The sequence below is a fragment of the Lolium rigidum genome, chromosome 5 (genome assembly GCF_022539505.1).
Source record: "Lolium rigidum isolate FL_2022 chromosome 5, APGP_CSIRO_Lrig_0.1, whole genome shotgun sequence".
NCBI lineage: Eukaryota > Viridiplantae > Streptophyta > Magnoliopsida > Poales > Poaceae > Lolium > Lolium rigidum.
In genome coordinates this window covers 235761886-235826477 of record NC_061512.1, presented here as the reverse complement: position 1 = coordinate 235826477, position 64592 = coordinate 235761886, and the positions used below count along the sequence as shown (strand labels likewise).

General features: G+C 45.5%; 5 protein-coding genes across 6 annotated transcripts; 2 read left to right on the top strand and 3 right to left on the bottom strand.

The window, feature by feature from the left end:
- Positions 1-8639: 8639 nt before the first annotated feature.
- Positions 8640-10338, top strand: LOC124655393 (acyl transferase 15-like). Its single transcript, XM_047194297.1, has one exon. It carries the CDS (start codon positions 8714-8716, stop codon positions 10076-10078), a length of 1365 nt encoding a protein of 454 aa, XP_047050253.1. The 5' UTR covers positions 8640-8713; the 3' UTR covers positions 10079-10338.
- A 13563-nt stretch (positions 10339-23901) lies between these two features.
- Positions 23902-27564, bottom strand: LOC124653950. Its single transcript, XM_047193006.1, has 5 exons — positions 27379-27564; positions 26368-26657; positions 24956-25798; positions 24696-24848; positions 23902-24619 (listed from the first exon to the last, which is right to left on the bottom strand). Exons 1-5 carry the CDS (start codon positions 27443-27445, stop codon positions 24068-24070), a joined length of 1905 nt encoding a protein of 634 aa, XP_047048962.1. The 5' UTR covers positions 27446-27564; the 3' UTR covers positions 23902-24067.
- An 18528-nt stretch (positions 27565-46092) lies between these two features.
- LOC124656012 lies at positions 46093-48205 on the bottom strand. The gene is made up of 4 exons (XM_047194827.1): positions 48060-48205; positions 47830-47961; positions 47100-47501; positions 46093-46425 (listed from the first exon to the last, which is right to left on the bottom strand). Exons 1-4 carry the CDS (start codon positions 48203-48205, stop codon positions 46287-46289), a joined length of 819 nt encoding a protein of 272 aa, XP_047050783.1. The 3' UTR covers positions 46093-46286.
- A 528-nt stretch (positions 48206-48733) lies between these two features.
- On the top strand, positions 48734-52651 carry LOC124654002 (E3 ubiquitin-protein ligase RNF4-like). Of its 2 annotated transcripts, none has more exons than XM_047193050.1 (6): positions 48734-48832; positions 49488-49733; positions 50008-50077; positions 50633-50703; positions 51948-52188; positions 52314-52651. In XM_047193050.1, the coding sequence occupies exons 2-5, from the start codon at positions 49518-49520 to the stop codon at positions 52185-52187; spliced, it is 597 nt and encodes a 198-aa protein (XP_047049006.1). In that variant the 5' UTR covers positions 48734-48832; positions 49488-49517; the 3' UTR covers position 52188; positions 52314-52651. The 2 variants fall into 2 exon arrangements, with proteins under 2 accessions (XP_047049006.1, XP_047049005.1); XM_047193049.1 differs by having other exon boundaries at positions 52308-52651.
- Positions 52652-53192: 541 nt separating this feature from the next.
- On the bottom strand, positions 53193-57382 carry LOC124655293 (cyclin-C1-1-like). The gene is made up of 9 exons (XM_047194212.1): positions 57282-57382; positions 57076-57182; positions 56125-56164; positions 55497-55541; positions 54785-54906; positions 54582-54696; positions 54381-54425; positions 53663-53810; positions 53193-53576 (listed from the first exon to the last, which is right to left on the bottom strand). The coding sequence occupies exons 1-9, from the start codon at positions 57311-57313 to the stop codon at positions 53457-53459; spliced, it is 774 nt and encodes a 257-aa protein (XP_047050168.1). The 5' UTR covers positions 57314-57382; the 3' UTR covers positions 53193-53456.
- Positions 57383-64592: the final 7210 nt, after the last annotated feature.

The following is a 64592-nucleotide window of genomic DNA, read 5'->3' as shown; positions in this document are numbered from 1 at the left end:
ACCTTGTCAAATAGTCACATGGAAATGTGCCTAACATAGTTTTTTTTTTGCATATACTAATAAGCTATCTCATATAATGAAAAATGAACATCTAATTACTTGTCAGCCATGTTTCCCATGGAATAACCTCCATCCATCAAGCATGCCAATCCAACAACGAAAACCTGAATATAAACCCCAACTTCTCCCGCTCTGCTCCAGCCTTTTTGTTCATATTCCCGTCTCTCTTGTCTCTGCCTTCCAATCCGCCAGCCACCACCACCACAAAGAAGTGCAATGGATACCCTTCTTACCGGGGCTTGTGGAGCCAACAGCATTTTGTGCTCCTCGTCGTTCTCGATGACGTGGATGTGTTGCTCCCACATGGAAAACCGACATCTCAGATGGAGTGCCACCACCACCCTGTGTTCTTAAGCAACAAGATATGAATCTGTCGGTCACCAGCGAGCGGCATGTGGCTGCCTAGGGTCATGTTGCGGTTGATCAGCGCCTAATCACAACACTACAAGCTCCAGGAAAATATGATGGATATCAATCCCAGATCCCTCTCCTTGGCTGGTTATGTTCCAATTGTGGAAATAACCATGGTATACATGGTGCTATTTTCTCTAGTCATGCACCATGAGTTGTGCATACCTAACCCAAAATCAAATATCTCCCCTAGCGATACAATTAAAAGCTATAGACGAGTACTACAGAAAATCGTACTATATATACCGTGTGTTTATTCAAGAAGTTATGACGCCTACCTAGGGGGTTTGGTGTGGAGATCTAGTGTATTTGCCAGGAGCTTGCAGCGCATGGAGTAGGTGATGATCACTTGCAACATCGCCCTTGGTGGGCACATGTCACTCGCCGCTGACCGGCGGCTGATTCAGATCTTGTTACTAGAGAACACATGGTGGTGGCCGCGCTCCATGCTAGATTATGAACTCACGTGTGGGAGGAACACATCCACGTCGCCAAGGAGTACATCACCCTCACAATTTGGCATGCTCCTAACCCCACCGGCATTGGTGAGCGGGGTGTACATCGTCGTGGTTATTGATGACAGCGGTGGCTGGTGGACTAGGAGGATAAGAGGGGAGAGGGTGAAATGCAGGGCTAGAGCAGAGGGAGAGGAGTTGGGTTTTATGTTTAGGATTTTGTTGGTGGGTTGGCGAACTGGATGGACGGAGTTTATTCCATGTGAGGCGTGGATATCCAGTGATCAGTGGTGGAGCCACTGCCCGGCATGCCTGGGCGGCTGCCTGGGCTACGCTGGAGAGCTCCCTCGTAATACTATATATAGGGCATATAGAACTATACGGAGGATTTGTGTGGGCAAACTGTGATGAGAATTGACGTGCACGTCTACTTTGCCCAGGCTTAACTTGTGAGCTGGCTCCGCCACTGCCAGTGATTAAGTGTGTGTTATATGTAACCGATTATTAGAATATGCCAAAACATTTGTTTGATTAGAGAACCTCTTGCGGCCATGTTTTCGTGTGGTTCCTGTTAAAAGGGATATATTAATTGGAGGTTTTCATAGATACACGTCCATATATATAGCTCATGGGTGAATATATGGGGTGCATGATTATTTATGTGAAGATAAAGAAGAAATCCCATTAATTTTGTATCAATATGTGTGTGATAGCAAATAAAATGCATTAATGAGGATAGATATGATCTCAAAATACATTAATGAGGATACTAGATATGATCTTACCATATAAAAATAGTTAAGAACAAAAAACTATTTTTCCTTTGAAATTAAGATTTTTCTAGCAAATAGGAAATGATGTAGCTAGAATGGTATCAAAATTTTCTAGCTAGAAGGAGATCGATTTTTTGATAACTCCAACTTAATATGTGACTTCGGTGTCAGTCACGATGACACCTACCTTCTACACTTCGGCACTACGGAGTCTGGCGACAAACATGTGTTATCTCTAATCCTCTATTACCAAAATGCATGTCAGCATCATTGAGTTTGGCGTCGAACCATGCCACATATGATGCCACATTAGAAGCTAGGGTTCAGGGCAGGAGTCTCTCGGCACCATATGATGCATCTACTATGGTGCTGACCGGTACAACTTTTCAATACCCTCTATTCTATCAAGGGACATATTCAAATTTTTTTAAGGAAAATCCTAGTAGCACTTTACTGAATGGACATTAGAGTTACACCGTTTATTACACATGGTAAGATGAAACCGGGAGGATCACCATCCAAGTTTTTTTTGAAGGTTGTACTGTAGGTTTCCCCACTGCGTAATATTTTTATTAATTTTAACTTTTTGGAGAAAATACAACCAAATGAGGTGCTAGAGAAAAGCGCCTAGAAAGCCAGAAAATGAACTATTCAAAATTGGTCACCCAAATCTCCATGCCAGAATATTTCTTTCCTCTTTGCCTTGTGAAGTAGGAGACCCATTTCCTTCTTAAAAATTAGCACGATCTCAATAGATACTTGGAGGAATGCCCTTCAAGATAAAGTCATTCATAGTTATCCATATGGCCCAACAGACAAGCGCAATAATCTCAAGAGAGAAATGCTGGTTGATGGCTCTCCTAAGGCTATCAATAAAACCCATGATAAGAGCATTATTCCCAGTGATAGTGACAGTAGGAATTTGCCAAGAAGGACAGATGTAATTCTAGCAGCAGGCAGCAAAAGGGAAAGTGAAAAAGAGGGCGATTCCTTGAGTCCAAGTGAGCACTATTGCACATCCCGAATAGTTTTGTCGAAGAATAAGGTTGCTTAGCGGATTGGTACGCAACTACATTCGTTTTTCCTGGACAGTGTTGAAATAAGACCTTCTACACCAGACTGGCTTTGAGGCGCGTGCTACCCGTCGGTCGCCCGACGCGGGATTCCGAAATCGGTTGCTGTGGCCGCCGTTCGATCTATATCCTGCGTTCAGCAATGAGTTCCTATCACGTCACGTGGTCTGGTTTCTTTCCTCCTGATGCGCTGTGTCCCGTCACTTTCCCTGCCGTGATACATGCATGGTCACTTTTTCTGCTGCTCTCCATGTGTTGAGCTAGGCAGATAGCTATATTTCTGACTTTTGGTCATGTGAGTAGAGCCCACCATGTGCTGTTGTTGGCGCTGCTTCTCTGCATGGGTGGAGGGGTGGGCAGGTAGCCTTATTTTGGTTAGTGTTGTTGTTGGGTTTTACAGTAAAAGTAATCCAACCAAAAAGAGTTGTTTATACCAATACTCAACTGCGATTTCAACACAAAATAAAGTTTAAGCACTAATAATTATATGTGCCAAAAATACATGTACAACAAATCACTAATATAATTACAACAACAATTAACAACAAAGCCACCAAAAAAGTTGGGTGTTTACAACAATATTCAACTGCCGATTTCAACAAAAAAACTAAAGTTTAAGCACTAATAATTATCTGTGTAAAAAATACATGTACAACAAATCACTAATATAATTACAACAATAATTAACAGCAAAGCCAGCAAAAAAGTTGGGTGTTTACAATAATTACCACCAAGGATTTAACAGAACACAATAATTTCAACACTATAATGTTCCCATGCTAAACATATCTTAGCAACAAATTCGCTAACATATTTACAACAATAATTAACAGTAAAACCAACAACAAAAATTAAGTGTTTACAATAGTAGTTGGCAACAATGTCAACAAAAAACAACAATATCAATGCTAAAAAAATTCCATGCAAAAAATATCTTTACAACAAATCAACAATATCTTTACAATAATAATTAACGACAAAACCTACAAAAATGATTTTTGTACGTCGTGATAGGATGGTACTCTACTGGTATGCCTAACATACAGTTTATAAAAATAATTTGTATGATATTACGGTTGTCAAAAGATTGCATGCATGCCTAGTTCCAAAAGAAAATTGCATGCACTGGAAGAGTACTACTAGTGCTAGGCAAATTATCAGCTGGAACTGGCTTGGGTCCACGCACGTGATGGTGCTGGCGTGCTATGCTGCATGCGGTAGAAGAGTCCTTGAAATACTCTGAAGGAAGGCGGGTCCGCATGATATAATGGACGGGAGACAGAACAGAGCTGCACGCGGGAGTCAGTCGGAGCGACCGATCGAAACGCCTGATCGGTCGCCCGATCTCAAGTATTTTCCTTTGAGAAAACATTCCCGCATTCCGCCATTAATTAGTGGTGGGGCTAGAAGTGGGCGGCAACTTCCCAACGAAGTTAGATTTAGAAAATAAAAACAAACACAAATCGATCTCATTGCTAGCTCTCTCCCTTCTTGATCTCGCCCAAGTAGATACATCTGGACATGGAGCGCGTATCGGTCTCGTTCTTTTACTCCCTTCGATCCAAAATACTTATCACGAGGTCAATAAATTTAAACCTACAACAACTATTGCGACACTGTTTTTTTTTTGTCACGTGTGGCCCTGAGAAGTTGTCTATCAAGGATCACCGATAATGCATGTTGGTAACTCAGCGGTTAGAATGTCAGATGATATAGGGGCATCCATATGCACGCAACCACGTCCATAAATATAATCAATCTTCGCTATTACCAGCCACACATTACACTTCACGCAGACACTGTTATGCTTATTATCATCTATATTGTGCGTTCAGGACAAATTACTTCTCTTAGGAACACATACAAGAAAAAGGATAATGGGTTCCGGACGCTACGTGTATAATTTATCCTGCTGTTCTCTTGAAAATTACTGTCGACACCCTCTTTTCTGAGTCTAGTATAGTACTCCATATGATCATGAATTGATGAATATAATACGTTTTAGATATTTTTAAGTGAAGTAGATACACACTATGATGAGTAAATCTATTTTTTTTTGCGAGAATATGATGAGTAAATCTAGTATACTACTAAAGGTAGACTAGATAATCCTAAAATAAATGAATCTATAAAAAGCTACTACTGTGAGACATCTTATATTAATGATGGAGGGGGTACTTAGGAACCTATATAATTCAAGGGTACTTCGTATTCAAAACTTGTGCGGATGGACAATGTTGAGTGACTGTTGAGCTAACTCGTGGATTGGCTGGAGCATAAATAGATGCCTGTATTAACCTGAAAGAAAGAAAAGAAATAGATGCCAGTATTAACCTCAAAAAAAAGAAGAAATAGATGCCAGTATATGTGCATCCTCATCACATGGAAGAAAAGTCAGAAGCAATGGGAGGAAGAGGCATACACGGAGTACGTGGTTAAGCGTCCACCACGGAAATCTCCTGGCCTCTGCTGTCTGATCAAGTTGGCATGTATATATGGCCAAATCGAATGGTGTAGCTAGCTACGTACAAATACAAGTAAGGACATAGTCAAATCAAACAGGAGTAGTGCTTTCACTGATCAGGACACTACTAAGCTCCCGTCACGAGTGTTCTCACTAGGGACTAGTCTTTTTGGATGACGTTTGCTCCAATGACGAACGCTAGTTAATACGTGGCAAGTACACTAGTAACGCTAGTTACCCGCTCGCAGGGGCCCTGCGCGAGGCAGGCGCGGTCGGCGGCGGTGCTCCTAGGGGCTTGTGGAGCTCGGTCCGGCGGCGACGGCGAGGCTTGGCGGCGGCTGTTCTCGGCGGAGGTGCGGGCTGCCGCAGCGTATGGCGGAGGGCGACGGCGGAGGGCGACGACGGAGGAGGCTGCTGGCGGCGGCCCGGGTTTGGGCCAGGCGGGCCGATCTGGGCCAGGCTTGCCGCGTCCAGGGCCAGGAGGGCCGTGGAGGTAGCCAGCGCCGGTGGGGCTCCTCCCAGGTTGCACCGCCGTTGGTGCCGGACTCGGGCCAGTGGGCCCGGATCCGGCGGTCCTCGGCAGCATGCGGCCGCGCAGCTCCATCTTCCCGCCGGGAGGGCCGAGGTGAGGCTCTTGCTCGAGTTCGGTGGCGAGTTCTTCGATGCCGACAAAGTGTCCGGCTTGGACCGGCGGCATGGCGGCGTCGACAACGGCGCGGCTTCGTCCCCGGGCGTCGTGGCAGGGTGCTTCTTGGCGGCGGTTCGTGGTCTCGGCCAAGGCCGTTTTGCGAGGAGCGAGGTTGCGGCGACGCCGCTCGTGGTGTGCGGTTAGCTCGTGGCGGGTCGATGGTGGCAAGGGTTGGTCCGGCCCGGCGTCGCGAGTGGATGGCGACGACGACCTAGGCGTAGCGGTGTGGTGGCACGGCTAATGGGGCGTGATCGAGGCCTCGGCAGCGGCCGGGCCTGATTTAGGCCACATTGACCATGCTACCGCGTCCGGACGGCGGGCACCTTGGGTGCTCGGAGGGTGGATCCCCTCCCTTGGGCTGCCGTGTGCTTGATGGCTGCCGTCAATGGTGCCTTCCTACCCCGCCCACTCGAGTTGCGGCGTGCTCGGTTAATCCATGGGCTCGAGTTCGTGGGGATGCGGGGCGGCGGCCTCGGAAGGTGGACTGCGCGGCTGGCTCTTCGGCGGGCAACGCGGCGGCGGTGGTGGTCTCTCTCTTCGGTCATGAGGATGGCGTGGAGCGGACGGCGGGGGATCCCGGTGTTGGCGGCGTTTCGGCCTCGGCAACCCCCGGATCGTGTTTGGGATGCCCAACTTGGGGACAACGGGCGGCCGAGTTGTCGGGCGTGGTGTGTGGATGCTTCCGGCGAAAGCTCAGCGCCTCGGCACCAACGACGGCGGTGCTCGCGGTATCGCAACCCTCTTGGGGGCGTCGTTGTGGGTATCCGCCCCGCGGTACGGCTCCGGGTGAAAGCCCTTGACCTCATGGTCTCGACGGCGGCGGCGCAATGCGTCGTTTTCCCTCTTGGGGGCGTCGTTGTGGAGCCCCGTTTCGACTCGGTCCAGCGTCAATGTCCTCGTGGCAACTTTGGGGTCTCTGTGTTCTTTTTTGTTTTTCTTTGATCTGCTTTGTAAGAGGCTCTCCTCTCCACCTTGTATTGGTTCGGCCGTTCCGGCTTTATTTATAAAGCGGGGCGAAAGCCTAGTTCGAAGAAGTTAAATAAAAACTAACTCAATCAATAAAAAGATGTCGTGAGTTTTTTTTAATTTAAATTTATCTACACACTATTTAGTGAATAGATAAATCTAAATTTAAAGAGTGAATTCCAGTTTTTACCCCCACTTTGTCAAATTTGACACTAATTACCTCATTTAATAAATTTTCATCTGAATTGCCCCATTTAGGAAAAGTTTTACCAAATTTACCCCCTTTAAAGAATTAGAGCGTTTTGATAGGTGGGTCCGTCCCATCTGGTCCATGTGGCGACACATATCCGGTTTTTGGCCAGATAGGTTTCAAACTCCTCTAGCATCTTAGTCGCACATGAATCTTTTGTTAGCTTAATCATGGAGTTCCCATTGGTCCCTTTCTTCTGAAAATACTCGGTGTTCCAGAGGTTGAAACCCAATTCTTTCAACTTCTCCTTTATATTTGGTTTGCAGGAAAAAAAGCCAGAAGGCCAAAAACCGCATACGTGTCATGCCACATGGACCACCCTAATGGCGCGACCCACATGTCAAAACGCTCTAATTTTTTTAAACGGTAAAAATTGGCAAACAAAAATCCTAAATGGGGTAATTAGGATGAAAATTCGTTAAGTGGGGGCAATCAGTGTCAAAATCGGCAAAGTAGGGGGTAACAACTAGAAGAGAGTGGATTTTGTACACCCACGCATGGGTGTGGGTGTTTCCGGCACCGTCCATTGTGCTTTGGGAAATACTTTTGTACACCCACGCATGGGTGTGGGTGTTTCCATCACCGTCCATTTATTCCTTGAGATTCGTGCCCACCATGGTAGATGGAAAGATTCCTTTCTCTCTCCTCTTTTTATCCGAATCTCAAAGCACAATGGACGGTGCCGGAAACACCCACACCCATGCGTGGGTGTACAAAATCCACTCTCGCTTTAAATAAATCTAAGATACTTTTTATGAGTTGAAAGAATATATGTGGATGCAAGCATATATGGACGTCCATCAAAGAAGTGTTCTGCCATAATACGGTAGGTAATGCTTGTGCTCGTGGTAGACCTTAAAGGCTTAAAGAGTTGAGGATGAGATGTGTGTGGCTCAGGTTTGTCATTTTGGTGTCTTATAAAGGAGAGATATTTTTCAGTGGGAGGTGACGTTCCCGTCTATAGTGTGACGTTTATGGTGTCTTCCTCAATCTTAAGATTCGTCAGATAAAAATCTTAAACTCAATCTATTGTAGGTGCTCGTAGGACAGGATGTGCGTGAGTATTTGTGATCGTCAGCATCTGTATTGTGTGTTTCGCAAAAAAGAAACATTCATACAAGTCAAATGATTCCTGCAAAATTTATACCCGCGAGAAAAGAGGATCACAACCTTCCAAATTTTGTATAGAAAACATGTGAATCAATGTTGTGACCAAGTTGTCTTGCAAGCACTCATGTAGCTGATGCACCGACCAAATAGGATGTGGTGCGATGGGAAACAGATCTTTTGAAAATGTGAGGTGACAAGTGATTTTGTGAACGGCCACGTGCACGTCTTTTGTTCTTCATCTCTACTACTACCATACACTGGCATCTTCTTGCTGATTGGTCTACTGAACAAGGCAAGGGTCCCATAATAGTAATTGCGACAGCGATAGCAGTTTTTGATCGATTTGTCGCCAGTATAATGCACGCACCAGGCGAGTTATGTAGTGAGTGAGCAGTGACCACACACTACGTAGTACGTACACCCCTAGCTCAAACTAACAAGAGGACCTCGTCAAGAACTCGAGATGAGGTTCGCGGTGAGCAAGTCCCCGCCGGTGATTGTCCGCCCGTCGTCGACGGAGCTGGCTCCAGCGCCGGGGAAGGCGAAGCTTGCGCAGGTGCAGCTGTCGTTGTGGGACAGGAGCTACGTGGGTTTCCAGGTCACGGCCCTCCTCCTCTTCGACAGTCCGGTCAGCCAGCCAGTCGAGGCCGTCAAGAAGGGCCTCTCCCGTGCGCTCGTCCACTACGCCCCCATCGCCGGCCGCCTCGCCGCCGATGACGAGCAGAGCCTCAGCATCGCGTGCACCGGCGAGGGCGTGCCGTTCGTGGCGGCGACGGTGGACTGCGCCATGGCGGACCACGGCGGGCTCCTCGACGGCGCACCGTTCTCCGCGGGCCTCCTGGACGACCTGGCCATGTACTACCAACCGGTGGCGCGGCGCACTGACCCCCTGCTGCTGATGCAGGTCACCGAGTTCGCGTGCGGCGGGTTCGCCGTCGGCGTGACGTGGAACCACACGCTGGCCGACGGCGATGGCATGGCGCAGTTCCTCCAGGACGTCGGCAACCTCACACGCGCAGACGAGACGCCGGTTTCACGGCCTTTGAGGGACGGCGGCGCGGTGTCGCTGCCGCTGCTGTCGCCGCCGGTGGTCGCCGCGAAGCAGTGGCTGATGCTAAACCGCGGCGGCATGGGGCTCGCGTACCTGGACATCACCATCCCGGCGACGCTCATCAACCGCATCAAGTCCGAGTACAAGGCCGCCCACGCCGCCGATGGCGGGTACTGCACGACGTTCGAGGCGGGCGTGGCGGTGCTCTGGCGGTGCCGCACCCGCGCCATCGTCGGCGACAACTACGACCCGTCCGCGCCGGCGCCGCTTGCCTTCTTCGTGAACGTCCGCAAGCACGTGCGCGCCGTTGCCGGGTACTACGGCAACTGCGCGGTGGCGCAGGTCGCCTTCGCGACGGCTGGCGATGTCGCCGGTAGCGATATCGCAGGCGTGATAGATCTGATTAAGGGCGCCAAGGACGGGGTGCCCGACCTGCTGAATGTCATGCACGGCGGCCGTGGGGTTGAAGGGGTGGGGGAGATGGGCGAGGAGGAGATGGCGGCGGTGTTCGGGTACAACGCGCTGATGGTGACAAGCTGGCGGAACATTGCGTTCGACCGCGTCGACTTCGGCGGCGGGGTGCCGGCGAGGGTGGTGGGGAGGTGGCAGCAGTCTACCATCCCCGGCTGCATGGCGTTCCTGTCCTGCAGGGCCACGGCCGACGCCGGCGAGAGGATGCTGACGCAGTGCGTCAGGGAGGAGCACGCCGGTGCATTCCTTGACGAGCTCCACAGGCTCGCCGCCGCCGATGCGTCGGTCTTGTCAGTGTCGGCATGAATTATGTTACGTCTAAATGATCTTATCGTGTCGTGTACTCGTGTATGTGTTTTGATTTTAGTTGTAACTAGCAAAAGTGTTCGTGCATTGCATTGGGTGAAGATTAATACTCGTTGATGAACGTGTGGGCGGAGGTGAAAATAATCTTAAGCCATTTTCTATGTGTGAGTATGGCTAAAAATATCTACTATGTAAAGCCATGCGTCACACAAAAACACCCATTAATCGAAATATGGATTGATTTATTGGGTGGATGCTAATTTGAAGTGTTACATGAATAAATCAAATTGCTTTTGGTAGATCCACGTAGGAAAGCTAGAAATATTTGGCACCCGGGTCATCTCTATCTCCTTTCTTTTTCAGTGAGATCATGCTCTATAAAGTAATACTACTCACTTCATCCATAAAAGAATGTTGCATATTTGTACACATTGGATATATGTATACACTAAAAGTGTCCAGGTAAGTCTAAATTTAAACAAACGTGTGACATTTTTTTATAGACAGAGGTGTATTTAACACTAATTTTAAGTACTACATAAATAAATCTATTCTGATCATCGATCATTTTTATCATTGTATTCCTTTATTTTGTATGCCCAAGGCATACCGGCGGATGCTAATTTAAGTATAGTACAGTACATGTTTAAATACCTCACACATGTATCCTTTGTCACAACCTCACTTCTAACGTCAGGGCATCTCCAACGGGACGACGCAAACGGATGTTTTCGTTCGTTTGCGTCTGCGTGGATAAAAATGCGCTCCAGCGGCTAGACGCAAAACGTCCGCAGCGTCCGTCTGACGCAAACGTGGACCAAATATGCGCCAGGAATGCGTCTGTGCGGACGCGTCCACGCGTCCGTTTGTGTCCAGTTGGGCTGCATGCAGCCCTCTCTCCTCCTTTAATCACGCATGCGCTTATTCCTAGCCACACAAAAAGAATATTTTTCTCTCTTTCCTCTCTAATCACCCATGCGGTCATGCAGACGTTTTTTGTGTAAGGGCATCTCCAACCGCGCGACCCAAACGGACGCGCTGGGCCGTCCGTTTTGGGCCGTTTGGGTCGCCGGCCGGACACGCGGACAGCGGCCCGCGTCCGCGTGTCCGTTTGGGTCGCGCGCTGCGCCCTACGCGCGGACGCATCGCATAATCCGATAAACACGAAAACAAAAGAAAAAAAGCAAATTTAAACGAAATTTGATTAAAACATATGCCCTATTTTGGGCAAATTTATACATAGCCCTATTTTGGGCAAATAACTAACAAAAGAAGCCCCTATATGGGCTTTTAAATTTATACTAATATTTAAAACCCTCTATTAGGGTTAGGTCGGCGGCGCGGTGGCCGCCGGTGCGCCGCCTAGCCCCTGTGGGCGTCGTCGGCGACGTCGTCGTCGTCCACCCCGGGCGGCGAGGCGCCGTTGTGGCCGGAGCGCGCCGGGGACTCCGGCCACGGAGACCACAGGGCCTCCTCCCACGGCGAGTGGGGTCCGGAGCCACCCGACGCCGCGCCGGCGCACGGAGCGGCGCCTCCTCCCCGAGGCGCTGCTGTCTCTCTGCCGGGCGCGGCGCCCGGCCTCCGGCGCCGCCGCTCGTCCTCCTCGCCGCCGGCTCCCGGCGGCGGTCCTCGTCGGCGTGGCGCCCGGCCTCCTCCCGCCGCGCCGCCTCCTCCTCCTCCCGTACCGCCCGGCGGGCCCGGGCGTAGAGCTCCCAGCCTCCGCCTCCTCGACCTCCCGCCGGGCCGCCTCCTCCATCTCGGAGGTGCGAATGGCCGCATGGAGGTGCGTCCATTGCGCCTCCTCCTCCGCCGCCGAGATCATGAGGGCGGCGCGGAGGTCCGGGTCCTCCTCCGAGGACTACGGCTTCGGCTCGAGGAGGAGAGGCGGCGGTTGCGGCAATGCAGCACCGCCGCGGGTGGCCTCTCCGATGTGGAGGCTGCGCTGGTTTCCTCCCGATGGCCGCAACGCCGGCGGACGACGGCGGCTGCTGCTCGCCTCGGGGCCATGGCGGCGGTTTTGCTCGGGGAGTGGAGTGGGGACTGGAGTGGAGGACCAGATCCCCTCCAGTCCCCATTTAATAGTCTCCCTGGTCACCGACAGGTGGGCCCATGGGAGACGAGGCGACCAGCGCGCGGACGCGAGCGGACGGCGCGTGCCATCCGCGGCCACGCAAACCTAGCCCGGATTGGGCCGGGTTTGCGTCGTTCCGGACGGCGCGGCCGTCCGCTTTTGCGGTGCGTCCCCGCGCTAGACCGCGTTTTTGTCCGGCTCGACCCAAACGGACGCGCGGGCGCGGTTTGGGTCGCGCGGTTGGAGATGCCCTAACGGACATAAATATGCGTCGCCCCGCTCGAGATGCCCTCATGTGGACCGGTGCCCAGCCTTGAATCGATGAGATGCTTGATCGTGCATCCTTGCCGTTACCAGGAAGCACGTGCATAAATTGAATCAGTTAGCAGGAGCAGAGCTGACCGTTCATGCTTGCAGATGTCAGATGTGGAACCCACAAGAAGAGGAGGAGTGAGAGATAATAAAATAAAAATCCCAGCGACGGGAAATACCACTCCGTTAGACTGGCAGGTGGGACTCACTCATCTCCCCCCAATCTTCCTCTTCCCACGCCTCAAATCCTCAATCTCTCTCACAGACTGTGAGCATGCAGAGCACCCGACGCCCCTTCGATTGCACACACCAGACAGAATACACCAGCAGCCAACGGAAGCTTTCTATCACATCCGCTCGTAGTGTCTAGCCTCGGACGCCGCGGCTTGGTGGAGGCCCTACCATGGCTGAACCTCGAAGGTCTATGGTGATGGCCCCGTGGCTTCCCGGCTTGAAAGACCCCCAACACCGAGAAGGGTGCGAGGCCGGCTGAAGATCTCGCCGTGGTCAGCGGCCATGCCGCGCGACAGGTACCATCTCCACAAAGAGCACAGGAATCGGAGCAGGGACTTCGCCTTCGCGCGCGAAGGCTGTGGCGGCGCTAGGAGAAACATGACGAACCGGTTTTTCCACTTACCGGTGGCAGTGCACTTAATTTCGGTTGAAATATAGGGGTAATAAAAACGGACCAACAAAAAAATATTTTGCTTTTATTATTAGATATAGACTAGGAAAATTGTCCGTGCGTTGCTACGGGTTGATTCATGCTCATGTTATTGCTTGTCACCTTATACATGAGTACGTACTTCCTCTTGTCTTCTTCAGCGTGACTTTCGCGTCAAGAGCGTAGGCTAGTTCTTCCATCTCGATGTCGGTATAGGTACATACATGCAACGTTGACTTTATCCAAGTCGGATCCTTTGTCTAAGATTAGCCCATAGTCTTCATGGCCGGACACTATCATCAGATTCGAGCTGTAACCTTCTCAAATGTAGCTTCACAATTTCACTACTGAACATGCGCACTATCAAAACGGGCATAGGAGAGTGCCCATTCTTCGCAAAGGGTTTATAACCGAATCATATGGTAGAGAATAAAAAATATTATCAAACATAATTTATACTATTGGGAACACTTTCAAACTCACCACTTACTAATATAGTTAATTTTAATTGCACATGCAAACTAATACACAATCCTATAGATCGAAAACCGAGCTTAGAAACACGATTATTGGGCCCAAATTTAGCTTTGTTTGGTTTCATCACTACAATTGGCTAGAATATAGTATCGAAAAGGATGCGAAATTTTGCTTTGTGTGTTTCTTGTTCAAAGAGAGAGCCAATCGAGATCCCGGAGGAGATGCCTTTGTTAAAGATGGCTTTAGAAATTGGAAAAGACTCGAACCATTTAAGAAGCATGTGGGTGGTGTTACTAGCATTCAAAACCAAGCTCAAGAGAAGTACAACTTATTTGTTGCCCCCAACTCCAAAATTGATAATGTTATTGTGAAGGTGTCTAAGAAGGATGTACTTCTTTACAAGACTAGGCTAACTTACTCTCTTAGATGCTTGATATTTCTTTTGAAACAAGGATTGACAATCCGTGGATATGATGAGAATGAAGAATCAACCAACCAGGGAAATTTTATTGAACTTCTAAAGTGGCTTGCGGAATGTAATGAGGAAGTCAATAAGGTTGTTTTGATGAATGCTCCCGAAAATTGCATCTTGAATAGTCCAAAGATACAACATGACATTATTGAATGTTGTGCGGTAGAAACTACTAGACTAATCATTGAAGATCTTGATGGTGACCACTATGCAATTTTAGCCGACGAGTCTAGTGATATGTCTCACAAAGAACAACTTGCTCTTTGTTTGCGTTATGTGGATAAATTGGGAAGAATATGTGGGAGGTTTCTTGTAGTAGTTCATGTTTCCGATACTACTTCATTGTCTCTCAAGGTTGCAATTATATCTTTGCTAAAAGATCATCATTTGTCTCCCACTCAAATTCGTGGACAAGGATATGATGGGGCTATCAACATGAAGGGTGAGATTAAGGGGTTGAAAACATTGATCATGAAAGAGTCACCATCTTCTTATTACATACATTGCTTTGCACATCAACTTCAATTCGTTCTTATTGCCGTGCAAAGGACAATGAAGCATGTGTGTGGTTCTTTGATCATGTTTCTTATTTGTTCAATATCATTGGAGTTTCTTGCAAGCGTCATGACATGCTTCGAGATGTTAGAGCTCGACAAGTTTTACAAGCACTTGAGATGGGTGAAATTGAAAGTGGAAGTGGACTAAATCAAGAGATGGGTTTATCTAGACCCGATGATACTCGATGGAGCTCTCATTACAAGACCATTCTACACATTGTTGATATGTACCCCACAATCTTTGAGGTGCTTGTAAGGATTGGAAAAGATCCTTCACAAAAGAGTGAGTGGATAAGAATAAGAGGAGTTGCCGCGGCCTTTGAATCATTTGACTTTGTTTTCAATCTCAACTTGATGCTTGTTGGTCTTGGCTACACATATAATTTTTCTATATCTTTGCAAAAAAAGGATCAAGATATTTTCAATGCAATGGCGCTCGTTGGATTGACAAAGGAGAAAATGAAGGATATGAGGTCATCACTTGGATGGGAAATATTTCTTGCAAAGGTGATATTCTTTTGCAACACTCATGGCATTGAAGTTCCTTCCCCGGAGTCTAATTATGTGGCTCATGGAACATCACAACGGTATTATAAAAAGCAAACAAATAATGATCGTTATAGAAGAGAAGTGTATCTTGGTGTTGTTGATCAAATTATTCAAGAGCTTGACAATCGGTTTGATGAGGTTAACATGGAGTTGCTTATTTGTATGGCGGCTTTGAATCCCGTGAATTCATTTGCTTCTTATGATGAACAAAAGGTAATGAGACTTGCTCAATTCTACCCCAATGACATATCAAGCATGGATTTGTTAAGACTAGGACCCCAACTTGATATCTTTATTGATGACATGAGAAAAGATGATAGATTCAAATGTGTCAATCATCTTGGTGAGCTCTCTATTAAGCTTGTTGAAACAAAAAAAAAACATGTTGTTTATGATTTAGTTTACATGCTTCTCAAATTGATATTGCTTCTACCGGTGGCGACGGCGAATGTTGAAAGAGTATTTTCCGGAATGAGTCTAGTGAAAAACAAGTTGAGAAATAGTATGGGTGATGAGCTCTTGAACCATTGCTTAGTGACATTTATCGAGCGAGGTGTGTTCATTAATGTAAGTGATGATGACATTGTTGAAACTTTCATGGCAATGCGAAACCGTAGATTGAAGAAATGATGTAATTTTCTAGTTATGCTATATTCTATCATGTAAGACTCTTTTAATATTTTGAACTATTTGTATTGTAATCGTGCACATTTGATTTTCATATATGTATTGAAGTCCAATGTTTACGATGAATTTGTCTTGTATATTGTTCATTACTTCATTATGCAAAGGTTTTTCACATTTTGGGGGTGCGAAAAAAAAAATTCAGGTGTGCCCCTGATACGTCTCCGACGTATCGATAATTTCTTATGTTCCATGCCACATTATTGATGATATCTACATGTTTTATGCACACTTTATGTCATATTCGTGAATTTTCTGGAACTAACCTATTAACAAGATGCCGAAGAGCCGATTCTTGTTTTCTGCTCGTTTTTGGTTTCGAAATCCTAGTAACGAAATATTCTCGGAATTGGACGAAATCAAAACCCGGGGTCCTATTTTGCCACGAAGCTTCCGGAAGACCGAAGATGAGTCGAAGTGGGGCCACGAGGGGCCGCCACCATAGGGCGGCGCGGCCCAGGCCTTGGCCGCGCCGACCTGTGGTGTGGGGCCCTCGTGTGGCCCCCCACGTTGCCCTTCCGCCTACTTATAGCCTCCGTCGCGAAACCCCTGAGACGAAAAACCACGATACGGAAAACCTTACTGAGACGCCGCCGCCGCCAATCCCATCTCGGGGATTCCGGAGATCTCCTCCGGCACCCTGCCGGAGAGGGGATTCATCTCCCGGAGGACTCTACACCGCCATGGTCGCCTCCGGAGTGATGAGTGAGTAGTTCACCCCTGGACTATGGGTCCATAGCGAGTAGCTAGATGGTTGTCTTCTCCTCATTGTGCTTCATTGTTAGATCTTGTGAGCTGCCTAACATGATCAAGATCATCTATCTGTAATACTCTATGTTGTGTTTGTCCGGATCCGATGGATAGAGAATACCATGTTATGTTAATTATCAAGTTATTACATATGTGTTGTTTATGATCTTGCATGCTCTCCGTTATTAGTAGAGGCTCTGGCCAAGTTTTTGCTCTTAACTCCAAGAGGGAGTATTTATGCTCGATAGTGGGTTCATGCCTCGCATTGACACCAGGACGATGTGACGAAAGTTCTAAGGTTGTGTTGTCGTTGTTGCCACTAGGGATAAAACATTGGCGCTATGTCCGAGGATGTAGTTGTTGATTACATTACGCACCATACTTAATGCAATTGTCTGTTGCTTTGCAACTTAATACTGGAAGGGGTTCGGATGATAACCTGAAGGTGGACTTTTTAGGCATAGATGCAGTTGGATGACGGTCTATGTACTTTGTCGTAATGCCCAATTAAATCTCACTATACTTATCATGACATGTATGTGCATTGTTATGCCCTCTCTATTTGTCAATTGCCCGACTGTAATTTGTTCACCCAACATGCTTTTATCTTATGGGAGAGACACCTCTAGTGAGCTGTGGACCCCGGTCCATTCTTTAATACTTGAAATACAAATCTGCTTGCAATACTTGTTTTTCTTGTTTTCTCTGCAAACAATCATCTTCCACACAATACGGGTAATCCTTTGTTACGACAAGCCGGTGAGATTGACAACCTCACTGTTTCGTTGGGGCAAAGTACTTTGGTTGTGTTGTGCGAGGTTCCACGTTGGCGCCGGAATCCCGGTGTTGCGCCGCACTACATCCCGCCGCCATCAACCTTCAACGTGCTTCTTGGCTCCTCCTGATTCGATAAACCTTGGTTTCTTTCGAGGGAAAACTTGCTGCTGTGCGCATCATACCTTCCTCTTGGGGTTGCCCAACGAACGTGTGAAATACACGCCATCAAGCTCTTTTTACGGCGCCGTTGCTCGTGGAGATCAAGACACGATGCAAGGGGAGTCTCCACTTCTCAATCTCTTTACTTTGTTTTTGTCTTGCTTTATTTTATTTACTACTTTGTTTGCTGCATTTATATCAAAACACAAAAAAATTAGTTGCTAGCTTTACTTTATTTACTATCTTGTTTGCTATATCAAAAACACAAAAAAATTTAGTTTACTTGCATTTACTTTACCTAGTTTGCTTTATTTACTACTGCTAAAATGAGTAATCCTGAAGTTGAAGTTCGTTCATTTAAGCAACAAGGAGGAGAATGTTTAAAAGATGCTTGGTATAGAATTAGTGATGCCCATAATAGGTGCACTAAGAAACACTCCACCACTATCCTACTCGGGAATTTTTATGTTGGTATCTCTAGCTGGAATAGATATGTTCTTGATTGTCTCGCGGGGGTAACTTCCTAGGTGCTCCCGCTTTAGAGGCTAGTTGCATTATTGAGAGTTTATTTGGAACACCACCTGTTAATGAAATTAAAATTGAAACCTCCCTTGAGGATGTTATGAAAAAATTGGAAACCATAGAGAAAAATTTTAGTGTTGAAACTAAGTTGGAGATGTTACTTGTTAAAACTGATAAACTTGATAAATCCTTAGGAGGAATTGATGAAAGAATTAGTGTCCTAGGAACTTGTGTTGACCATGATAATCAAATTAATAGGATTGGCGAACTTGAAAAAGCTATGGGAACTTTGGGTTCAACCTTTTCATCTTTACGAGTTTAGAGAGAAAGCTTATGTGGGAAAGGAGCAAAAGTTTATGTATGCCTCTAAAGTGCCTAAACCAAAGAAATATTATTATAGGCCTAAAATTGACAAAGCCCCTAGTACCACTGCAAATGGGGGAGCTTATGATATCAATGCACCACCCTTTGATAACACTTGATACACTTTCTGCGCCTAGCTGAAAGGCGTTAAAAAAAGCGCTTATGGGAGACAACCCATGTTTTTACTACAGTATTTTTGTTTTATATTTGAGTCTTGGAAGTTGTTTACTACTGTAGCAACCTCTCCTTATCTTAGTTTTGAGTTTTGTTGTGCCAAGTAAAGTCTTTGATAGTAAAGTAAGTACTAGATTTGGATTACTGCGCAGTTCCAGATTTCTTTGCTGTCACGAATCTGGGTCTACCTCCCTGTAGGTAGCTCAGAAAATTAAGCCAATTTACGTGCATGATCCTCAGATATGTACGCAACTTTCATTCAATTTGAGCATTTTCATTTGAGCAAGTCTGGTGGCCTAATAAAATCCATCTTTACGGACTGTTCTGTTTTGACAAATTCTGTCTTTTATTTCGCATTGCCTCTTTCGCTATGTTGGATGAATTTCTTTGATCCATTAATGTCCAGTAGCTTTATGCAATGACCAGAAGTGTTAAGAATGATTGTGTCACCTCTGAACATGTGAATTTTTATTATGCACTAACCCTCTAATGAGTTGTTTCGAGTTTGGTGTGGAGGAAGTTTTCAAGGATCAAGAGAGGAGTATGATGCAATATGATCAAGGAGAGCGAAAGCTCTAAGCTTGGGGATGCCCCGGTGGTTCACCCCTGCATATTCTAAGAAGACTCAAGCGTCTAAGCTTGGGGATGCCCAAGGCATCCCCTTCTTCATCGACAACATTATCAGAGTCTAGATAACATCTAGTATTGAGTTTTGAACAACAAGGAAGACGGTGTGGAGTCTTATAATGTTTTCAATATGTCTTTTATGTGAGTTTTGCTGCACCGTTCATCCTTGTGTTTGTTTCAAATAACCTTGCTAGCCTAAACCTTGTATCGAGAGGGAATACTTCTCATGCATCCAAAATACTTGAGCCAACCACTATGCCATTTGTGTCCACCATACCTACCTACTACATGGTATTTATCCGCCATTCAAAAGTAAATTGCTTGAGTGCTACCTTTAAAATTCCATCATTCACCTTTGCAATATATAGCTCATGGGACAAATAGCTTAAAACCTATTGTGGTATTGAATATGTACTTATGCACTTTATCTCTTATTAAGTTGCTTGTTGTGCGATAACCATGCTTCTGGGACGCCATCAACTATTCTTTGTTGAATATCATGTGAGTTGCTATGCATGTCCGTCTTGTCCGAAGTAAGAGAGATCTACCACCTTTATGGTTGGAGCATGCATATTGTTAGAGAAGAACATTGGGCCGCTAACTAAAGCCATGATTCATGGTGGAAGTTTCATTTTGGACATATATCCTCAATCTCATATGAGAATAATAATTGTTGCCACATGCTTATGCATTAAAGAGGAGTCCATTATCTGTTGTCCATGTTGTCCCGGTATGGATGTCTAAGTTGAGAATAATCAAAAGCGAGAAATCCAAAATGCGAGCTTTCTCCTTAGACCTTTGTACAGGGCGGCATGGAGGTACCCCATTGTGACACTTGGTTAAAACATGTGTATTGCGATGATCCGGTAGTCCAAGCTAATTAGGACAAGGTGCGGGCACTATTAGTATACTATGCATGAGACTTGCAACTTGTAAGATATAATTTTCATAACTCATATGCTTTATTACTACCGTTGACAAAATTGTTTCATGTTTTCAAAATAAAAGCTCTAGCACAAATATAGCAATCGATGCTTTCCTCTTTGAAGGACAATTCTTTTTACTTTTATGTTGAGTCAGTTCACCTATCTCTCTCCACCTCAAGAAGCAAACACTTGTGTGAACTGTGCATTCATTCCTACATACTTGCATATTGCACTTGTTATATTACTCTATGTTGACAATTATCCATGAGATATACATGTTACAAGTTGAAAGCAACCGCTGAAACTTAATCTTCCTTTGTGTTGCTTCAATACCTTTACTTTGATTTATTGCTTTATGAGTTAACTCTTATGCAAGACTTATTGATACTTGTCTTGAAGTACTATTCATGAAAAGTCTTTGCTTTATGATTCACTTGTTTACTCATGTCATTACCATTGTTTTGATCGCTGCATTCATTACATATGTTTACAAATAGTATGATCAAGGTTATGATGGCATGTCACTTCAGAAATTATCTTTGTTATCGTTTTACCCGCTCGGGACGAGCGAGAACTAAGCTTGGGGATGCTTGATACGTCTCCGACGTATCGATAATTTCTTATGTTCCATGCCACATTATTGATGATATCTACATGTTTTATGCACACTTTATGTCATATTCGTGCATTTTCCGGAACTAACCTATTAACAAGATGCCGAAGAGCCGTACTTCGTTTTCTGCTGTTTTTGGTTTCGAAATCCTAGTAACGAAATATTCTCGGAATTGGACGAAATCAAAACCCGGGGTCCTATTTTGCCACGAAGCTTCCGGAAGACCGAAGAGGAGTCGAAGTGGGGCCACGAGGGGCCGCCACCATAGGGCGGCGCGGCCCGGGCCTTGGCCGCGCCGACTGTGGTGTGGGGCCCTCGTGTGGCCCCCACGTTGCCCTTCCGCCTACTTATAGCCTCCGTCGCGAAACCCACGAGACGAAAAACCACGATACGGAAAACCTTACCGAGACGCCGCCGCCGCCAATCCCATCTCGGGGGATTCCGGAGATCTCCTCCGGCACCCTGCCGGAGAGGGGATTCATCTCCCGGAGGACTCTACACCGCCATGGTCGCCTCCGGAGTGATGAGTGAGTAGTTCACCCCTGGACTATGGGTCCATAGCAGTAGCTAGATGGTTGTCTTCTCCTCATTGTGCTTCATTGTTGGATCTTGTGAGCTGCCTAACATGATCAAGATCATCTATCCGTAATACTCTATGTTGTGTTTGTCGGGATCCGATGGATAGAGAATACCATGTTATGTTAATTATCAAGTTATTACATATGTGTTGTTTATGATCTTGCATGCTCTCCGTTATTAGTAGAGGCTCGGCCAAGTTTTTGCTCTTAACTCCAAGAGGGAGTATTTATGCTCGATAGTGGGTTCATGCCTGCATTGACACCGGGACGAGTGACGAGAAAGTTCTAAGGTTGTGCTGTGTCTTGTTGCCACTAGGGATAAAACATTGGCGCTATGTCCGAGGATGTAGTTGTTGATTACATTACGCACCATACTTAATGCAATTGTCCGTTGCTTTGCAACTTAATACTGGAAGGGGTTCGGATGATAACTCTGAAGGTGGACTTTTTAGGCATAGATGCAGTTGGATGGCGGTCTATGTACTTTGTCGTAATGCCCAATTAAATCTCACTATACTTATCATGACATGTATGTGCATTGTTATGCCCTCTCTATTTGTCAATTGCCCGACTGTAATTTGTTCACCCAACATGCTTTTATCTTATGGGAGAGACACCTCTAGTGAACTGTGGACCCCGGTCCATTCTTTAATACTTGAAATACAAATCTGCTGCAATACTTGTTTTTACTTGTTTTCTCTGCAAACAATCATCTTCCACACAATACGGTTAATCCTTTGTTACAGCAAGCCGGTGAGATTGACAACCTCATCTGTTTCGTTGGGGCAAAGTACTTTGGTTGTGTTGTGCGGGTTCCACGTTGGCGCCGGAATCTCCGGTGTTGCGCCGCACTACATCCCGCCGCCATCAACCTTCAACGTGCTTCTTGGCTCCTCCTGGTTCGATAAACCTTGGTTTCTTTCTGAGGGAAAACTTGCTGCTGTGCGCATCATACCTTCCTCTTGGGGTTGCCCAACGAACGTGTGAAATACACGCCATCAGCCCCCCTCCAATTCTTTCCAGCGTCTGCCACTGCACACTACAAGGAAAAGCCTTATTGCCGGCGCACCAAAAACGGCTATTGCCGGCGCACCAGAGCCCGCTGGTGGGAACAGGCCGGTGATAATGAGTTACTGCCGGCGCACCAGCTGGTGCGCCAGCAGTAACATGAATTATCCCCGGCGAACCAGGCCAGGTGCGCCGGCGGTATGATTTTTCAATTTTTTTAAAAAAGGCCGATCTAGATCTAGATCTCGATGATCTAGATCTCGATCTAGATCTAGCTCGGGTTCGTCCTCGAAAACCATGAATGTGGGCCTGTCGTTGTTGCGCCAAGGTAGGAGTAGGAGGAGGTGTAGGATGCCGGAGGTGGTGGTGGAGGAGGAGGTGACCGGAGGTGGAGTATGAGGAGGAGGAGGATATCACCGGAGGAGGATGTCACCGGAGTAGGAGGAGGGAGGTGGAGGAGGAGGAGGCCCGATGTGTAGTATGAGGAGGAGGAGGAGGAATATGTCACCGGAGGGAGGATGTCACCGGAGTAGGAGGAGGAGGAGGAGGAGGAGGAGGAGGAGGAGGCCCGAGGTTGAGGAGGAGGAGGCCCGAGGTTGAGGAGGAGGAGGCCCGAGGTTGAGGTCACCGGAGGAGGCCCGAGGTTGAGGTCGCCGGAGGAGGCCCGAGGTTGAGGTCGCCGGAGGAGGTCGTCGTCGTCGTCGGAGGAGGAGGAGGAGGAGCCCGTCAGGGAGGAGAAAAGGAGGAAGGAGAAGAGGAGGAGGAGGAGGAGGAGAAGTGGAAGAGGAGGAGGAGGAGGCTAGTCTGCGCCCATATAGTAGAGGTTACTGCCGGCGCACCTAGTATGGTGGTGCGCCGGGGGTACTTTTTAATTTTTTTTCATCCAAATCTAAAACCTCAAAAAACTCTGTTTTCCTTTTCGAATTTTGGGAATCAAAAAATCGGTAAACGGCCATAGGCCGTTGAATTCGGATAGGAAATTTCGCGTAGATAGATTTTGATATAAAAAAGTTTTTCATCGGAGGTCGTATGCAACCAGAAATCCCATTTTACCGAAAGATGACGCCATTTTGCATAATATATCGAAATGCATTTTTTCAAATTTTTATTAAAGCTAGATTACATAATACATGGGCAGTTCAAAGGATTTTATTTTTTGAATTTTCTATCATTTTCTTTTATTTTTTCGAAAACTGAAAAGGCGATTCCCGGGGGGGGGTGTGGAGAGAAAAATCTAGGCAAGTTACCCCCGGCGCACCTCTATGGTGGTGCGCTGGTGGTAAATTGTGTACCACCGGCGCACCACCATAGAGGTGCGCCGGGGGTAAGGTGCCCAGATTTTTTGTTTCCGGCCAGAATTCTTTGAATTTTATTCCCGGCGCACTAAATTTGCTTGTGCGCCGGCAGTATAGGTTCTTCGCCGGCGCGGCCTAACATGGCTCGCCGGCGGTATTTTTCCACCGGCGCATGGATTTGCTGGTGCGCCGGTAGTGCTATTTTCATCTATAGGCCTTTTCCTAGTAGTGGCAAGAGTGTCATATCAATGTCCATGAGAAGTATTTGCCAGGTTTGCCAACGGAACACCAATGCAAGGCTCCAGATTTCTAGATAGACATGTCCTGTAAGAACAGCAGCCATACCCAGTTAAGAGGAAAAGCACCCGACTCGTCAGAACTGAAACCAAGTATTCCTGTGGTGCATGTCAATTAGGTTTGACGAGCTGGAGCTTCAAGGGTGTCTTGACTGAGCCCAGCCATGGCATGAAAGTTGGGGCCATATAACATGGCCCACATGGCTTCATAAGTACTGCAAGGTTCCAAAGCATGCAACTTAACTGCGGAGGGAACTTTCGGCTTGATACCCCACATGCTTTCGTGAGTAACCCCAATACCATGGAATCGACTGCAAGGTCCCAAAGCATGTAACTTAACTGTGGAGGGAACTTTTGGCTTGATGTATACTTGGACAGCACTGAGTGCTCTCTGGGCTTCTGAGATCATATCCCTTTCCATGGAGGTGCATCTGCCAACTTTGTTGACAGAACACCCAGGCAAACCATGTCTTTTTGTGTCCAATGTAAGACACTCGAGTGATGTTGCACTGCCAAGAATATGACACGTTAGCTCAACCAAGCTCTTCACAGGGGAGAAACCAAGGATCTTCACTTCCCTGAGCTTCTCATGGTTGCGTTTTGGCAACTGCCGCAGCTCTGAGGAATCTCCAAAAACTGTGACATGTTTCTTGTGTTGTTGCGGTACCTAAAGATGAAAAGGCAACCTAATTAATGGTTCCACCATTGTTACTCATGCCCATGCAGAAGGAACAGTAACTTACATCCAAGTAGAAAGTCTCCAAGGAAGGGGAAGCATCAAAGAAAGAAACCAGAGAACAATAATCGTAGCTCGGAGAAGAGTTCACTTCTGTGATAGTGATACTCAAATGCTTGAGGTGGAGAAATCTGCTAGATTCAATTGGTGTGTTGACCATCTGCATAAGAATGCCAGATTAATTATTCCAAGTATTACTTTTGTGATATCAGTATATCACTGTACACATATCACTAGTCTACAGTAACACGGAATTTCAGAGCATACCTCCCTGCTTGAATATATGAACGCAGTTTCCAGATATGGCATGCTGGATGCAAGCTCAGCACGAGTATAATGAACAGCACCCAAAAAGCTGATGTATAGGTACTTCAGTTGCGATGATTCTCCAAGTGAGAGTTGTGCCTGATGGGTACCCTGAAAGATAAAACTGGATAGATTTGGAGCTCTGCTCTCTATTACTTGCAGCTTGCTGCAAGAAAGCACCTTCAGGTAGCTAAGCCGCTCAAGAAGAGAAGGCATCTTCACATACAGTAATCCAATGCAATACCTGAGTAGCAACCGCTCCAAAGCAAAAGAATTGGAAAGTATGCGCTCTAAGTCATTCCCTGTAATACGCACTTTAAACATATCTAAGCTTGTCAGGCTCCTGAAGCAACCAAACCCAACCGTGGGAACAAAGACACAAAAGTGAAGTTGAAGATCCCGAATCAACTCTCCATTCCCATCCGATATAAGTGGGCATGGGAAGTTGTAACTGTAACTTTTAGATTCTAGACTGAAGGTGAATTCTTCAATTCCTGGTTTAACAGCCATCTCAAGCCAACTGTCAAGATAATAACGGTCCTCTTCAGTATAATGGGGAGCGTTCCAAAACTTGAGTTTCTTCACACCAGTGCCTGAGTGATTTTTCAGAATGTGGTCCACTATACTGGCGTAATCTCTTGCCGGTTTATCATTTCCACATGTCTTTCCATTCAAGCCCAATGTTTTCTTACTGAAAACGAGGTTAGGGTGATATCTCCAGGAACAACGAAATGCGCGCGAGATGCAGGCAGCTCTTGCAGCATCTCGCATTGACATTAGGGAGTGTATATAACGCCAGATGTCCTGTGTGCAAAAGCATGGGAGACAAGTTAAACATTGCTGTAAAGGCCGGTGGTCCCTTGAGTGGATGATAGACTACCAAAAAAGCGATATATAGTAAAATCCTACCCTGGACACTATGCACATGATAGCAAAAAGTGCATTGCATGAAGATATAGGTAGTGCAGTGGAATATAACTGTGGAAGGTTATTGAACATTGCTTCGAGAAGGATTATCTTTTGTAAGAATGTTGGTTGGCAGTAATTTGGTTAAGAAGGCGCTGTGGCGAGTAGCCTGTGTTGATTTGATTAACTTGTATAAATCTACTTTTACCCTTTTAACACAGATAAAATATGCTCACACTTCAATTATGCATGTAGCAGTCATCAAATATTGTCCTATACGTATTTTGTCAGCCAAGATGCATGGAATGATGTTTTGTTGTACAACATCATGGTAGAAAGTAGAAACAAGTCAATGTAGCAACAAGTAAACATGTACGGATAGGGGCACCAAGGATTTCATCTAGATATCTAAACAGCCAGAAACAAATAACAGATTGCAACAGAAAATAACTTTTTATGGCAGTTACCTCTGGAAGGCTTGGCCCCGAATACACATATACTTCACAACTCTGAGAACTACCGCATTGTTGGCAGGACGAGCTCTTTCTATCAGCCAGCGAAACAACTGAACCATCTGCAACAAAGCCTTGTGCGCAGGGCAAGCCCTTCGTTTTATACCATGAAGCACCCTGAGGACTAAAATCTTTCTGGCATGGCAAGCCCTTTCTTTTAGCCCGTGAAGCAATAGATTCATCCAAAACAGAGTTTCGTTCACAGGGCGAGCCCTTTCTTTTAACCCGCGAAGCAATTGATCCATCTGAAGCATATCATGTACAGTTACGAAGAATACAGCCAGTAAAGGAACAAATAAACAAACTCAAGCACAGGAACACAAATCCAACTCTAACCATCTACCCATCTTCTGCACGACAAGTCAAGAACACCAGTGACGTGAAAACATTTTTACAAGAATAAACTTGAACTGAACATAGATAATTTTGCAAAACACTGCAAACTCCCCCGAGTCTTGTCAACCGTATTCAATATCCCTTCCAAACGGCTTGCCTTCTCCTCCCTCCCAAGGCGCATATCGAATCTCAAACCAGAGCACTGGCTTCCCTAATGCCTTTGTATGGTAGCAGATAGCGACTCTCGAATTCATGGTGTCTAGCTGGATACCGCTGGCTCCTCTAGAGTATAGAACCACAATGCAACATTGTTTATCACTGAAAAGTGACAACTAATATCTCTCTCTCACTCTGAATCTCATCCAGAAAAAAAATGCACACTGGAACACTGAAAAACCAAGCTGCCAGATTACTCAATCAGTCAATGAGGAAGGAACGGCCTTGCTATCCAGCAAACAAAGTGCTAGACGCTAAAATTGTCCAGCCGGCTTAGATGGAATGAAAAACGAAATCGTGTTACGCCCTTCACATAACACTAGAGGAAAAAAAAGATGAGATTTTTATTCAGATGGAGAGGTAACATACTGCGAAAGATAGGGCAAAGGAAGCTAAGAAGAGGCGGGATCTTACCACGGGCTTGGATTTGGCGCCGGTGCCGCTGCGTGGCCATGAGCCGCTTCAGCTCCAGTAAGCCCATGATACCTGGTGGGATCGAGACAGCAAATCAAGGAGGCGAAGGTGTTCCCCCTCTATTTCAAATCCGGCAATCTGTATTTGAACACCTGAGTACTGATTTGAACCCAACAGGGTGCGAGGGGACGAAGAAATCGCGTCGGCGCCGACAACTAGTGCGGCAGGGCAGAGCAGAGGGAACCGTAGTACGACATGAATCCTATCTCAGGACAATACGATGGGCCAATCCTTGCTTCTGCGCTTGTTGGGTTTACTTGCTGGGCTGGGGTGTGCCGTGTACGCGCTTCATCACGTGCTAACATGCTAAATTGTCTGCCATCGGGCCATATTTTCCTATAGGCTTGGTTATATGTTTGGTTGCTTGTGAAGAGGTTTTCCGCACGAGTGGAGAAGAATTTGGTTCGTTTGCTGGTGTTTGACCTGCTCGCACCGTTACTTTGCACCGCATGAGTTTTTAAAGTAGCTTAAATATTGGCCTGCCAGGTACAACCAATTTTATATGAGGGTTCACATACCTACTGATGATGCAAGATTACTGGAAATTTCCGCGATTTCTACAGCTTTAATAGGAAGCATGCCAAATTTAAACTAGAAGTCATCTTTTGCTTCTTTGAGATTTTGGGCAAAAGGTATATTTTACATGCAAAAGGTGTTGTTTCAAAGGAGATATGATGTTGGTTTCACATGACTCCTTTTGGTGTGCCCCAAAGCGCTTGGTCCGGCTAAATGTCATTTCAAGTGAGACCAAATATAGGCATAGCTAATTCATAAACAATTTAAGAGCAATGGGCCTAGCTCCGCTAGTTGGAAGTTAGCCTCCTTTATAAATTTAGATATATGAATAATTAATTCGCAAACATAAAAATAAAGGTAAGAGATGACCTCATTTGAACACCTATCTTCATAAAAAAACAATCGAGAGCAGAGCAATGAGAGAAATTTATTGGTAAATAATTATTATCAAAATTCAGAAGTTATCCTGCTACACAAATGCACAATGCGAAAATAACAAAAATAGCTTGATGAGGCATGACGCTAATTATAGAACCGATGGATGATCTTTGATGGAATCATGAATTGACTGGATTATTCTTGGGAAACTGGCAACATGCTTAGAGCATCTCTAACAGAGCCCGTAAACACGTGAACTGAAAAATGCGAGTTCAGTTCACCGAACTCGTGTTTACGGGTCGGAAAACCGTTGTCACAGATTAGAATCCGTAAAAGTGGAACTGAAAAACGGAATTTGAAATGTCGCGGGTAAATTAGGCGATGATCATAGCTCGAGATGAATTTGATGCTCCGATTGACCATCAAAACTTACATAGTTCGAGAAATTAAAGCTGAAATACGTGTACACCAGCGAGCGCTACTTATTTAAGAAAAATGCGACCTAAAATAGTGGCGGAAGGTGGGCGAACGACGAACCTACTGGATGAAGGGATTAAGATTGACGGGCTTTCATAGTTAGTTTAGGCTTTTTTTTATTTCTTTTGCTTGGCTTTCCTTAGATGAAGGAATTAAGATTGAGGGGCTGGTTGATTAAAAAATATGTGACATGGGTGCTACCATGCCCACAAGAATGATCCAATAAGCGTGGGCACGCCCATTTTTATCAAGAAAAAAAATACACCGCACAATTGAGTCATTTTCATTCTCGTTGATAGACGGACCACACTTTAAGTCCATGGTTGGGGGGAGTCTTCTCTTCATGTAATGTAGTTCAAGTATGGGTTTATGTAACGCACAACAGACTGATAATGAGCCTAGTGTTTAGTCTGTTGACGTATGCCTCACTCCTCTTATAATCTCCTTCTTTTCCACTGGTGAGCCTCATCGCTCCTCTCCTTCCTCCATCCGGTGAGCCACGCATGCCTTGAAACCACCACTGGCAAAACCCCAGTCTACCACGTCCGTCGCTGGCAAGATCTTCCTCCTCCTATTCACCCCCACCCCCATGCAACTCTTTAAGCTCTACCCCCTTCTTCTCCAACAACAGTGACCCCTCACCTTGCACTACCATGCTAATTGCTAAGTTTCTTTGTCACCAAAGTCCGTCCCACCGTTCTCGCCTCTTTCGCGGCCAGTAGTGGCATCACTGGCTCTGTGGTCTCTCCTCATATGTTTTGTGTAGGTTCGCGAAGATACTAACTTTTTTTGTTAGCAATTTGTTTGACATAGATCGCTTTTGCTTCACATTGTTGAGTAATATTTTTTAGCTACACATTATTGAGTAATAATGAACTTTTGGTGTTTTTTTATTGGCGCACATATAAAGTTCTTCTAGGGCCCTAGGTTCTAGTTTCGCCCAGGGCCCCCGAAATGCCAGGACTGGCCCTGCTGATGGGTATGTTCTAGGGGGAATGCATTTTCATTACATTACATGCCTCAACAAAACAAAACCGGCATTTTTCCATCCCAGTGTCAATACCTCCTGTAATATGATTTCATTTCCATTTACATTAACAAAGTTGAACCTAACTCCCTCTCGATCTATGTTGAGATCCCTGATCATGCTTTCTATTTTTTTGGTGCTGCCAGCAAATGAGTCAAACGGGGCAGCGACAGTGCTTATATGCCATTGTGCTTGTGACATACTGTTGCATATTTCCTAAAACTAACGTATGTTTCGATGGAAATCATAGCACTTTCAATCTTAACCTAGAGAATGCCGAATCAGCCAGGTCATTGAGTCACATAGTTAGGTAAGCATCATCAACTTGACATAATGTAAGCGGAATGCCCTCAAACTTATTCTCCACGGTTTCCAGTTCCTTCCTTGAGGGTGGCTTTTCTCTCCACATTAATTAAACAAGCAACAAGTTACGATGGACAGAAATATTTCATATTCTTTGGACCGTATGAGTATATATATGAGAAGAATGATATTACACCAAACGGACTTCGCATGTAAACGCCATTCCAGACTGTGCTATGTTAGTTTTATAACTTCTATGATATAGTTTTGTTCGGCAATTTGTGGCTTCACGTATCTCATTACCTACTGTACGGTTAGAATCAACAAAAAAAAAATTCCTTTGGGAAAATGTTGGTCAATAAAATGAGAACGTGTGATATATAAGGTGTGACTAATGGAGACATGATAATAAGCATGTGAATGTGTGAATTCGGATCGTACACTTTGATTGGAAGAAAGGGCATAACTAATTATAAATCCGCTTAGAAACACAGCAGATTCGTTACAAACCTTAAATAAATGTATTATATGGTCGGTCAAACGGTAGCCGGGTACATGCTTAATTTCTTATCTAGAGAAGATCTAAGCAAACTTCCTTTGTACACGCCGTGAAAGGAATAGTCGGTTCCCATCTCGTCCCCATCAGTATAAGTGTGTGTTGTTGGATCATACACCCGTATGAACTCAACTCTCTTTTCACCATAGGCCTGCCCCTACCAGATCCAGAATGCAATCCTGCCATCATCCGCAACCACAAGGGCCGAACGGTAGTCCAGACATGCAGGCTCGAGGAAGTTTGCTGAAATGGTGTCATTGTGATCGTGTATTGCTTCGACCAGATACCCTTGTCTGGGTCTGTGAGGAACCACAATCCATGGAGGTGTCGCTATGGTGGTCGGATGCAACCAAGGTGCCACTTAGCTCAGCCAAGAAATGTTGCCGCTCGATTGTCAGCGGGAGGTGCAGGAGATCTGGCCGCCATTTCTCCTTGTCGAAGTCGAAGGTGGCGATTACTTGGAAGATGAGGAAGTAGAGGACCTCTTTGACGAGGGCCGTAAGGGAAAAGTGCAGTAGCGCACCTGCGCTCCGCGCACGCCTATCTCCGACGTCCGTCAGTCTAGAGATACGTGATTGAGAGCCACGCGCGCAGCCAGTTTACAAGGCCGGCGACATACTAGCAGAGCTCTGGCTGTTAATTACAAGCACCTATATGCATAGGTCACTGTAGCATATGATTTGACTTGTCTTTTTTTTGTCTTGTGCACCCACCGCTATTCTTTTTCCCATTTTTTGTCTTTGCTTGAATTGGCAGAGAAGGTGCAGAGAGAGAGAGTGAACTGGAGAGAGAGAGAGCAAACTCGTACTTGAAGAGAGAGTGAACTGGAGAGAGAAGATGTGAGTTGAAAAAGAGGAGATGGGGAACAGACGCGCCTCGGTCGCTCCCCGCGGGCGACCTGGGCGCTACCCGTAGCTGTCGGGAGAAGCCCCGCCTCCATCTTCCTCCCTCGCCGCCGCCGGCAAGCGTCGCCGGGCAAAGCCCGCGCGGCGTGGGCGGCGGCGGGATCTTCCTTCTCCCGGCTCCGGGGAGGCGGGCTGCGCGGGGCAGCTTCGTCGTCCGGAGGCGCGGACCGGTGCCCGGCTTTGGCGCGCGACGGCGTGGAGCTCTCGGCTGCTGCGCCATGGACGGCCGTGCTCAAGCGAGCGGCGCTCAAGCGAGCGTCATGGCGGGTCGCGGTCGCGCTCAAGCGAGCGAGCGACTTCGGATCGGCGCGGGGAGCGGCCTGCGGTGGTTGGTCACGGCCTCGGGCGGGCGTCGGCGTGATGGCGGAGGCTCCGGGCAGCGCGACGGGGGTCGGCAAGCGCGGGCGCGGCGGCGTTCTTCTTGCGCCCGGCGGCGCGCGGGCCGAGGATCCGGCGGCGCGGGCCGGATCCGGGCCGCGGGGGCCGTGGCCTTTGCGTGGTGGCGCGAGGCCTTGCTCCGGTTCCGGACCTAGACGCGCAAGCGCGCCGGCGGCCGGGGTCCCTCATCCCCGGCGCGGTGCAGGCGTCCGGGTCGCTGCGGGCGCCCGATCTGGGCCTTTGCGGGCCATGGCGCGGCTCCTTGACGGCGCGGCGACTGGGGACCCTGATGGCGTGTATTTCACACGTTCGTTGGGCAACCCCAAGAGGAAGGTATGATGCGCACAGCAGCAAGTTTTCCCTCAGAAAGAAACCAAGGTTTATCGAACCAGGAGGAGCCAAGAAGCACGTTGAAGGTTGATGGCGGCGGGGTGTAGTGCGGCGCAACACCAGAGATTCCGGCGCCAACGTGGAACCTGCACAACACAACCAAAGTACTTTGCCCCAACGAAACGGTGAGGTTGTCAATCTCACCGGCTTGCTGTAACAAAGGATTAACCGTATTGTGTGGAAGATGATTGTTTGCGAGAGAAAATAGTAAAAACAAGTATTGCAGCAGATTTATATTTCGGTATTAAAGAATGGACCGGGGTCCACAGTTCACTAGAGGTGTCTCTCCCATAAGATAAAAGCATGTTGGGTGAACAAATTACGGTCGGGCAATTGACAAATAGAGAGGGCATAACAATGCACATACATGACATGATAAGTATAGTGAGATTTAATTGGGCATTACGACAAAGTACATAGACCGCCATCCAATTGCATCTATGCCTAAAAAGTCCACCTTCGGGTTATCATCCGAACCCCCTCCGGTATTAAGTTGCTAAACAACGAGACAATTGCATTAAGTATGGTGCGTAATGTAATCAACAACTACATCCTCGGACATAGCGCCAATGTTTTATCCCTAGTGGCAACGAGCACAACACAACCTTAGAACTTTCATCCATCTGTCCCGAGTGTCAATGCGGGCATGAACCCACTATCGAGCATAAGTACTCCCTCTTGGAGTTAAAAGTAAAAACTTGGCCGAGCCTCTACTAGAAACGGAGAGCATGCAAGATCATAAACAACACATGTATAATAACTTGATAATTAACATGACATAGTATTCTCTATCCATCGGATCCCGACAAACACAACATATAGAATTACGAGATAGATGATCTTGATCATGTTAGGCAGTTCACAAGATCCAACAATGAAGCACAATGAGGAGAAGACAACCATCTAGCTACTGCTATGGACCCATAGTCCGGGGGTGAACTACTCACTCATCACTCCGGAGGCGACCATGGCGGTGTAGAGTCCTCCGGGAGATGAATCCCCTCTCCGGCGGGGTGCCGGAGGCGATCTCTGGATCCCCGAGATGGGATCGGCGGCGACGGCGTCTCGGTGAGGTTTTCCGTATCGTGGCTCTCGGTGCGGGGGTTTCGTCACGGAGGCTTTAAGTAGGCGGAAGGGCAAGTCAAGAGGCGGCACGGGGGCCCACACCATAGGCCGGCGCGGCCGGGGGTGGGGCCGCGCCGCCCTAGGGTTTGGCCACCCCGTGGCCCCTCTTCGTCTCGTCTTCGGACTTACGGAAGCTTCGTGGAAAAATAGGCCCACGGCTTTGATTTCGTCCAATTCCGAGAATATTTCGTTACTAGGATTTACGAAACCAAAAACAGCAGAAAACGACAAGCGGCACTTCGGCATCTTGTTAATAGGTTAGTTCCAGAAAATGCACGAATATGACATAAAGTGTGCATAAAACATGTAGGTATCATCAATAATATGGCTTAGAACATAAGAAATTATCGATACGTCGGAGACGTATCAAGCATCCCCAAGCTTAGTTCTGCTCGTCCCGAGCAGGTAAAACGATAACAAAGATAATTTACGAAGTGATATGCCATCATAACCTTGATCATACTATTTGTAAACATATGTAGTGGATGCAGCGATCAAAACAATGGTGATGACATGAGTAAACAAGTGAATCATAAAGCAAAGACTTTTCATGAATAGTACTTCAAGACAAGCATCAATAAGTCTTGCATAAGAGTTAACTCATAAAGCAATAAATCAAAGTAAAGGTATTGAAGCAACACAAAGGAAGATTAAGTTTCAGCGGTTGCTTTCAACTTGTAACATGTATATCTCATGGATAATTGTCAACATAGAGTAATATAACAAGTACAATATGCAAGTATGTAAGAATCAATGCACGGTTCACACAAGTGTTTGCTTCTTGAGGTGGAGAGAAATAGGTGAACTGACTCAACATAAAAGTAAAGAGAATGGTCCTTCAAAGAGGAAAGCATCGATTGCTATATTTATGCTAGAGCTTTTATTTTTGAAAACATGAAACAATTTTGTCAACGGTAGTAATAAAGCATATGAGTTATGAAAGTTATATCTTACAAGTTGCAAGTCTCATGCATAGTATACTAATAGTGCCCGCACCTTGTCCTAATTAACTTGGACTACCGGATCTTTGCAATGCACATGTTTTGACCAAGTGTCACAATGGGGTACCTCCATGCCGCCTTGTACAAAGGTCTAAGGAGAAAGCTCGCATTTTGGATTTCTCGCTTTTGATTATTCTCAACTTAGACATCCATACCGGGACAACATGGACAACAGATAATGGACTCCTCTTTTATGCATAAGCATGTGGCAACAATTATTATTCTCATATGAGATTGAGGATATGTGTCCAAACTGAAACTTCCACCATGAATCATGGCTTTAGTTAGCGGCCCAAAGTTCTTCTCTAACAAAATGCATGCTCCAACCATGAAGGTGGTAGATCTCTCTTGCTTCAGACAAGACGGACATGCATAGCAACTCACATGATATCCAACAAAGAGTAGTTGATGGCGTCCCCAGAAACATGGTTACCGCTCAACAAGCAACTTAATAAGAGATAAAGTGCATAAGTACATATTCAATACTACAATAGTTTTTAAGCTATTTGTCCCATGAGCTATATATTGCAAAGGTGAATGATGGAATTTTAAAGGTAGCACTCAAGCAATTTACTTTGGAATGGCGGATAAATACCATGTAGTAGGTAGGTATGGTGGACACAAATGGCATAGTGGTTGGCTCAAGTATTTGGGATGCATGAGAAGTATTCCCTCTCGATACAAAGTTTAGGCTAGCAAGGTTATTTGAAACAAACACAAGGATGAACGGTACAGACAAAACTCACATAAAAGACATATGGTAAACATTATAAGACTCCATACCGTCTTCCTTGTTGTTCAAAACTCAATACTAGATGTTATCTAGACTCTAGAGAAACCAAATATGCAAACCAAATTAGCAAGCTCTAAGTATTTCTTCATTAATGGGTGCAAAGTATATGATGCAAGAGCTTAAACATGAGCACAACAATTGCCAAGTATCAAATTATCCAAGACATTTTAGAGTTACTACATGTAGCATTTTCCAATTCCAACCATATAACAATTTAACGAAGGAGAAACTTCGCCATGAATACTTATGAGTAGACCCTAAGGACATATTTGTCCATATGCAACAGCGGAGCGTGTCTCTCTCCCATAAAGTGAATGCTAGGATCCATTTTATTCAAACAAAACAAAAAACAAAAACAAACCGACGCTCCAAGCAAAGTACATAAGATGTGGCCGAATAAAAATATAGTTTCGGGGGAGGAACACGATAATGTTGTCGATGAAGAAGGGATGCCTTGGGCATCCCCAAGCTTAGACGCTTGAGTCTTCTTAATATATGCAGGGGTGAACCACCGGGGCATCCCCAAGCTTAGAAGCTTTCACTCTCCTTAATCATATTGCATCATACTCCTCTCTTGATCCTTGAAAACTTCCTCCACACCAAACTCGAAACAACTCATTAGAGGGTTAGTGCATAATAAAAATTGACATATTCAGAGGTGACACAATCATTCTTAACACTTCTGGACATTGCATAAAGCTACTTGGACATTAATGGATCAAAGAAATTCATCCAACATAGCAAAAGAGGCAATGCGAAATAAAAGACAGAATCTGTCAAAACAGAACAGTTCGTATTGACGAATTTTAAAATGGCACCAGACTTGCTCAAATGAAAATGCTCAAATTGAATGAAAGTTGCGTACATATCCGAGGATCATGCTCGTAAATTGGCATAATTTTCTGAGCTACCTACGAGGGAGATAGACCCAGATTCGTGACAGCAAAGAATTCTGAAACTGCGCAGTAATCCAAATCTAGTACTTACTTCTCTATCAAAGACTTTACTTGGCACAACAAAACATAAAACTAAGATAAGGAGAGGTTGCTACAGTAGTAAACAACTTCCAAGGCACAAATATAAAACAAAGTACTGTAGGTAAAAACATGGGTTGTCTCCCATAAGCGCTTTTCTTTAACGCCTTTCAGTTAGGCGCAGAAAGTGTAACTCAAGTAACATCGAGAGATGAAGCATCAACATCATTACCAGCGGTGTTGGGAGTTTTATCAATTTTAGGCCTATAGTAATTCTTTGGTTTAGGCACCTTAGAGACATACATGAATTTTTTCTCCTTACCCACATAAGCTTTCTCATTAAATTTAAGAGAAGAAAAAGTTGAACCCAATTTTCCCATAGCTTCTTCAAGTTTACCAATTCTATGGGTTTGATTATCATGGATAGCACAAGTTTCTAGAGTAGCAATTCTTTCATTAATTCCTCCTAGGATTTTATCAAGTTTATCGGTATTATCAAGTAATATTTCCAATTTAGTTTCAATACTACAATTTTTCTCTATGGTTTCCAATTTTTTCATAACATCCTCAAGGGAGGTTTCACTTTTAGTTTCATTAACAGGTGGTGTTCCAAATAAACTCTCAATAATGCAGCTAGCTTCTAAAGCGGGAGCACCTAGGAAGTTACCTCCCGTGAGACAATCAAGAACATATCTATTCCAGCTAGAGATACCAACATAAAAATTCCTGAGTAGAATAGTAGTGGAGTGTTTCTTAGTGCACCTATTATGGGCATCACTAATTCTATACCAAGCATCTTTTAAACATTCTCCCCCTTGTTGCTTAAATGAACGAACTTCAACTTCGGGATTACTCATTTTAGCGATAGCAAATAAGACAAACTAGATAAAGTAAATGCAAGTAAACTAATTTTTTTGTGTTTTTGATATAGCAAACAAGATAGTAAATAAAGTAAAGCTAGCAACTAATTTTTTTGTGTTTTGATATAAGTGCAGCAAACAAAGTAGTAAATAAAATAAAGCAAGACAAAAACAAAGTAAAGAGATTGAGAAGTGGAGACTCCCCTTGCAGCGTGTCTTGATCTCCCCGGCAACGGCGCCGAGAAAAGAGCTTGATGGCGTGTATTTCACACGTTCGTTGGGCAACCCCAAGAGGAAGGTATGATGCGCACGGCAGCAAGTTTTCCCTCGAGAAGAAACCAAGGTTTATCGAACCAGGAGGAGCCAAGAAGCACGTTGAAGGTTGATGGCGGCGGGATGTAGTGCGGCGCAACACCGGAGATTCCGGCGCCAACGTGGAACCTGCACAACACAACCAAAGTACTTTGCCCCAACGAAACGAGTGAGGTTGTCAATCTCACCGGCTTGCTGTAACAAAGGATTAACCGTATTGTGTGGAAGATGATTGTTTGCAGAGAAAATAGTAAAAACAAGTATTGCGACAGATTTGTATTTCGGTATTAAAGAATGGACCGGGGTCCACAGTTCACTAGAGGTGTCTCTCCCATAAGATAAAAGCATGTTGGGTGAACAAATTACGGTCGGGCAATTGACAAATAGAGAGGGCATAACAATGCACATACATGACATGTTAAGTATAGTGAGATTTAATTGGGCATTACGACAAAGTACATAGACCGCCATCCAACCGCATCTATGCCTAAAAAGTCCACCTTCGGGTTATCATCCGAACCCCCTCCGGTATTAAGTTGCTAAACAACGGACAATTGCATTAAGTATGGTGCGTAATGTAATCAACAACTACATCCTCGGACATAGCGCCAATGTTTTATCCCTAGTGGCAACAGCACAACACAACCTTAGAACTTTCGTCATCTGTCCCGGTGTCAATGCGGGCATGAACCCACTATCGAGCATAAGTACTCCCTCTTGGAGTTAAAAGTAAAAACTTGGCCGAGCCTCTACTAGAAACGGAGAGCATGCAAGATCATAAACAACACATGTATAATAACTTGATAATTAACATGACATAGTATTCTCTATCCATCGGATCCCGACAAACACAACATATAGAATTACGGATAGATGATCTTGATCATGTTAGGCAGCTCACAAGATCCAACAATGAAGCACAATGAGGAGAAGACAACCATCTAGCTACTGCTATGGACCCATAGTCCAGGGGTGAACTACTCACTCATCACTCCGGAGGCGACCATGGCGGTGTAGAGTCCTCGGGAGATGAATCCCCTCTCCGGCGGGGTGCCGGAGGCGATCTCTCGGATCCCCCGAGATGGGATCGGCGGCGACGGCGTCTCGGTAAGGTTTTCCGTATCGTGGCTCTCGGTGCGGGGGTTTCGTCACGGAGGCTTTAAGTAGGCGGAAGGGCAAGTCAAGAGGCGGCACGGGGGGCCCACACCATAGGCCGGCGCGGCCAGGGGTGGGGCCGCGCCGCCCTAGGGTTTGGCCACCCCGTGGCCCCTCTTCGTCTCGTCTTCGGACTTCTGGAAGCTTCGTGGAAAAATAGGCCCCTGGGCTTTGATTTCGTCCAATTCCGAGAATATTTCGTTACTAGGATTTCGAAACCAAAAACAGCAGAAAACGAGCAAGCGGCACTTCGGCATCTTGTTAATAGGTTAGTTCCAGAAAATGCACGAATATGACATAAAGTGTGCATAAAACATGTAGGTATCATCAATAATATGGCATAGAACATAAGAAATTATCGATACGTCGGAGACGTATCAGACCCGTCCCGATCTGGTGCTCCGACAGTTGTTTGAAGCGGAGTGTGGTGCTGGTTTTGGCTGATGCGTCGGATGTGGGCGTCTGGTGGTCGGCGGCAAGGTCACATGCTCTGTTGGCTGCGCTCCTTCAACCCGAGCTTCAAGAGAGTTCGATGGCGGAGATGGCATGCCGGGCGAAAGCTTTGCACCTATCCCGAGTAGGTGCCGATGACGACGGTGCCCACGGGAGCCGTACTCCTTCTTGAAGGCGTCTTCGTGAGCTACATCTCCCGGCCGTCGCGGGTGTCTAGTGTTCTCCTGGTGAAAACCTGAGCTCCTCGTGAGCGGGCGACGGCGACATCTATGCCGCTACCTTCTTGAAGGCGCCGCCTTTGGAGGCCTCGACACTTGTGGTGCGGTAGGTTTGCATCAACTAGGCATGGTTGCCTTGCGGCCGAAGATGGTGGACGCCGGGCGGCGGCTCGGACGGTGGATGGTGCGTCGAGGCGGCGGCCTCGAACGGCCTTGCAACTACAGGCACATGGGGTGTGGTTGTGGTCTAACAAGGCAAGGGTGGCGTGCTCGTGCTACGTGGGTAGCGAGTCCGTCGGCCCGGTCGGCGTGATCGGATGGTCGGCCTGGGCGGCATGTCGGGGCGGCGGCCCCGGATCTTTTGGCGCGGCGTTCGTGGTCCGCGGATGGTCGTCTAGTGTAGCCACGGGCTACGAGGCGTCTAGTCCGTGCGGCGTTGTGGCTCGAAACCGAGCAGGGGAAGCCGGAGTGGCGGCTCCGGGCACGGATGTGTGTGTTTTGTGCAATGGTGGCTTTGTGTCGTGTGGACGACGAGGCTCTGTTGTTTGTGCGGTTTTTCAACCTTTTTTTCCTCAAAAATGGGGTCTTTTTGTACGGTTTTTAGGCCCGGTTTTCCTCATAAACTGGGTCAACCGGTCGTCTTGACTTCTCCTCTATTGCGATGAATATAACAGTTCTCCTGTTGTTATTCAAAAAAAAAAAAAAAAAGAAAAGAGGAGATGGAAAAAAGAGATGTGCTGCACGCACATGTGAGTCTCCATGCAACCTCTCTTTCCTCCCTTGTCTTTTACTCCTTTGTCTTTACTCCTTTGTCTTCAGTTTTTTGTCTCCACGTACATGCAGACATACAGTGGCCTATGATTCTACAGAGAAATCACAGAGCCATCTGCACACATGCAAAGGGAACTGTACAGAGGGTGCGCTCAGCGCACCTGCTCTAAAAATCTGGTCTCGGGCCGTAAACCAAGAGCTTATGGCGGAGGTCGGTGGGTAACCAGTCTCCCTCCACCCACCGGAGTCGCCGAGGGTAAGCACACTGCAGAAAGTGTACGCCAAATCTTGGGTAATGGCCAGCACCTTGGTCTCTCACGTCGAGCCGTCCCGGCCTACCGCATACGTGGTGGAGCAGTCTGCGTATTCGTATGGGAATGGGACACTGTTGTCGACGACGTGGCCAGGCAAGAGGGAAACAGCGCCGGTGGCTGGGTCGAGCACGCGGAGGCGCTGGTCGCGCCCTTTCACGCAGAGTAGGTTGAGATTTGTATAGACATCGTACGAACGATAGTCATGATGAGGCAATTCTCGACGCGCATCTGCCTCACGAGGTGGCCGGACATGTCCAGAATTTGGATATCCTGTGGCTCGACCCCGTAGCCGTCCATTAGGTTGTGCACTGCGACGAGCGGCTGCTGACGAGCCTCGTGGGCAGCGGCGAACCACGAGTCGATCGGAGAGGAGGGAGCACCATGACCGGCAGACGGCGCGGAGCCGGCAGAGCGGCTTGGTGGGGAGGCGCAGCAGGATGTCGCGCAGCACGTCCGTGGGGACAAGGCCATCATCGGAGGCCGCAGCGACTATAGGAGCGCTGCTGCTGTCGCCCCCGGTTGTCTGAAGCCTCGGTCTGAACGACCGACGCCATTGCAGAGCGTCTTGTTTTGAGGATTACGGCAAGATCCCAATTGTTGCCCTGCCTGATGACGGACAAAGTAGGTCATAGCTGTATAATTATAGTACCTGGCGCAGCAGCTAGCCGGCTTGACATCTAGAGTTGGACCCGACTTCGGAGAAGCTAGCTAGCCATCCGACTCGAAATATGAACTGCACAAACCGAATCCTTGACCGAAACAAGATCCTGGACATACGGTCTGACGAACAGCCCCACGTCGATGTACATCCTGGCACGGCAGAGAAATAGCCACATCCGCATCTTTAGAAAAAACGCAGTCAGAATTTCTAACATGGCGAATCCTGCTGCCCGGTACACCATTGGCAAGAATTTTAGGGCAGCAATCATAACTTAGCCATCGCTCCGAGAAACCCACACTAGTGGAAGACGGGCCTTTAGCATCGGTTGGTAAGGGCTATATACACCGGATAGCCAACCGGTGCTAAGTATCCGGTGCTAAAGGCCCCCTCCCTTTAGCACTGGTCCACGTGGCGGCTGCCGAGCGCCCGAGCGAGAGGATCTTTAGCACCGGTTCGTACCGTGGCATGAAAACGCCCCAAACGCTGCCGCGGTAAAATCCCGCTACCGTAAAAAAGAATTCGAATTTTTTTCACTCCCTTTTTTTCCTTTTTTTTCAGAATTTCTAATATTTTAGTTATTTCACAAGTTTAGTCTCTAACTACATTTATCTCTAGTCAAACAAACTTCACACTCGGTCACCCATCCTCCCACTACTCTAGCACAGTAGCACGCTTAACTTTTAAGTTACTTCCCGTCCCGCATCCAACTGCTTCGCGCGCATGTATGTGATACTAGTATCATATCAATCCTATTAACATGTTGGTCGATGTCATATTTCTTTATTGTTTGAATTTCAAATAATTCTTTTAATAAACAAAAGTAATGATGTAATAATAATCTTGAATAAATAAATAAACATTAACTTTATAATTTGTATTATTTTTAATTATTTTCAATTTTTTAATTTTTTTTTGCCAAACCTAAAACCTGAAAATTTGAAAATCTTATAATTTGCTAAAAGTAATAGTATTATACGCTTTTTTCCGACGTCGTAAGCAAAATTTAATGCCATTTTACTTTTTCTAAACTTTTTATGCAAAAAAAATCGATATTCAAATTTGTTAAATTTTCCTAATAGTAGGTTGTGTAACATACATGAATCTCAAAAGATTTTATTTTTTGAATTTTCTATCATTTTCTTTTCTATTTTACAGAGATAAAAAAGGCGATGGGGGGGGGTGGAGGTGCGTGGGGAGCAGAAAAATCTTTAGCACCGGTTCGTAAAGGTCCCGCACGCACGAACCGGTGCTAATGCCGCGGCTGGTCCCCTGGACGTCCAGACCGCACGAACCGGTGCTAATGACTACTTTAGCACCGGTTTGTGCCAAATCCGGTGCTAATGCTCTTTGGAGCAAAAAACCAAAAGCCCTCTATTAGTGCCAGCAAACAAAGAGTTTCGAAAAGATAAGGCCAAGACAGCAAATCAAAGGTGCGGGAGATATCAATTCTGCCAAACAAACCTTTGCACCTTCTGGAGTTAATCTGCCTCGCCACCTGCCTTTGCTCGCAAGAAATTTGATAAAGCCAGCTGGTTAGAGCTGAATAAATTACCCATTTGATTGTGCAGACTGTTTGCGAGATTTTTTTAGAACAGCTAGGACAAACTGCGCACCAACCTTATTGTATGTAATCTCCAACTTCTATGGCATCTGGTCTCTTGCGTATTAACATGATCAGCGCACGATTTAATCTGCAATTTCTATGCCATATAAATTGTGTGGTGAAGTATTCCTCCACACCTTCTTCATTCCTTTATTGTCATCTCCGGTAGCCACTATAGTGAGAATCAAAACTGAGGGTGGTTTCTAGCTAGTCATGTAGGAGCGAGTGATATTTGTGGCACCGTATGTAAAAAAAACCATAAAATTGTTCACATCATCCAGATAGTTCATGGTTCACTGATCACTATGGTAGTGGTTCAGGACAAGAAGCAAACAAGCCACATTAAGGATTAGTTCACTACAAACAGAACAGAAGTAGACTGAACTGATAGCTTACAGTATCAGAACAGGAGAAAACTAACAGCGATTCCTAATGCTACCTATCAGGGCAAACTAGGAAGTGTAACATTGTCCAAGGAGAGAAAGCTGATACGTCCATTATCAAGTTGACAGAAGTTAAGAGGAATGCCCTCAAACTTGTTCTCCACGGTTTCCAGTTCATTCCTTGAGGGTGGCTTGTCTCTGCACATTAATTCAACCATAAATTGCTGAAGCTAAGCACTATGTGTTGTCAAGTTTATCCATAAAATGTAGCCTTGTGTGAATCTTCTTAGGTACTTATATAACTTCTATGATAGTTTTGTGGCTTGATGTATCTCATTACCTAGTGTATGATCAGAATCAACAATTCCTTCCTTTAGGAAAATGTTTGTCATTAAAATGAGAACGTGTGATAGGGTGTGTGAGTGTGACTAATGGACACATGATAAGCATGCAAACATGTGAAATCATGATCGTACATTTTGATTGCAAGACAGGGATCAACTAACTGTAAATCCGCTTAGAGGACGGCGGGCCAGTGGTCATAGGAATTCAGGAATCCCGCGATGGCCAAAAAGATATTTTCCTCTATTACTTGCTATGAAAATTTATGTGTAAATCAAAAGATTAAGTGCATTTTCAAGCTTGAAAATCATCTCTTAATGTTACAAATGAAATTACAGCAATATTAGCATGAAGCTGTAAAAACTATGGAAAATTATGTGGGGAAAAGTTTGCTCCAAAAAATCATGGCACGACGCAAAATAAAAGTTGCGAGGCTAAAGTCCACGTAGGCCTGGCAACTTTGATTTTATTAGTTTGTTTTGCAAAAAAGTGCCTCACCATCGCTAGATTGTGTGGCTCCTAGAAGCGTCGTGACATTCGCCCCTTATATCCGTCCAGTGTGAAGATTTGATTTGGGCCGGAAAAAAGTTCAGCCCCCCTGTGCTTTTGTCACCCTCCGACACTGCCTACTGTACGATTAGAATCAACAATTTCTTCCTTCAGAAAATGTTGAACAATAAAATAAGAACGTGTGATAAGGTGTAACTAATGGACACATGATAATAAGCATGCAAATATGTGAAATCATGATAGTACATTTTAATTGTATCATGGCCGGTCAAATGGTAGCCGGGTACATGCTTAATTTCTTATCTAGAGAAGATCTAAGTAAGGTCCCTTTATACACGGCGTGAAATGAGTAGTTAGCTGCCATCTCTTCCCCATCAATGTAAGCGTGTGTTGTTGGATCATATACCCGCATGAACTCAACTGACTTTCCATCATAGGCATGCCAGACCCAGAAAACAATCCTGCCATCATCCAGCGACCACAAGGGCCGAACAGTAATTCCGCCACGCGGGCTCGAGGAAGCTTGATATGGCGGCAAGAAGATCGTGTATTGCTTCGACCAGATAGCCTTGTCAGAGTCTGTGAGGAACCACAAATCCATGGAGGTATTGCTACGCTGGTAGGATGCAACCAAGGTGTCTCTTAGCTCAGTCAAGAAATGTGGCCTCTCGTTTGGCAGAGGGAGGTGTAGGAGATCCGCCCGCCATTTCTCCTTGTCAAAGTCGTACATAGCGATTTCGTGGAAGACGAGGAAGTAGAGGACCCCTTTGACGAGGGCCATAATCCAAGAGTTTGAGATAAGGGCGCCGATCGGGGGGTAACCAGTCTCCCTCCACCCACCGGCGTCGCCGAGGGTAAGTACACTGCAGAAAGTGCCGGCGCGGTGCGCCAACTCTCGGGCGATGGCCAGCACCTTAGTCTCTCCCGTCGAGCCGTCCCGGCCTACCACATACGTGGTGGAGTAGCACGCGTATTCGTATGGGCCACGGTTGACGATGATGACATCGGGCAAGAGGGAAACGGCGCCGGTGGCTGGGTCCAGCACGCGGAGGCGCTGGTCGCCCCCTTCCAGGCAGAGTAGGTCGAGATTCGTACAGAACGTTTGAGAACAATAGCCTAGCATGCAATTCTCAACGCGCATCTGCCTCACAAGGTGGCCGGCCATGTCCAGAATTTGGATGTCCTGTGGCTTGACCCCATAGCCCCATTTGCACACGGCGACCAGCGGTTGCTGACGGACCTGGTGAGCGGTGACGAACCACGAGTCGGAGAGGAGGGAGCGCCATGACCGGCAGACGGCGCGGAGCCGGCAGAGCGGCTTGGCGGGGAGGCGCAGCAGGATGTCGCGCAGCACGTCCGTGGGGAGAAGGCCGTCGTCGGAGGCCACCCCGACAATAGGAGCACTGCTGCTGTGGCCGTTGGTCTGCCTCTCAGTCTGAAGGACCGACGCCATTGCAGAGTGTCTTGTTTTCACGATTACCGCAAAGATCCCAATTATTGCCCTAGCTAGTTGTATAATTATAGTACCCGCGCAACAGCTAGCCGGCTTGACACGTAGAGTTGGACTCGAATTGGGAGAAGCTAGCTCCGAGTCCAAATATGAACTGCACAAACCGAATCCTTGACTGAAACAAGATCCTAAACATACGGTCTGGCAGGGCAGGGAAATAGCCACATCCGCATCTTTAGAAATAAACGTAGTCAGAACTTCTAACATGGCGAATCATGCTGCCCGGTACACCATTGACAAGAATCTTAGTGCTGGCCGTCTTGAGCAAGGCAGCAATCATACTTAGCCATCTCCCAGAAACCCAGCTGACAAAGATAAGGCCAAGACAGCAAATCAAAGGTGCGGGAGATATCAATTCTGACACACCTTTGCACCTTCTGGAGTTGATCTGCCTCGCCACCTGCCTGTGCTAGCAAGAAACTTGATAAAACCAACTGGTTAGAGATGAATAGTTTACCCATTTGATTGCACAGACTGTTCGCGAGATTTTTTCAGAATAGCTAGGACAAACTGCGCAACAAGCATATTGGTCTGTAATCTCCAACTTCTATGGCATCCAGTTTCTTGGGTATTAATCATCGCACAATTTAATCTGCAATTTCTATGTCATATAAATTGTGTGGTGAAGTATTCCTCCACCCTTACTTATCGTCTCCAGTAGCCACTATAGTGAGAATCAAAACTGAGCATGGTTTCTGGCTAGTCATGTAGGACCGAGTGATATTTTTGGCACCATATGTAAAAAACCATAAAATTGTTAACATCATCCAGATAGTTGACAGTTCACCAATCACTATGGTAGTGGATCAGGACAAGAAGCAAACAAGCGATATTAAGGATTCGTTCACTACAAACAGAACAGAGGTAGACTGAACTGATAGCTTACAGTACCAAGAACCGGCGAAAACTAACAATGATTCCTACTGCTACCTATCAGGGCAAACTAGGAAGCGTAACATTGTCGAAGGTGAGAAAGCTGATACGTCCATTATCAACTTGACAGAATTTAAGAGGAATACCCTCAAACTTGTTCTCCACGGCTTCCAGTTCATCCCTTGAGGGTGGCTTGTCTCTGCACATTAATTAAACCATAAATTACTGAAGCTAAGCCCTATGTGCTGTCAAGTTTATTCATAAAATGTAGCCTTGTGTGAATCTCCTTAGGTACTTATATAACTTCTATGATAGTTTTGTTCCGCATTTTGTGGCTTGATATATCTCATTACCTACTGTATGATCAGAATCAACTAACTGTAAATCCGCTTAGAAACACAATTTCCCATCAGCTTTACCAACCTTAAATTACTTCCATTCATATAGTTTGACACATCATAACCACTGATATAACCGAGCAAAAATAAATCCATGTGCATAGAAAAACAATTACCAACACAAAACAGACATCCATGTGCACAGAAAGACAACATATAGCACCACATAGATAAATCCACCAAGCCTAAATATACAAATGTTTCAGAATATATATGTGCAAGGGGGTAACAGCATACATTTCAAACAAGAAGAGATAACTAAAATCATATCAAACACCCAACAAACAATTTATGCACTTATGTCAAAAGATAATTAATTTAGTAATTCAACTACTACATCCTAAACGAAGTTAAACCATGTGGCCCTACTGTACACTAGTACTAAAAAGTTCACATGACATGAACTACTGTAAAAATGCACAGGTTTATAAGAGTAAATGCACAGGTTTGTAAGTGATGAGAAAAGTAACATTACCTTAGCAGACATAGGAGGAAAGTAGGAACTCCCGGGCATGACTTTTTAAATTTGCTGTTCGGTAGATGAACTTCAAAGGATGGATATATCCCATCTACATGCATTTCTTTGAGAAATTTGGTGATGTCATTGCAGGCACCATTGGCTCCATCCGAGCAACGTTCAGTGTCAGCCATACTCTTGGGAGAATCGGTGACTTCACAAGTGCCACTATGCTTCGTTGTCCAGGGTACACCATACCGTCCAACGATGTAGCCAAGCACCTTCAAGTGCTTGTAAGCTTGGAAGGCATCCCAGGAGCACCCGTAATTTCCTCCAGCAATCTTTTTATAGATTTCCTCCAGTCCTATCGTTTCATCCTCATCATCAAGAAGAACCAGCGCTCCTCTTTCTGCCAAGAAGCTGCATAGTTTGATCAGCAAGTAAGCCTCAAATTGCAAGTCGAAGTATTTGGAAACATAAGCCATGCCACGTGATTCATGCATAATCACCAAGCAATGAGTTCCATCATGTAACTAGTACAAACTAGAGGTTATAGGAAGGCGCAATCAAATTGTTCAAATAAGAGTAATCCATGAAATGCTGCATTCTCCAACACCTGGACATGGCGCATTGTCTCAGGCAATATGCCCGGGTTTATGAACAAAGCCCGATTGGGCCACAAAGAGCACATTGCAGAGCAAATAACCATGCTACGTTGTTACGGCATTTGATCGAACAGGTGGCGTACCCGATCTCCTCGACGTTGTAGTAGAGCTTGCCGTCCCTGGTGACACCCGTGGTCAGCCAGAGCTTCCCTTTGCTGTCGAGCACCTCCGCCTCGCCGGCCTCCTCTACCCACCGCGCCCGCGACGCCACGTTCCTGCGCGCACCCCATACAGAGCCCGATGAAACTATCCGCAAGCGCACCAGCAGCAGCAGCACAAACAGACAGACCAACCGCGAGAGGATAGCACGCACCTGAACTGGATCCTCGAGGACGAGGGCGCCTCGTCGGAGAGGAAGGGGTTGAGGTGGTGCTCCTCCCCGTCGTCTTCCGCGGCCGCCGCGGAGGCAGCCCCGGGAGCGCGGCCCCTTCGCCGCCGGTCGCGCGGCGCGTCCGCCATGACGCCCCTTTTTCTCTCCCCGAAATTTTTTTCACCGCCGAGTTTCACGAGGGGCTTCGCAGCGGACAGGGTGGTATGTCGTGCGAAGAGGCTGGCAGAGGCGCGTGCGGAGGCAAGGGCCAGCCGGCGGCGCTTTAGCTCGCGGTGGAGATCAGCGGGGGCAGAGAAGGGACCCGATATTGCTCGCACTCGCGATGGAGGACCACGGGCCGCGCGAGGAGCAGTGGCCCGGCTGCACTCGATCTCGTGGTGGAGAACGCCGGTGGGAACGGCGGCGCTCGAGGTTGCGGCGGAGGACTGCGGGCCGGCGGTCAGAGGAATCCCGCGACGGCGGTCGCAGGGAAGAAGAAAGGTGGAGCAAGAGTCGGGCCGGGTCACACTGGAAATGGGCCTCGAAGAGGAAAACGGCCCAACGTAGCTGTGGGCTCAGCAACTGGGCCCTGACAGGTGGGGTCAGGAAAGAGACGTGTTTCCTCTTTTATTCTCGTCTTCTCCCCCTTGGCTTCCTCGCTTCCTTTCAAAAACACGCAGAGCGGAGGCCTCGTGCGGAAAAAAATCGAGCGCGAGTTCGCGGCGCGGCGGCGGCGGCGGCGGCCTCCGATCCTTCGATCGAGCTGGTCTCGTCAGGTAAGCGCGCGCGCTACCTTCCCCATCTGGACGCGTATCCTCCCCGCCCGTGTCGATCTCCGCGGGATTTGCCATCGCGGTAGTAGGCGTTGATCCAGCGAAAGCAGTGGCGGATGGCGAGCCGATCTTCGATTTGGTCGCCGCGTGGTCCTTAGCTCGAATCCGTTCGTTACTAGGCGGAGTTTCCACTGGATTGGATTCGGTGCGGCTACCATAAGAATTGGGAATTAGGGGCATCTGCGGGCGTGCTGTTCGTCCCGTGCTCTACCTTGCGTACTGTTATGCAGCTAGATCCGTTCCTGCAGTTGCTATGCGGGCCTTGCTTGATCGTCCCGTCGTGGTCCATCCCGGCTGCGGGATTGAGCAAGTCGTCAGGTCAATTTTGTTACAGTTTGTGGTTTCGGGTCACAGCCCCGAATGCTTTTCTTTGGGGTTCGAGTTCCATCATGAACAAGTAGTTGGATTTTGCATGTTTAGCCCTTGTTGGTTTCTCCGAGATGTTTCAGAAGTTCAATCCAAGTGTTGATGTCCTTGATCTATTATGCATTCACTACTTATTTATGCTGCTAAGATGGTCACAAGTTGATACTTGCTGATAGTTGATGACATATAGCTGTCCTAAAAGTCAGTAACTGTCATATCATATCTCTTTCAGTCTGAGGTTCATCCGGGAGCTGAAGGGAGCATGAGTACTGTCAACGGCGTACGACGTGTCTGCAGAAGGCACTCACAAGATGAGTCTGCTGATAAGGTCGTTGTGAACTTGGTGTCCCCAGCCCCAGGGGTGGCCAGCAGGCGTGGGGTATCCACCACTCACAGCGGCGCACGCACCTCGCCTATCGATGTGGAAGCTCTGGACGACGAAGTGCAGGTCGTATCGGCTTCACAAGTGCCTCCTCGGGTACGTTGCGTGCTGTTTTCTTGAACTGAAGAAGCTAGTGCTTACGTTTCCAGGAAGACTCTTATTGTGTGTAATTGATCTCATGTCATTAGGTTCATATAGATTTTTTTCAGAAGCATGATGTGTATATACACACTTTTTTGAAAGTTTCTGCTACCTGTGCTTCTGAGGCATGCAGCTGTTCATATTAACGAAGAGTATTATAACTTGGTCATAACACTGAATAAGATGCAACATTCCTGGCATTTATATTGAATCAACTTGCATGCTGCAGAGGAGGAATCCGAAAATTAGGAGACAGCCCGTGACAGTAGTTGATCTAGAGGTACATGCCACCCGTGAAGGTTAGTTTCTTACTACACACTCTGCATTCCGTACAATTGTTTTGGCTTACAGAAATTGGTTGGTAATTTCTTCATCAGTCTATTATGATCTGCCTTAGTATATTCATCCGGAACACTGCATTCCGTAGAATTGTTTTGGCTTACAGAAATTGGTTGGTAATTTCTTCATCAGTCTATTATGATCTGTCTTAGTATATTCATACGGAAGTGAACTAACCAATTCGTAAACAACACACATAGTTTTTGGAATTTACTTATGTCATGCTGCTAAGATGACTGACTCTCTAGTGGCAGCAGATGTATAAGCTATGCTGAAATTGTACATTTGAACATGTTTTTCCTAGTTTCCTATATAATACTTTCTTGTTATAAGCTGATTCATATATATTGATGCTGATTCTGGAAATCACAAAGGGAAGATGTAAAACTGTTCGTCAATATATTGTCTGACTATATATTCCCTTTTCATTTGAGCCTCCTTATCTGCCTCATCATTGATTCAATGAGAAGTATTTCATCATGATGATAATGCAGCAGTCCTTTCTAATAACACAGGGAACAAACGTCAAAAAGCTTCGGCTGTGATAAACATCTCTCCAGAAACAGGGGAAGGGTCCAGCTTGCAGGTATCGAATGGACCTAACTCTCTTAGCCATAAGATCTAGTTCGATGACTGATCACTTATTAGTTGTTTCTCTATCTTGTCCTCTTACGTAAATAGCAGCTGGTATGTAGTGCATGATGTTTTCCCCTTGTCCTTGTAGAATTTTGGTTTATGTTGTCCTTTCAGTGGCCTGAGAGGATAAACATATTACATTAAGTAAGCATTTTTCTTGGTCTGTTCAAGTCATAGAGAACACTTTTTTTCGAGAAAACGCAAAGGACCTTTGCGCTTCATTTCATTGGAAAGATAGAATAGGTTTACAACCTCCTAAGAGGCAGGTGACACGATACAGGTGATACATCAGTGCACATCCCAGGTGGATGGCAAAACTACACGAAGTCCCCTAGCACCAGCCTTTGCCCATGAGCTAATCTCATCCTTAATCGTGGAGAGTAGGAGTGGGATTGATGGCCGGGCGCCCTCAAAAACGCATGAGTTACGATGCTTCCATACCATCCAGGGGATGAGGAGGGTGGCAGAGGCCAGGCCCTTGCGCATCGGCCTGGGGGTGTCTCCCTTAGCGTGTCGCCACCAGTCCATGATGGATGGCTCGTGGTCAGGTGAAACCGCAGTCATCCTGAGCCAAGCGAGGATCTCATGCCAAACCTGCCGGGTGAAGGGGCATTCGAGCATCAGGTGTCTCATAGACTCCGGCGCCTGGTCGCATAGCAAGCATCTGGCATGGTGTGGAAGTCCGTGTCTGGCAAGGCGCTCCGCAGTCCAGCATCTGTCCAGGTTAGCGAGCCAATGGAAGAACTTCACTTTCGGCGGCGCCCATGTTTTCCAGATGTGCTTCCAGGAGTAACAAGTCGTTGATCCATGGAAGGTAGCTAGGTAGCATGAGCTAGCGGAGTAGGTGCCAGAAGTTGTCCATTTCCATACCAGCCTGTCCGGATAGTCGGTGAGGGGGGTGGCATGGATCAGGTGCCACAGCTGAAGATACTGTCCAATCTCATAGAGAACACTCATACTTGCAGTTCTGGGATGTCATATAGATCCTTGATAGAAAGCTGACAGCTAAGATCCTTTGTTGGATTCTGTTATGTATGTGCCCGAACCAAAACATGTTCATTATATTCTTTACGCTAAACGATATTTCCACCTCAAGAAGCTACTTTGTAAACTCAATCATTGTATCCAGGTCCTGCTAGCATGTTGGCTTCTGATTTGTGTTGAACTCTGACTAGATGTTTCCTTTCATGGCAGTCAAACAAAGCTGTGAAAACTAGAAAAGAGCCTGCTAAAGTGGCTCCAAAGGAACCAATCTTTACCTGCCCAGTGTGTTGGAACAAGTTGGAGGAGCCTGCCACAACAATGTGTGGCCATATCTTCTGCACGAGCTGCATCAAGCAAGCCATCCAGGTCCAAAAGAAATGCCCCACTTGCCGGAAGTACTTGAAGATAAACAACTTCCATCGTATTTACCTTCCTAACACTGCTGGATAAGGTTAGCCCCTTCAACTTTTATCAGCCTCAGTCTGTTGAGCTTCAGTTTTATGAAATGCAGATTTATTTGATGTGTTGAAGGAACTTCTAGCAACATCTGACTTTGAAATGTATTGTCAGGGTCAGAAGTCCTCTCGGGGAGAACAGTTGGATCTTTTCCTCAGGAACATTGTTGTACCATCACCATCTAGATGAATGTTATGGAAATGCATCAGTAGGAGTTCATCATCCTGGTGAATGTACCGATAGCCTTCCGTCTGAATTGGATTAACAAATTTTCTTAGTCTTTTTGTATTGCCTGTGTCAAGGTAAAATTGTCCCTCTATACTGTTGTATGTATTAGGCTGTTAACCGTGCCATTTCTCCACATTTGGTCTATGTACTTGAGGCTGTTAGCCTGATGTTGAGAAAATACTTGGGCTTTGTAAGTTCCACCTGTTAAGTGGTGTATGTTCTGAAGTGAATTACCTGGCATATTTTGCATGATTTTTCTTTGTTGAGCTTCTCAGCGTATGATATTGTCACTTTTTGAGGGCACATGTCAGTTACCATGAAGATGAACTCATCCACGCAACTGTATATTCAACAACCAGGGATACACTGAACTAAACCCGCTTTGATTTTTGTACAATACTGAGGTTGAGGATGTTCTTTCTCCTTTTTGTTTTGGTTTCCTTTTGTTTCTGTTGATTTTCATATCTAGCCTACTCCAACTTGCTTGGGAAAAAGGTTTTGATGTTGATTTTTTCTAAGGATGAAGATGGACCCATCCAGGAAACTTCACATTCAACAAGCACAGATATTGCACTGAAATAAATCCACTTTGAGTTTTGTACTCCCTCCGTCCGTTAATAGATGTCAGAAGGTTTCATCTAAATTCGGATCTATCTATGCACTAAAGAGTGTCTAGATACATTCGAATTTAGTCAAACTTTGGACATCTAAAGATAGACAGAGGTAGTACAATTTTAAGGATGAAGATGAACCTATCTAGACAACTTTACATTCAACAAGCAGGGATACACTGAAATAAAACCACTTTGAGTTTTGTACAATATAGTGTCTAGTATTACAGACTACTGCAACTATACAAGCGCATCCAAACTAATTCTCTACCATAGGTTTCTTCATTCTGAAATGAGATATCATGATCAGATCCAGTGGGGCACTTCCAATATCAGGCTGTTGAATTTACCGTTGCTGCCAGCTGCCACACACCTGCTCCAGTCATGGATGCATGGTGGTTAGACGACCAGATAAAAATCTGCTTTAGGCCTTTGCTGGCAACTTGTTCATCACAGGGCTGATCTTTTCATCAGAGAGTCCCCTTTGGGGGTCAACCTTGTAGGTTTCGTAGAAATCCAATATTTCCATTGAAATATTCTTCACCTGAGTATTGCAAATGAATGTCAATCAGTGGATGGATATTATGAAGAACTAATTAATGGGGAAAATGTCAAGCAGAAGACGCTTACAATATTCATATCAACACGAAGTTCTTCAAACCAGGAAGTTGTATCCTTATCTTTCAGAACACTTGCAATGTATATGCAAGCCAATGCAATCATGTAGGGAGGATATATGAGAATAAGATCCATTTTATAAGTATCATTGACAAGGCCCCTGCAAGTAACGGTGTCTGATCAGCTGAGAAATCTGTCAAGTTGAAGATTGACCATATGATACACCATACATCATAAAGGCACTCCGCTAACATTTGTTTCCCGTGTGATCCCAGATAAAAGCTATTGCCTTACTGACTAACCGTACTGTCATACACAAAATGAGAAGCAAAACTCAGCTAAGGTACTTGTCTCATCCCTACAACAGGCTACTGTCGTACCAAGGATATTCAATACATCAATACCAAATGTGAATACTGAATACTATTGACTAGATCAAAATACAAATTTTGAACAAGGACACGGGAAGGGAACTCCGCTTGCTCTGAGACTAACATGCTCGTGTGATAAAATGATTCAAACTAAAGGTCTAGTTACCACTTACCACCAAATGTCACTAAAAGCATCTAAAATAGCTTTTCCTGGATATAAATCTCAAAAAAGTACAAACAGAATAATAGAGCACTATGTGGGTGAATTGTAAAGGCCTAGAAGTTCTATCCCAGAATAACAGCTTCAGTAATCAGTTTGATGCTCCATTGCATATTTGTACTTATGGAGCAGTGCTTACCACGCGAACTGTGTCAGGTCTGTTATGCCAGCATCCTGCAATAAACTGCAAAACAGAACATCTCTCAATAGTCAATACCATTGTGTGTGAAGAGGAGTTGGTTTCAAAGTTACAGGAAACCATAAAAGGCCCATTCCACTACTTCCAGTGAAAAAATGCTATGTGCTACTCAGATGCAAAGTAACGGGAACAGAATCATACTGTAAAAGAGGACGATATGGATGGTAAACTACTAAATAATAGTCCAGTGCTTCCAGGAGCTTCATTTCCATTTCGAGGATGTCCTTAATTTCAAATCGGTACTTATCATCAGGACCTGCAACATGGGGGAAACAGAATAAACAATTAGTGTAGCTTTTCCATGTAAACTATGTATCTGTATGATCATTACTCATGAGACTCACCACACATCTTTTTGATATAAAAGACGAGCAGCCTTGCTTGCACAGTGCTCTCCTCTACCTTTGATGCTAAATATAAACAAGCCGGTGCTACCAAACGAGGATCATACTCAGTCATGCTCTTTCTGTAAACAGCTTCAGCATTAGGACAAGATATAATTACTTAAACACAGTGCTTATTGATTTTCAGGAGAGAAATGTAGCAACAAGCAATCAGTATGAACATTCATGTCCAAGTTTTGCTGAAATATAGTATGGAAACACGAGTTTGTTCGTCAAAGTTCAGAACATACAAATTGAAATTTACAGTTCTAGAAAATTTCCAATGTACTAGTTTTAGCTGATGCACGCGCAGTCTTATTGAAACAAGTTGAGAACCACCATCATCTAGAGCATCGGGAATTCTGATTGAGTTTGGAGCAAGGTAAAATCCTATAGGGTTCGGACTGAAGCACTGAAGTTCTTACTGAAACGACTGAGAGACAGCAAATGTCTTCCCGTCATAGTTTACTGCAGTTATTACATCCATTAAGTTGACTGCTTATATCGTAGGGAAACGCAACACCTTACAATCTAGATGCTCCATCCAGCTATTTAAAATGGTACTCAAATTCAGACAAGAAATCAGAGACTAGAGGACCAAAGCAGTCTTTCTTCGTGATCAATAGAAAGAAACTACATATCCCATGTATCCTTGTTAGGTAGAGAATCATACCTTGTATAAACACGCCTGAAGTAAGTGATGGCAGTTGCTATGACTCTGAAATAACATTTATTTAAGATCATTAGCGTCACAAGTTAATCCCAGAATATCTAGAGGAAAATATACTTTATATAACCTGACAAATAGCAACTCTAGTCTTATAAGAAAAGCCCCAGCAACCCTTATGATTCATAAACAATACAGAAACAGGAGAACGAACAATGTCACTTAGTCCCACTGAGTTAGTGACTTCTTCTTTTTCTATGAATTCTAATAGCAGTCTTGAAGTTCAATTAAACTATGCAAAAATACTATGGGGTAGTATAAATGCGTTTTAGGTAGTATATACTAAGTGAACAATTTATGCACTAATATGTATAACACGTGTAGATATGAAAGTAGCCACCTCAGTAAAGTAACTGAAAATATTTATTAATACATAGAAGCAAGCGCTGTTTCCATTATTATTGGCAACTGTAAAACATTATGGAAATATCCTTGGTTGAGTGTGCAAGAAAAAATGCTAACTAAAAGAAAGCTTAAAAGCATAAAATGAGTTTGTTAGTTCACTACAGTCCAAAGATGTCACCACAGAATTGAAAACAAAAGTGCAGGTCAGGCAGAGGAAGCAAGGTCTAACCTTTGCCTAACCTTCACTTGCTGCGCCAACCGCCAGATATCTGAAATCAATAATGCTTTACTTCGTAAGAAACATAATAATGATGCAAAAGCAAATCAAGCAATTCTAAGTGAGGAATTATGGCATTTGCGAATGGAAGAAAATGAATTATTTGACTGGACCTATGCTGATGATATGTACTGGCAATCAATGAACTCAAACAATTGGACAACTGGTAAAACTGTTATAAAAGAAGGAGAGCGCGAACTTGTATTTCTAAATCTGTAAAGTTAGAAGGAAGAACGCGCGTTCCTTTTCTTCCTGGTTTGACAGAAATGGTGGAGAAACATTTTCTAGAATACACCAAGGAGAGGCCAAGCGGCCTACACAACGCTTTTCGGCAGCACAACGCTAATTTCCGGGATTAGCACCCACGCCCACTACACTACGAGGACAAAGGAAAGAACTTGTCTCTGTCCAGCCAGACTAGAGGAAAGCGTCGTCTAGCGGAAGCCGGCGATCAGTGGCGTAGCTTAGTGTAAGCCAGCCCCCCCCCCCCCCTAGTTTTCTCCCAAGATCCATCACTGCCGGCGATGACGCGCATTGCATCCCGAATGCCCAAGCCATAGGCAGCAGTCACAACTCACAACTTGAGAGCAACTTCGGGAACTCCATGGGCAATCTGGGCAACGCTTCTAAGGAAGGGACACCACTGCCCGGCCCAGCAAGCCGGACCTAGGGTTTCCCCCGGCTCCCAGAGAGGAGGCAGCACGGTGGAGAAATTGTTCAACATTTGCGTTGCGGTGGTTTTCTACGGTGCAAAGGCGCATCCGCGCGTGGCAGGGCACCATGGTGGCAGGCAAGCAAACTGTGCACTACGGGTAGGAAACTATACAAATTTGTATTAGGGAATGGAAACACTAGACGAGCAAAGGGACGGGGAGGGGAGGGGAGCGGGAGGAGGCGACGTACGGGAGGACATGTGGATCTTGACGAGGCGGAACTCCTCGGTGGTGATGCCCCGCTCCCGGTCCGCCGCCGGCACCACGTCCACCTCCTCCGGGTCCAGCAGCTGCTTGCTGCCCGCGCCGGATCACAGACGCAAAATTAGCAGCCGCAATCCGCGCCATCCCCAGAGGGGAAACCGAATCGACGGAGAAGGGGAAGTGAAGCCTTACGAGTGCGACGACGCCCAGAAGTTGGCGGCCATCCTGGGCCGGCAAGCCTCGCCGGCGGGATCGGTGGCCGGTAGGGTCGGTGCGAGCAGCAGCAGCAGGGAGGAGTGCGACTCGGGAGGTGAGCGGTACGCAGAGGAGCGGGCTGCGGGCCGAGCCCAGAGATACGGGCCTTTGGAGACGTGGTGGGCCAGAAGTAGTCGGAACGGACTGGCGCGGCGGCGACAAAAATAACCCAAAATGAAAGAAAAGCATAGACTGATCCTCCAGCGAAACTATTTCACCCATCTAACCCTTTTGTGTGGCGTCCCTCTCATCGGCGCCACACATGCCAGTGTGGCGCCCCTCCTGCCGGCGCCACTCTCCCAGCCGACGTGGCGCCCTCGACGCTGAGCTGGTGCGCCGATCCGACGCGGCAGCATGTGTGGCGCCCCTCCCATCGACGCCACACATGCCAACTTATATCAAGTTTTCGGTCGAAAACATCCAGGGGCTCCGGACGTCTGAGACTTAGCCGTTTTGGCGAGCCTCTACTTGTGGCGCCGATGCCACGGGCGCCACACTAGCAAGTGTGGCGCCGATGCCACGGGCGCCACACATCCACTTAAGTGTGGCGCCCGCGCCCGCCCCCAGCCCGACCCTCTCTTTCTCTTCTTTCTCTCCTCTCTTTCTCTCCTCCAACCGCCGCCGCCGGCCGCCTCTCCCCCGCCCCCCACCAAATCCTCCACGGATTGGACAGATCTGGCCGACCAAATCCATCCCCATACAATCCTCAAGGTATTCCCCTTCGTTCCCCTTCGATTCATCCAAGATTTGCTCCGGTTTAATTCGATTTAGCCGTTTTGCCTAGATTGGAAATGTTGGTTGTGTTTGAACCATAGATTTGTATGCATGTGTTTGAACCATAGATTTGAACCATAGATTTGTTGGAACCATAGATTGTATGCATGTGTTTGAACCATAGATGTTAAATTTTGCTAGATTGTATGCATTGTATCCAAAGATGTTTGAAATGGCTATGTATGTGTTGAAATGGGTATGTAAGTGTTGAATGTGTATGTGTAAGAACCCTAGATATGTATGTATCCTAGATTTGTGGAGGAACCCTAGGCATCAAATTTCATGAATGTGTATGTGAAGGAATAACTCATATGGTGTTCTATCCCTAGATATGAATGTATATGTATGTATTTGATGTATTTCATGAATGTGTATGTGAAGGAATAACTCACATGGTTACCGCTCAACAAGCAACTTATTAAGAAATAAGATACATAAGTACATATTCTTCACCACAATAGTTTTTAAGGCTATTTTCCCATGAGCTATGTATTGTAAAGGCAAAGAATAGAATTTTAAAGGTAGCACTCAAGTAATTTACTTTGGAATGGCAGAGAAATACCATGTGGTAGGTAGGTATGGTGGACACAAATGGCATGGTTTTTTGGCTCAAGGATTTGGATGCACGAGAAGAATTCCTCTCAATACAAGGCTAGGCTAGCAAGGTTGTTTGAAGCAAACTCAAGTATAAAACGGTGCAGCAAGACTCACGTATGTACATATTGTAAGCATTATAAGACTTTACATCGTCTTCCTTGTTGTTCAAACACCTTAACCAGAAAATATCTAGACTCTAGAGAACAATCATGCAAACCAAATTTTAACAAGCTCTATGCAGTTTTTCATTAATGGGTACAAAGTACATGATGCAAGAGCTTAAACATGATCCATATGAGCACAACAATTGCCAAATATCAAATTATTCAAGACATTATACCAATTACCACATGCGGCATTTTCCGTTTCCAACCATATATCAATGAACGAAGCGGTTTTCAACTCCGTCATGAACATTAAAGATAGAACTAAGAACACCAGTGTTCATATGAACAAGCGGAGCGTGTCTCTCTCCCACACAAGCATGAATTTATTCACAGAAGGAAAATAGCAAAACGAAAAACAAAAACAAACAGACGCTCCAAGTAAAGTACATAAGATGTGACCGAATAAAAATATAGTTTCAAGAGAAGAAACCTGATAAATTGTTGATGAAGAAGGGGATGCCTTGGGCATCCCCAAGCTTAGACTCTTGAGTCTTCTTGAAATATGCAGGGATGAACCACGGGGGCATCCCCAAGCTTAGACTTTTCACTCTTCTTGATCATAGTATATCATCCTCCTCTCTTGACCCTTGAAAACTTCCTCCACACCAAACTTAAAACAAACTCATTAGAGGGTTAGTGCATAATCAAAAATTCACATGTTCAGAGATGACACAATCATTCTTAACACTTCGGACATTGCACAAAGCTACTGGAAGTTAATGGAACAAAGAAATCCATCCAACACGACAAAAGAGGCAATGCGAAATAAAATGCAGAATCTGTCAAAACAGAACAGTCCGTAAAGACGATTTTTTTAGAGGCACTGGACTTGCTCAGATGAAAATGCTCAAATTGAATGAAAGTTGCGTACATATCTAAGGATCACGCACGTAAATTAGCAGATTTTTCTGATTTACCTACAGAGAACCCATCCCAAATTCATGACAGACAGAAATCTGTTTCTGCGCGGTAATCCAAATCTAGTATCAACATTACTATCAAAGACTTTACTTGGCACAACAATGCAATAAAATAAGATAAGGAGAGGTTGCTACAGTAGTAACAACTTCCAAGACACAACAAAACAGTAGCAAAATAAAGACACGGGTCATCTCCCAAGAAGTTCTTTCTTTATAGCCATTAAGATGGGCTCAGCAATTTTAACGATGCTCGCACAAGGATGAGAGTTGAAGCAAAAGAGAGCATCAAAAAGCAAGTTCAAAACATATTTAAGTCTGACCCACTTCCTATGAAAAGGAATCTTGTACACAAATAAATTCATGAAGAACAAAGTGACAAGCATAAGAAGGCAATACAAGCGCAACTTCAAAATTATCAACATAAAGAGGGGAAACTTAATTTATTAAGATGCATATAACCATGTTTCCCTCTCTCATAATAACTTTCAGTAGCATCATTGATGAAATCCACAATATATCCATCACTTAAAACATTCTTGTCATGGTTCATGTGTATAAAAGTATCATTATTTTTGGCATAAGAAAAACTCTTCTCATTAATAGTAATTGGAGCGAGGATCATTATCAAGAATTTGAACATGGTAAACAAGTTGCATACTAAGGGAATTATTTTTGGCAATCCAATCATAACTATGACAAGTTTCATAAGGATAGTTATAACCTATATCAGAGCATTCTTTATAATAATCATCAAAGATTGGAGGCACAGTGTCATCATAAGAAATAGAATAGTTATCTTTCACAGTATGTTCATCTGTGACCATACCATCATTGTTACTAGAAGGAGATGTATCAAACATATAATGATCAGTAGCAAAAGGATTTTCAAACACCTCATCCCCAAGCTTAGAGCTTTCTACATTATGGGAGGAAGCATGGATAGTATCGATACTATGGCAATTATTAACATTATCATTTTCGAAATTAGTTTCCCGGAGATTTGCAATATCAAAAGTAGTGTGCTCTTTCAAATCATGATCACTAATGTAGGTAAAGGGCATAGGAAGATCATTGCATTCAGATTCATTATCATAATAATCATCAGGAGCAACATACTTACGGTTACCTATCGTTATCTCATACACGCGGGGATATGCTGTTACCTCTTTCTTTTTATTCCCCTTCTTCTTCTTCTTCTTCTTCTTCTTCTTCGTTCCCTTCTTCTTCTTCTTCTTCTTCTTCTTCTTCTTCTTCTTCTTCTTCTTCTTCTTCTTCTTCTTCTTCTTCTTCTCATTCTCCTCGTTCCTTTCTTTAGGGGGGAGAGGCTTGATGAGAGGCTTCTCCTCATAACCTGTTTTATTTCCAGAAACAATAGAAGAAACTTGGGAGGATTCCTCCTTTTCATTAATAAGTTCAAAGCACACAGCGGTCCTATCATATTTTGGCAAAGTGTCATCTTCTAAAATATTTTGTATGTAAGTATTTATATGGCAATTATCAATGCAATAAGAAAGACACCCATGCAGGACATCATCAATATCTAGATCGTTAATATCTAACAAAGAAATTTTCCTTGATAACTCTTCACACCACAAAAATAAAGTAAGTTCATCATGCTGATTAGGAGTAATTTCATCATCACAATACAAATTTGCAGCACTCATGGGGTTCGAATTATCATTGGAGGAGCATTGAAAATTAAAATGACCCGCTTTATGGCAAAGTTCACAAATAAAAGGATAGAGGGCACAAACTTTTTTACCAAGATCATCTAGAGCCCTAGACCACTTTCTAGTTTTTTCATTCCTATGATGGATACAATTTTCATCTTCGATTTGATTAATTCCACAAGGTCTATGTATTCCACAAAAATTAACATGCTTATAGGAAATAGCATTCTCAGAAGTTTGAGTATGTTTATTGCAATCATTAACAACAATTTCATTTTCCATGCAAGTGTCTTTGAAAGGTTCATGATACTTATCAAAATTCTTCATCGGCAATTCAAAATGAGAGGCAAAAGCTTTATAAAGATTTGCAACAACTTGAGAGTCAAGACCATAAGTAGCACTCATATTTAGAATTTTATCAGTATCCATAAAAGTTTCAATGCATTCATAATCATAATTTATACCTGACTCTTTACCTTTGTCGTTCTCCCAATCTTCAGCGTTCTCCTGAATCCGAGTAAGAAGGTCCCATTTAAACTCTTCTTTATTGTGCGTGAATGATCCAGAACAAGCAGTATCCAGCAAGATTTTATCTTGAAAAGGAAGTCTTGCATAGAAATTATCAATGATGATATTACCAGAAAGCTCATGATTGGGGCATTTGAGCATTAAAGACTTCAATCTCTCCCATGCTTGAGCAATACTCTCTCCATCATGAGGCCAGAAATTGTATATGCGGTTTCGGTCTTCGTGAATTTCACTTGGAGGATAGAATTTAGAGTAAAATAGAGGCACAATATCCTTCCAATCAAGAGAATGCCCATCCTTCAGCAGTTTGTACCAATGCGCCGCTTTACCAGACAACGACATAGAGAATAATTTCTTCTTCACTTCTGTAGGATAACGTTGCATAGAAAACAAAAATTTTCCTACCGCGAACACGCAATCCAAGCCAGGATGCAATCTAGAAGACGGTAGCAACGAGGGGGTATCGAGTCTCACCCTTGAAGAGATTCTAAAGCCTACAAGATGAGGCTCTTGTTGCTGCGGTAGACGTTCACTTGCCGCTTGCAAAAGCGCGTAGAAGATCTTGATCACGATCGGTTCCGGCGCCACGAACGGGCAGCACCTCCGTACTCGGTCACACGTTCGGTTGTTGATGAAGACGACGTCCACCTCCCCGTTCCAGCGGGCAGCGGAAGTAGTAGCTCCTCTTGAATCCGACAGCACGACGGTGTGGTGTCGGTGGTGGTGGAGAAATCCGACGGAGCTTCGCTTAAGCGTGCGGGATGTGGTGGAGGAGAGAGACCGCTAGGGTTTGGGGAGAGGGGCGCCGGCTAGGGCACCCTTGAGGGGTGCGGCCATGGTGGTGGCTTGAGTGGCCGGCCAGCCCCTCTCTCCCCCTCTATACAAGGGAAATTCCACATGCTGCCTCATTATGTGGGTCTTTCTGGTGGAAAGATATTTGCAAGCTTATGCCTATTTATAGAGGGATTGCCTCTAGTACAGTGAATGAAGGAGCTACAACACTTTTTTGGAAGGATTCTTGGAATTCAAATATTGTCAGTGAAACATACCCCAGAGCCTTTTCATTTGCAATCGATGAAGACATTTCTGTACAGGACTTCTTGTCATCTACCAGACTGGGGGATCTCTTTCACTTACCCTTGTCGCCAGAAGCAATGAATGAACTCAGAGACTTACAGAGCAACACCAGGCATATTACTTTTTCCCTGGAGCATGATAAATGGACCTATGAGTGGGGATCCAAGTTCACAGCCAGCAAATATTATAACTTCTGTTTTAGAGAGATTGTGCCACACATCACATATGGCTGGTTATGGAAAAGCAAATGTATACCAAAAATGAAATTCTTTGGATGGCTAGTCCTCTCGGATAGATTAAACACCGAAATATGCTCCGGAGACGACATTACTTGCATAAACACAGGATATAACCGCACTGATGTGCATAAACCCACCGGAAGAAACAATTGAGCATATGCTCTTCTGCTGCCCCTTTAGTACTTTATGCTTCGGGAGAAGATTGGAATGTTTTGGCACGAGTAATTTGGACGAGAAGAACACTCATACAAAAAGGGAAGGATCAATGGAAGAAGCCAATGTATATGGAAATTATGCTGATATCTGCTCGGAACATATGGAAGGAAAGGAATAATCTTCTCTTCAAAGGAATAGACCCCGAGTATAGAGTCCCGGAAACAGAGAGTCGAGCTGATCTCCTTCTTTTGGTCCATAGAACCAAAGAAGACCTTCACAACTTTATCTTCGAATTTGTTGACAGTTTTTAGTTTGAAAATTAGGAACCCTGCTTGTAACTTCCTCTTGTTTCCTCTCCAGGAGGACACCATGTAAAGTTACTTCTGATTAATACAAAAAGACAGTAGGAGCCTTTCCTACTGTCAGAGCTTTCAAAAAAAAAGGTTTAGGTCAAAAGAGTCCGAATAAGACCCCAACAAAACCTTCCAAGTGTCCAAACCTAGGGGGAGTGGGACTCCCCCCTTTCCTTGGTGGGGTGGCCGGCCACCATGGTGGGGAGTCCACTTGGGACTCCTCCTCCCTTAGGTTGGCCGGCCAAGGTGGGTGGAGTCCCTCCGGGACTCCACCTTCCATCCTTATTTCTTCCGGACTTTTCTAGAACCTTCCGTAGAACCTTCGGATCATTTTAATTCACATAAAATGACATCCTATATATGAATCTTATTCTCCGGACCATTACGGAACTCCTCGTGATGTCCGGGATCTTATCCGGGACTCCGAACAAATATTCGAACTCCATTCCATATTCAAGTTCTACCATTTCAACATCCAACTTTAAGTGTGTCACCCTACGGTTCGTGAACTATGCGGACATGGTTGAGTACTCACTCCGACCAATAACCAATAGCGGGATACTGGAGATCCATAATGGCTCCCACATATTCAACGATGACTTTAGTGATCGAATGAACCATTCACATACGATACCAATTCCCTTTGTCACGCGATATTTTACTTGTCGAGGTTTGATCTTCGGTATCACTCTATACCTTGTTCAACCTCGTCTCCTGACAAGTACTCTTTACTCGTACCGTGGTATGTGGTCTCTTATGAACTTATT

What these genes read in the sequence shown, in the direction of transcription:
- LOC124654002 (XM_047193050.1), top strand. Translation starts at nt 49,518, where the DNA reads ATGAGTACTGTCAACGGCGTACGACGTGTCTGCAGAAGGCACTCACAA. An exon ending in CTTCACAAGTGCCTCCTCGG is followed by an intron (nt 49,734 to 50,007) that starts GTACGTTGCGTG and finishes TGCATGCTGCAG; the next exon opens with AGGAGGAATCCGAAAATTAG. An exon ending in GGGAAGGGTCCAGCTTGCAG is followed by an intron (nt 50,704 to 51,947) that starts GTATCGAATGGA and finishes CTTTCATGGCAG; the next exon opens with TCAAACAAAGCTGTGAAAAC.
- LOC124653950 (XM_047193006.1), bottom strand. Translation starts at nt 27,445, where the DNA reads ATGGGCTTACTGGAGCTGAAGCGGCTCATGGCCACGCAGCGGCACCGG. An exon ending in GCGCCAAATCCAAGCCCGTG is followed by an intron (nt 26,658 to 27,378) that starts GTAAGATCCCGC and finishes GATATGCTTCAG; the next exon opens with ATGGATCAATTGCTTCGCGG. An exon ending in TGGAGACTTTCTACTTGGAT is followed by an intron (nt 24,620 to 24,695) that starts GTAAGTTACTGT and finishes TTTCATCTTTAG; the next exon opens with GTACCGCAACAACACAAGAA.
- LOC124656012 (XM_047194827.1), bottom strand. Translation starts at nt 48,205, where the DNA reads ATGGCGGACGCGCCGCGCGACCGGCGGCGAAGGGGCCGCGCTCCCGGG. An exon ending in TACAACGTCGAGGAGATCGG is followed by an intron (nt 47,502 to 47,829) that starts GTACGCCACCTG and finishes CAAACTATGCAG; the next exon opens with CTTCTTGGCAGAAAGAGGAG. An exon ending in TTCCTCCTATGTCTGCTAAG is followed by an intron (nt 46,426 to 47,099) that starts GTAATGTTACTT and finishes ATTAATGTGCAG; the next exon opens with AGACAAGCCACCCTCAAGGG.
- LOC124655293 (XM_047194212.1), bottom strand. Translation starts at nt 57,313, where the DNA reads ATGGCCGCCAACTTCTGGGCGTCGTCGCACTC. An exon ending in TTCTGGGCGTCGTCGCACTC is followed by an intron (nt 57,183 to 57,281) that starts GTAAGGCTTCAC and finishes CGGCGCGGGCAG; the next exon opens with CAAGCAGCTGCTGGACCCGG. An exon ending in CCATATCGTCCTCTTTTACA is followed by an intron (nt 54,426 to 54,581) that starts GTATGATTCTGT and finishes TCTGTTTTGCAG; the next exon opens with TTTATTGCAGGATGCTGGCA.
- LOC124655393 (XM_047194297.1), top strand. Translation starts at nt 8,714, where the DNA reads ATGAGGTTCGCGGTGAGCAAGTCCCCGCCGGTGATTGTCCGCCCGTCG.